The 72089-nt window shown below is 36.5% G+C and overlaps 2 protein-coding genes across 3 annotated transcripts; both read left to right on the forward strand.

Moving 5' to 3' along the window:
• The first annotated feature begins 21877 nt into the window (after nt 1–21877).
• Nucleotides 21878–34741, forward strand: LOC132053714 (uncharacterized). Its single transcript, XM_059445825.1, has 6 exons — nt 21878–22129; nt 22495–22771; nt 22888–23045; nt 33638–33705; nt 33773–33859; nt 34735–34741. Exons 1-6 carry the CDS (start codon nt 21878–21880, stop codon nt 34739–34741), a joined length of 849 nt encoding a protein of 282 aa, XP_059301808.1.
• A 7327-nt stretch (nt 34742–42068) lies between these two features.
• Nucleotides 42069–51724, forward strand: LOC132051507 (eukaryotic translation initiation factor 5B-like). 2 transcript variants are annotated; one of them, XM_059442617.1, is made up of 12 exons: nt 42069–42226; nt 42712–45319; nt 45423–45530; nt 45608–45711; nt 45831–45921; nt 46003–46113; nt 46251–46316; nt 47479–47538; nt 48655–49212; nt 50486–50605; nt 50830–50949; nt 51043–51724. In XM_059442617.1, the coding sequence occupies exons 2-12, from the start codon at nt 42785–42787 to the stop codon at nt 51106–51108; spliced, it is 3939 nt and encodes a 1312-aa protein (XP_059298600.1). In that variant the 5' UTR covers nt 42069–42226; nt 42712–42784; the 3' UTR covers nt 51109–51724. The 2 variants fall into 2 exon arrangements, with proteins under 2 accessions (XP_059298600.1, XP_059298601.1); XM_059442618.1 differs by having other exon boundaries at nt 42076–42226; nt 42785–45319.
• The last annotated feature ends 20365 nt before the right edge of the window (nt 51725–72089 follow it).

Consider the following 72089-nt stretch of genomic DNA (forward strand, 5'->3'; position numbering starts at 1 on the left):
TATAGTATGCCAAAAACGTGCATTCGAATATAGCTATTCAAATTCAAACTCCACCAAAAAGATTGAAGATTAATATTAATACATATTATAATTTTTAAAATATTTTCTTCCAAGTTACACATTAGACACTATAGGCCTAATTTTCTAGTATCTTACAAAATTATAAGGGAAAACAAAACTAAATACCTCTAAAATACAAAATAATTACCCACCCCATGCCCCTCCTAAACTAATTTGCTTCATACACAATCGGCCAAAACTATTTACCCAACGTACCACCTCACCAAAAACCCTTCCTCCATGATATCATGGCAGTATATTTATATATCATGATGGTATCATGGAGGACTAAGAGAAGGACTAAAGAAGTCCTTCATGATACCATCTCAATTTATGTATATAAGATGATGGTATCATAGAGATTTTTTTTTTCCGAGAAAAGTGTGTCTTTTTGAATAAATGAACATGATCATCCGTAATACCATCTCAGTATATTTATATACCATGATGGTATCATCGAGGACTAACAGAATGACTGAAGCAGTCTTCCATGATACCATCTGAGTATATTTATATACCATGTTGGTATCATAATTTTGGAGGCATCTGGGGTAAATAGATTTGATTTTTTTTTTTGTGGGGTGCGGAAGTAATTAGGGTATGGGCGGGTAATTATTTTATTTTGAGAGACCACGTGCGTTCTTTCCCCAAATTATAATTTAGATCATTTTATAAGATTTTCGGCCCAATACAAATGGCCCAATTTGGTTTCTTCAGAAACTTGAGCAAAATTTGGTTTCTGAGACCTTCCATAGACGAAACTAGAAAGAAAAGAGAGATTTTTAAATCGGAGCAGTGGCCCATTGCCAGAAACTAGCACCGATTGATGACTACCATGTCCCATCTCTCTTCCACTCTATCTTATTTTCTTTCTTTAAATATGTTTTTTTATGACGGGGTTGTTGTATATACACTGTATAATAGTATAATAGTTATATATTGTTGCTCCCAACGCAGACGCAAGTATACATGGTCGCCAAGTAATATAGTGACTTGTAAAAGTCGGATATCATACCCACAGAGACTTATGATCAACGATTCAATGAGAATTCGCTATTACTACTAATTATGCAAGTAAGAAAAAGAATATTTGTTTGTTTTATAAACTAATTCAAAAAAGTAAATAACTAATTATTTTATGTTAACAATTTGTCACGAACGTTTGTTTAAGACTTGAATTTATCACAGAGAGAAGAACATTCCAGGGTTACGGCACTTTCGTAATCATGTTGCGGATTCACTTTCATTGAATTTTGTTCTTTATCGAGTTACTGATGGACAGAGTTGATATTATGACAATGAATCTCTCGAGTTCTCTAGTCACCTGTTCGTATCACTTTCACACCTATATCTCTATGGTCATGAACATTCACAGATGCATTTAATTTCTTGTATATCAACCAAATAGGGCGAACTATGTATACCTCTATCCTAGAGCGCTCCCCGATGCCCAGGGTTAATATCCTACTCTACTTAATCTTCGTTTTATCTTAGTATTCCTCTCTCGAGTTCGATCTAAGAATCAAATATATATCTTACTGGTCGCGAAGCAGTAAAATAGTCGAGCACAAGATTAAGTAAATAACTCATATGATAAATATAATAAACATCAACTCAAGTTCATACGACAACAATCATACTTTGGCCACAACCCCAGAACAAGGGAATTTAGCTGCTCATTTTCGGATTACAACAATGGAATTTCATGTTTGAATGAAGAAAAAATGAAATAATGAAGGTAAAAGAGAGAACCCTATGATGATAAGGCTTACTCCTTGCTCTCTGAGAAATAATACGTCCTTCTCTCTCAAAAACGACCAAGGGCTCTATTTATAGTGTTGATAAATAACCCTCCAAGGCCCATCAAAAACGGGTCCAAAACTTGGCAAAAGTGCATTTTTTATTTGCCAAGCTCGCTGAGCGAATGTTAAGGCGAGGGGGGACCTCTCTTTGAGCAAAGCTCAGCGAGGTCCATGGTCCATTTCATACCTGGAAAAAATTTCACTTCGCTCATTTAGTCCTACCACCTCGCTAAGTGAGGTCCATGGCACAATTGTGCCTCACTTTGGCTTAAGCTCAGCGAGGTGGCCTTCTCCTTTTACACTTAGCCGAATTTTTCACTTCCACTTTTGATCCACCTACCTCACTGAGCAAGGGCCATAGCATGCATGTACCTCCCCTTGGCTTGAGCTCAGCGAGGTACATGCTCTAATTTACACTTAGCAAAAATCATCGCAAGTTTCCATTTTGACCAGCTATGCTCGCTGGGCGAGCATCAAAGCTTGATGAGGTCTTGCTTTGAGCGTAGCTCAGCAAGGTCGACTTGCCATTTCTTCCTTAGCAAATTTCGCATGCAATTCCATTTTCCTCCAAATCACTATGTTTTCCTCGTAAAGTACCTAATTGCAACAAACACACATGTATTAGTTCGTAATGCAAGATTAATCATTAGTTATGTGTATTTAGCATTAGTTCGTTCTCTAAACAAGGTAAAATATGGGTAAATTATAGCGGTTAGGCGTATAAATACACCTAGCATCACCACCCCACACATAAACCTTTGTTCGTCCTCGAACAATCATTTAACAAACCCAATTCACTTACGATTCCTAAACGTTATCAAATTAAACATGTCTGCATCAGAATAAGGTCACTACTACAGTTTAAACATTTACGAGCAATGATCTCAAGCACAATATCAATTTGCACAGATGCCAACAACTTCATCAAAACATCCTAACCTCCAAAACTGACTCGTTCATATGAATATAGGCAAAAACGGTCCTGCCGCAAAGGAATCAAATATGTCACCAATATCCTACCAATTATGTGCCTTCACTTCAAAGAGAGTTTCCCAAAAGAAATTTTTTTTCAATGAACACACAACAAGGGCAATGAATAGAAAGAATTACGCTCACTCTCAACAAAAAAAATATCACATGCGCATGTACCATAAGCTTGCCCTTAATGTCATACTCTATTAACAAAAGCAGATTAAGCATAGGATCAAGTTAGGACTTTAATGGTTGTAATGTCGGCTAAAGTACGGGTAGGAATTATTTGGGTAAATAGTGACTAACCTCCCTAAGCACTTGAAGACATATACTTTATCATCCTTATGCGCTTTCCATTGTTTCGGCAATTCTTCACCATTATTTTTCACTTCACCTTATGCACCCTTTCACATTAAGCACTCTCTTTATTTTCCGTGTAAGCTACTAGCAAGGAGTAAAAATTTATTTACTGTTCATATTTTTCAAGTAGAACACACAATATATATATTTTTTTTTTCTTTTCATTTTTCCACTCCCTACTAACAACATACGCCCCCATTATTAAACAAGTGCACCCTCTACCTTATTTTCCTTTTTCTAATTTCCACTTAATTTCCCTACATATATACTTTTCATTTACTTTCAAGCGCTAAATTTCTAAAGTGTGTTAGGAGTTTGGGATCAAATATTACAAGTTATACCACCAAAGGGAATGGCTAACGATGTGGCTATCAAAGAAAATAGGCTAAAGACTCAAAAGGGTTAATAGAGAATATCACATATAGGTAGGCAAAAAGATGGTAAAAAATTATGGCTAGTAAAGAAATGCCTATATCTTCTCCTAACTCAACACACTTCGTTTCACTTTGCAGACATACCGGGCAAGTTCTAGACATCAATATGAGACATGGAATATATACAAAAATCACTCACCACACATTGCACACCCATGGTTCAAGATGGATCCTCATTGACCCTCTACTTAGCATATAATGACACGAATTTAATGCATTTTAAGCCAATAATTTTATCCAAGGGTCAAGTAGAAGAGCTTAGGCGTTTCGACAAAAGTTTATTTTTAAGCAGAATTTCACTTTCAACAATTCGAGATTTGCTCATGTTGTCAATAATGTACCTAATACCGAGCACCTAGCACTCAATTGGTTTTTAAGGGGTTCTCATCTCACCTTCTACCTAAAAAAAAAATTACTGTTCAAGATAACCCTGGAAAAGAACCGAAAACAAAAAACCAAGGGGTGCGCTAACTACTAGCACGACACGAAATAATAATATTAACTACTAATTAAAGCTTATTACAGGCCATGAATATTTTTAAAGTAGCACAACCTATAACATCCTAGAGACAAATGAAAATCAAGTCAAGTGACAAAACAAAATCATAGTAAGATTATTATAGGCCCAAATAAAAGAGTTTACTTCCCACCCCACACTTAAAATCAAGCACTGTACCCAGTGCATAAAATATAGCCAGGATAGGGTGTAAGAAATAACTCTCACTGTCTACTCATCCTACTCAGCCTAGTAATTTGTATCTCTAGCATACTGATTATCATCACTGATCGTGGGAGCTGTATTTGGGTCACCATCATCACTATCGGTCTCTGACTCCTCCTCATCAGCTTCACCATCCTCATCACTAGCCGGCTCCTGTGGCTCTGGCTCTGGTGTGGGTATATCGTCATCCAATGGCTCCTCAAAAGCACGCCCAACCTTGCACAACAACAGTGCATGGTCATTGAGCGGGAATCGCTCATCAACATAAGTTAGTTGCTTAGGTTTGCAGCTCGTAAGCCAAGAGTTAGGCGAGGCGCTGGAAGGCATACATGTTGGCCAAAATGGAGTCATCTCTTGTGTGGCTTAGCGCTGCCGTCAAAGTCTACCCCTTCACATCTTACGGGTTTTTCACTCGAGTCACATCAACAGCTGGGCCCAGCACGAGCAGTCTACCATCAGCATCCTCCTCACTCACATCTTCCTTTCGAAGGATAAGAGTGTGCTGCCAAAGAAGAACCTACGGGTGTTATACCCCACTCTAGTGCCTTCATAGTCTTCTTCATGATTGCCTACATGTTAAAATATTGCCCTGTCATCAAAGCATAAACCATGCATACTCTCTCCCTGCTCACATTGGAGAAGTGACCAACCGGCAGAATCCGAGCACAAAAATACGGAGCCATACCCTTGCCTTCTGTGTCATATAGGCAGGGGGAACGACTTGTGAGTATTATTATATCTCCTATGCTACCACTTTGTATTGTATCTCCTATGTTACCATCAGTGAATGGAACCATAAAACCTCAGACACAAATCTCATCTGGATCGTGTTCATCCCAATTTGCGTAAGCCTCACGAACCAAATAAGTGTTACACTCCTCTAGATCACGAAAAACAAACTGCAAACCCAGAGCATAAATCTGGTCCCATATGTCAGAATGATGATTTTGCAAGATAGCATTATTGACTAGTGTCTCAAGATGGTATTTCTTTGGTTTGAACTTTTTGTACCATTCTAACCCAGAGTCCTTCATATGTTGGAGGTACTACTTTCTTTTCACTTTCTTCTTTGGTATTTGCATTAGTTTTTTCTGAGGCTCTTGGTTGCCAAAAGTTTGGCCTGTTCGGGCCCTCTGTCGAATTTGAGGGTCCTCAACTTTCTCCTTTCTTCTGCCTGTCACATTCTTTTGCGTTGGTCTCACCATCTTAGGACATGTTTACAACAAACTAACAATTAGTAACGTATAACAAAAATAGCTAGAAAGCTAAGCTAATTGGGTGTCGGAACGACCCCACACTTAGTTCGCTAGCGTGGGTATCGACTAGTCAAAGTAGGGGTACTCAGACTTCCCACTATTTCAATTTAAAAATGTGACTAGTGATACGCTCAAATTACACCTAACAAACGACGTAAAGCGGATGTTGTCAAATATAGTATCCAAACTAGGTTGTGGTCGAATCCCATATGGAATAGAGTGTGAAAAGGTTACTATAGTATTGTGGTACTTAACTTTCAGTCTAGTTTCGTATTCCAGTAAGTGTGTAAAAAGAGTTTATATTTCTACTAGCTATCTTGATTTGATTGTAATTAATTGGATTAAGAAATCAAGGTTTTGTCCCCTTTAGATGATGTAATGCTATAGATGTTAATATGATATATTTCTAATGGATTGTTGTAAAGTAGGCACTTAATCTCTAATTGACTTCTGAATATTTGCTAATAGTTGGAAAATATTTCTCTTTATGATTTTCCTAAATATAAAAGAGCTAACATTAGAACGTTTAATTTGTTCCAAGTAAGCTCTTGTTATCCCTAAGTGATTTTATTAAATGATAGCTAACGCCTCGAGTTCTTGTTACTAATTTCTACCAAACCCTAATTCACCTTCCCAAGCAAAATAAGGTTTATGGCTTTGATCAATGTTTGCAACCATCAACCAACTCGAACGAATAAGAACTAGTAATAACCAACAACCCATTATACGTATATTCAATAGCAAACACCCATTTATATAATACCCATCATTGGGTCCACAACCTTGGTAGGAAAATTAGCTACTCATAGTATTCAATGTAAAACAAAGCATTGAAAGAGTCATTAAGCTTACGATATGAATAAAGAAGATGAAAAGATAGAATCTTGTCCTCAAAAGCTTCAAAAGTATCAAGTATTCAATGCCCAAGAATAATACTACAAAAATCTGACAGAGAATGTCCTACAAAAATCTTACATCAGCTATTTATAATGGCCCAAGTCGTGAAAAACACGTTGACAAAACTGCCCCCCATCGCGTAATTATACGGACCATAAAATGATATACGGTCCATAAATCTTCACTTCTCATCATACAACTGCAACCTTATTGAATATCTACGCTTCCCTTTGTCGGACCGTAAACTGATTTACGGTCCGTAAATCCGCACCGTTGATTTTTGCTCAGGTTAAGATAGTTGTTGTGACTGATTTACCCTAGGCTTTTACAGGCCATAGAATGATCTACGGTCCGTAACCAGCTGCCGTGAATTTCCTTCTTTTACGAGACGTAACTGTAATGGTTTTACGCCATGCTTTACGGGTCGTAGAACGATCTACGGTCCATCTTTTGTGTCGTGAATCCCACTTTTCAGTTAACTTCTCTTTCTTTCACAATTTTGGGATCTTTTCACATAATTTTCCTGACTTTTTCCATTCTGACACTTAACACTTGCAACACAACAAAAACACATCAAAACAACACCAACTTGCTTGGAAAAAAGTAAAACTAGCCGTTCAAAAGGCATCAAATGTGTCGTAATTCCACAGCACATCAACTAGAAGCACCCATTTTTACACCCCATTTTCGAAGCTTTCATAGCTTGAAAATCCAACTAACCACCCACACTTAAAGTTTTGCATATTCGTGAGGCAAATCACACATTCTAGCATCCTATGACTAATGTTCCCCTAAGACGGTCGTCATCCATCCGACGTTGGGACCATTCTGCCCATGACTATACTTTGGGGCATTTTATTGAATACTTGGAGTCCATAGTTTGTGCAATAAGCTATTAGTGGGTTAAGGGTGTCCAAACAACCTAATTTTGGCATGGAATTGAAGCATCAAGAAACACCCAACTTGATAATTTCAACTACTATGGGGTTTCGGGGTAATGGGTGTAACAATCCAACTTTCACCATTATCAATACTCCAAGAATTTCAACTTCCACTATTAACATAAACTCAAAAGCTTCAACTTTCATTCTCTCTAACACTTCCATTATTTTAGAAGCAATTTCATCATTCAATGTAATGGGTGAGGGGGGGGGGGGGGGGGGGGGGAGGGATGGGAATGGGACTATTGCATACCATAAGAAGGAAGGGAGAAGAGAACAAGAAAACATACCGGATTAATGATGAACACAGTCTGGAACAGTGATGAACTGTGGTTGCTTTTTAGTTGAAGGGTTTGTGAGAGATGAGGGAGTGTTTTTATTTTTTTTTATTTTTTTGTGTGTTTTTGTGTTTGTGTGCATGAAAAGGATAAAGGAAGGGGAACAAGGGTTTTAATTCGTGAATGTGAGCCGGGCGGGTCAGGTTGACCCGCAAAATTTTAAAAAAAATTGAAAACCCAAGCAACCCTGCTAGCCGAGCGAACTTAAAATCGAGTTAGCACCTCGCTTTGAGCATAGCTCAGCGCGGTGCTTGGCCCAATTTTTACATAGAAAGAAATGCTCATTTTCATTTATACCCCTGCTCGTCGAGCGAGCATCAAATCGAGGGGGCACTTCACTTTGAGCATAGCTCAGCGAGGGTCTTTGCCATGTTTAAAACTTTTAAAAATAAATTCTAACCTGTTCGTTTTGACTATCCTAGCTCACTAGGCAAAGCTTAACGAGAGCAAGGGTCTCGCTTTAGCTCTCGCTCAGCGAGGCTAAGCTTCTCTTTTTACCTTTGTCTAACACTTTTTCTCCTTTTTCATTCTCCTTACTTGTCACACCGTTTTTAGCCTTTGTACCTGCAAAATATACTGTTAAAGGCTATGCGTCCACCAAATGCAATATGAAGAGACTGGTTGAGTACCAGTTCTCTTATGCAATACAGTAAGTTCAAAAGGCAAGATGTTACCTTGGAAAAGTCCTTGCTCAAGGGATTAAAAATCACGACCTATCCCATTAGGACTTCAACTCCACTACATTGAGCAATTTCAGGTTACAACTCTATCATAAGCTAGGAACTAACTCCCTTAATCACAATAACGCTTATGTAACCTAGAAACTAACTCCCATAGTCTCTCAACCCTTGCTATACTCCGATTGCAAGCAACTCCACTTAGCTAACTCTAGCTAAGGACACTAATACACTTAGACTAATCCTAGCCTAATGTACCACTCAATAGCTTGAGGAAACATACTTCCAACAAGCACCCTTTGAGACTTTTGATCTACCTACAAACAACTTCCTTTAAAGAGAAGAGTAGGTTTACAATTTTAAGCACAAACGAACAAAGACTCACAATAATATAAAGAACTTAAACTAAAACTTGTGTCTGGATCAGGTTCTTCAACTTGTAGGTGACTTTGTTCCTGAGAGATCTTAAGAACTTGTGTCGGCAGCTTTGCACTATTTAGATTAGGTTTTCAGGTCTGCTCAATATGTTGCCATCATGTTATATATATAGTGGGAGCATGTGGGATGAATAAAGACCACTTATTCACTTTGACCTAAAGCATGGGCCAACTCACAGCTGTACTTGTGTACATCAAGTGGCTCGTCTTTACAGTTGTTCTCTACAGACGGTGTAAGGTGCATAGAGAGCAGGTTATAGACCAGGTCTCTATCTGGTTCTGAAATAGTTTGACAATCATCAAGACAAAAGGCACTTTGGACTTATCAATTTTCCCTTTTTTGATGATGACAAACTCATAGACTATGTTCCTCCTGAGAACCAGCTTCCCACTTGTTCCCCCTGCGAAGCAGACTATCATTGTCAAGGCACCTGTAACATGTTAGCAACATAATACCATTTTCAACTGGAAGACAAAAATTGCCACAATATCATCACATATCAATCTTCCAATTCTTCCCCTTTGCTCAGCACATCTTCCCCACAGTTGTGAATTTACAGCATCACAATCATTTTTTTGACATGTCTTCCCCCTTAATCACCACCTGTTCAGTTCGGTTCACTTTTTCACTACACAATTAGATCTTCCCCCTTTTGGCATCATCAAAAAGATTAAAGCACAACCAAAAAGAAGTTCAGATATATTAACTCAGAGCCACAGAGGAAACATAATCATGAGTAAGATAGAGGAAAGCAAGCTAGAAATAATGCATAACAACACTGTAATATGCCAATAGATAGATCAGCACAAATGCATATAGTAATCAATTCAATACACGCAAATGATAGTTAAACTACAAATCTGCCAAAAGTCAGGGAATGGTGACAATAATTTTATACAACAGGAATGGGGTATATGAGGGAGTATCTAGTTAGTGTAGAGACTTGAAGGGGCTGAACAAGTAGGTCAATTTCTATGGGCTTGGCGATCCTTCATCATCTCATATCTGAGTGCATCTACTTGAGTTCTTACTGATCCCTCTCTGGCCGTAGTTTCTTAACTTCTTCCGCCTTCTCGGCCGGAACCTGGTTCTTTTCGGTCGTTCGGCCGGTTGGGCTTTTAGAACGGCATTTTCCTCCCCGATGCCGTTCGATCTCTCGCATTGGCCGCTTCGGGCTCAGAATTGAGAGGGTGGATGGTGCGGCCACGTCCCCGTGGCATAAACTCACACTCCTTCAAGGTAGCTAGAGAGAACAGATGGTCCTTAGTTCCTAAGGAGGCTCTACCAGTTGTTACATTAAAGTGCACGAGGACTTTCACTAAGAAAATTTCCATAGGGGAGACTAGGTCCTCCTTGCACGATTCGTGCTGCCTTACTTATTCTCTCGATCATGATGGCCGGCAAGTTGATTTGTTCAAAAGATGGCAAGGCTTCCATCTGAACCAGATCTTTCACCGTGACGGTGGTTCGTCCTTCCATCCTTGGCAAAAGCACTTTGCTGACAAACTCGAAAGCTAGTTGATGCTAAGGCTTAAGCTCACTCTTACAGAGACTAGCTTTTGTTGCTGACCAGAGCATTATCACTTATACAGAGCAGATTCTTATGGAATTCAACCACTTCTACTTCATATGCACATGGTGGTGGTTGAGTAAAGAGATGGCTCCACTCTTGGAACTTCACTATTTCCATCAAATCCTTCATTTTTGTCTCATCTCTCAACTTGACATCAAAAACTCTCCCATAAAGAACCTTTTGATTTTGTCAGTTCTCTTTACTACTTCTCCTCTTGGAGGAACCTGGTCTCTCACTTGCACTCATCTTTCTTTTCTTGAAAGATGATAGGTCAATGGGTTCCTCTTCTCCCATCTCTTCTTGATTTTCTTAGGCTTGAAAAGGATTGGTGATGTTTAGCAAGAACTTGGTAACAAGATAGAGAAGTGGAGCGATTTGGACTGAGTATTATACGAGAGAGATGTACAAATGAATTCTTATGCTTAGAAGGTTTAGGGAAGTGAAGAGAGAGAAGGATGCGAGGGATGTCCTTTAAAGAGGTACGAGGTGACGCTTTTGGAATAGGTGTAACAGAGGACAATGGATTGGTTTAAGTGAGTGGTGACGATTTAGCACAGACACTATTTTGAAATTTCTTGGAAGAGGAAAGGACATATAATTTATTTGGCAATTTCACAGTTCAAATACATTTATAAGTAATGAAAAGATTACTGACCTAAGATACGGAGACCAGGTCTCTGAACGGTAATTTGAATATATCAGCAATCACTGTGAACTGTGTGGAATTGCCTGCGCTTAAGTTCTCCTGATCCTTCCATGTATGTATACCTGTAATGGTACAAAAGCGAGTTAGATATAGCTAAAAAACACTTGCCAGCGATGTACCTAACTTCCTTTGTAGCTATTGAGAGATCCCTTCCTGCACTATTTGTCATAAAAAGAACTCATCTCCATACGACATACATCCTGCTATAAGGTATTTGAAAAGGAGACCTTTTGACCTCAGTCTTGCATCTTGGAGCTGACACGATTTATCAATTTATGTTGATTGCTCCTTCTCTCTCCAACCCCTTTAGGCTATGTCAGTAGTTGGATTTGCGAACCCAAACCAACTTGGGTCCTTTGTAGCTTTAGAAATGATAGATCAAGGTCCTTCTAGCCCACTCAGGCAGCATGCTAATTTTCTTCCTTCGAGATCCTTTCTTTTGAGGACCTGTTCCTTTTTCTCTCAATCCCTTCTTGGCAAAATTTATTTCTATTTGAACAGATTCAGTCCTTGATTCATGGGCTTCCTGGTAGTGATCAGCTTGTCCACCTTGTGTGCATGCCCAGTTTTCCATATTGAAAGCATTATTGTTGTGAAGATTGTAGGGTGCCTTCTCCTCCACAAAGCCAAGTCCTCTTTTGTTGTTTCCATTACTCTCATTTCTGGAAGTAAATTCATCAGTCAACCAGATCCATTTGAGAGTTTTGTCAAGATCGAAGTTATCCCTTTCTAAGTCCTTCTTGAGCTGCTCATTCTTTTTAGTTTCACTAGTGAGGTTCAACTTTACTTTCTTAAGCTCCAAGAAAGTCTTGCTTGTTTCTCCTCTTCTTTTGAAGGAGATTTTCTCATCTTTTCTCACTTGACTTTCTAACAAGATATTTTGTTGGTTTGTCTCATGAACTTGATTCTTCATATCTTTAGCTAACACACACAAGTCCTCCCGATCCAGTTCTATTTCATCAAGAGTAAGATTTAACTCGTGCGTCTCTACGACCAGGGTGTGGTATGCATCAATTAGCACGCCAGAAGTGATATGAGTTTCCTTTGTGAGTAAACTCTCAGGTTTTTCTTTATATCGTCAAAATTTACCTCTTTGTTCTCATCATCATCATCATCATCCGTTTCAGATAGCCGTGAATGCAGGGTCTGACTTATGCTCCGTTGCTCCATCATCAATTGCCATCATGGACAATTCCCCTTTGTCATTTTCATCCTTAGACTCACTTGAGGAGTCTCTCCAGGTTGCAAGTGCTTGATTCACAATCTCATCAGCGGCCTCTTTCCTTCTGAAACTCCTATCGGGGACCTGGTCCCTCTTTGCAATCCTGTCATAATTCTCCTGCTTGTTTTGGGGACAGTCTTTTATAAAATGACCAAGTTTCCCACATATATGACAGCAGTAGTCGTTTCCCTTGAATTTTCTACTGGAGCTTCCTGTTTTGGGAAATCCCATACTTCTCTTGATCATTTTGTGAAATCTCTGCGTGAGATAGGCCATTTCAGACACGTCATCACTTGAGTCTCCTCTTGCAGCTTTGAGAACTAGGCTCTTCTCCTTTTTCACCTCATTCTTTTCTGCCTTCTTCGTGATCATCTTCATTTCATGAGTCTTAAGGTTCCCGACCGAGCTCGTCCGGCGTCAATTTCTTTGAGATCCTTGGCCTCGAGATAGCATTTACCTTGCTATCCCATCAGTCAGGTAATACAACAAGCCACTTTCTTACCAGTTTGATGGTTGTGATGACTTCTCCGAGAAAGTGAAGCTCATTTATTATGGAGGTGAATCTGGTGTGCATCTCATGAATGGATTCACTCTCTTTCATTTTGAACATCTCATACTCAGTAGTAAGCATGTCGATCTAGGAGTTTTTTACCTAAGATGTTCCTTCATGGGCAGTTTAGAGAGCTTCCCAGATCTCTTTATATGATGAAGAAGCTGAGACTCGATTGTACTCATCCGGTTCTATTCCACACACGAGAATCTTCTTGGCTTTATAGTTTTTCTCCAGCCTTTTTCTGTCAGCTTCATTGTATTCCTTTCTCATTTTGACAGTGGCCTTTTTACCGTCTTCACTTATGTGAACCAGGATATAGGGATCGTCACAAATGACATCCCATAGCTCTGATTCTTCAGCCATGATGAAATCGTGCATCCTAGTTTTCCACCACCCGCATAAGTACTTTCCATTAAATACGGGAGTGTACGGTGAATGATTTGTCCTTCTTCCATATTTGGTGGGCCTGCCATTTCATAGATTCTTTCTTGGTGTTAACCTTTTAGAAAATACCTGCTCTGATACTAATTGTTAAATGTTATGCGTCCACCAAATGCAATATGAAGAGACCTGGTTGAGTACCCGTCCCTATGCAATGTAGTAAGTACAGAAAGTAAGATATTACCGTGAAAAACTCCCTTCTTAAAGGATTTAAAACCACGACCTACCCAGTAATATTTCAACTTCACTACAACGAGCAACTTCAGGTTACAACTGTAACGTAAGCTAGGAACTAACTCATATAATTCCTCACCCTTACAATAATGCTTATGTAACCTAGGAACTAACTCTCATAGTCCCTCAACCCTTGCTATACGCCGATTGCAAAAAACTCCACTTAGTTAACTCTAGCTTAAGGACACTAATACACTTAGACTAATCCTAGCCTAATGTACTACTCAATAGGTTGAGGAAACATACTTCCAACAAGCACCCTTTGAGACTTTTGATCTACCTACAAATAGCTTCCTTTAAAGAAAAGAGTAGGTTTAGAATTTTAAGCAAAAACGAACAAAGACTCACAACAATATAAAGAACTTAAACTAAAACTTGTGTCTGGATCAGGTTCTTCGACTTATAGGTGACTTTGTTCTTGAGAACTTGTGTCGGCAGCTTTGCACGATTTAGGTTAGGTTTTCAGGTCTGCTCAATATGTTGCCATCATGTTGTATATATAGTGGGAGCTTGTGGGGCGGATAGAGAGCACTCATTCACTTTGACCTAATGCATGGGCCAACGCACAGCTGTACTTGGGTGCAGCAAGTGGCTTGGCTTTACAGTTGTTCTCTACAGACGGTGCAAGGTACATAGAGAGCACGTTACAGACCAGGTCTCTATCTGGTTCTGAAATAGTTTGACAATCATCACAACAAAAGGCACTTTAGGCATATCATATACCTTCAATACTGCCTATTACCATGAATAACAACTAAAACTATGAAAGCAATAAAACGTTGGGGTGCCTCCCAACAAGCGCTGTAGTTTAGGTTGTGGCACGACATGTTTTTGTATTTTTATCCTTTTTTTTGTGTTTTCTTTTTATTTGTTACATTACAACCTCAGGTTGCTTCTCGAGAAGCGTCTTTGTTAATGTCGTTGCACGACACAAGTCCTTCATCTAGTCATTGGATAGACTCAAGGCTTATTTAAAACAAATAATAGACTAAGGGCTTATTTAAAACACACTTAATGAATTAACATGCCTGTTACTGCCACGACGGTAACGGGGCCGCAACGGCGGTGCCGCTACAGCGCCCAACAGACCGCCATGGCGGTCTGGGCCAATTCCCCTTGGCCGCCCCAGCGGTCAACCAGCCGCAACAGCGGCGCCGCTGGGACGGCACTGGTGCCGCCAATGCGGACACCAGGTACCAGAAATCCCCCAATTTTTCTAAGTCTCAACTGAAATCCCGAACCATCCCCGAGGCCATCTGCTCACAAACCACATACACAGACCCACACAAATACCCTGCGAACGCGTTCGTGGCCTCGAAATTCCCAGCGGAGGCCTCGTTGACTGAGTCAACCCCCGATACCTCATTTCCATTTTCTCAACCCAAGTCCCAAAATGCATCCGAGTGCATTGGGAACCGAACTAGATCCACACACAAGTTCTAAACTACCATCCGGATCTCTCGAAATTGATTGATTTTCAAAAAAGGTCCGTTTACCCAAAAGTCCACTTTGGGTCAACTATTTTTCACTTTAAGCCCAATTTCACCAAAAAGTTACCCGAACCCGATCTAGATACCTCGAGAAGCGAGTCAACGGTCCCCTCAGGTAAAAAATAAGCTAATCAATGCTCGTGCTGTCGACACAAGTTCTCAAGATCTCTCAAGAGCAAAGTTACTTTCAAGCTGAAGAACAGATCCTGATATGAGTTTAGTCTATGTTGTTTAGGTTGTTATAAGTCGTTCATGTGTTTGAAATTGTAAACCTACTCTTCCCAAAAAGAAAGTTGTTGTAGGTATATCAGATTATTAGTAGTTGTTAGAAGTTTACCTTTGAATCTATTACGTGGTACCCTTGGCTAGATTTAGCTTAGGTGTACTAGTTGGGTTTGGCTAGAGGTAGTTAATCTTAGTGGTCCTTGGCTAGAGTTAGTCAAGTGGAGGTGCTTGCAATTAGAGTATTGCAAGAGTGGAGGGACTACGAGGTTAGTTCCTACGTTACATAAGCATTATTATAAGGGTGAGGGATTAGCAGAGTTAGTTCCTAGCTTACGATAGAGTTCTAACCAGAAGTTGCTCATGCAGTGGAGTTGAAATCCTACTGAGGTAGGTCATGATTTTTAATCCCTTGATCAAGGAGTTTTTCACGTAGAAATCTTGTGTTGATTCTCGTACTGCATTGCATAAGGGAACTGGTACACGACCAAGTCCCTCATATACTATTTAGCGGACACACAGCTTGTATCAATAACTTTATAAGGCAGCAAAGGGAGAGAAGACGATGAGCAGTTCATTGAAGAAATAGAACAAATGTACAAACCATGTTCTACATCAAGGAGTCATCAGATACAGAAGAGGATTGATCACAGGTCATCAAGTGCAGTGAATGAATGACCTAGAAGTAAAGACATTGTATAAAGAAGAGCTTAAAGAGTGATCAGTGGTAGAGTTGATGAAGGGAGTTGACCAGTTACAGACAGAGCTATACAGATATATGAAATAGGTCTGATAGCGTGTTCCGGCCAATATCTCAGAAGAAGTTCAAAGGCTGATGCAGAATGAAAGAGATTGATAGAACAGGTATATAAACATGTTCCAGCTCATACAGATACAGATATTAGAGATGGAAGAACTAGGTGGATACTCTGGTTCGTGAACATGTTCCAAAAAAATCCTGCAGCAACAAAGATTTGTAGAAGAATTATGGTAAATACTTGGCGATCAAATATAAAATATTCCTTGCCATATTTATCGAGATTAGTAAGTCTTCTACAAGGAAATAAGTTGACTCAACAAGGCAAGAATCCAAGTACAAACACAAAACCTTATTGCGTGTTATAGTCCAACAAGAAAGGTTTGGTCACCAACCTGTGGAGCTTCAATTGTTATAAATACCCAGGTCTTACCAAGAAGAAGTTTGTGCAGCCACAAAGAGAGAATTCAGAATATTGAGCAAGGAGAAGATTTATCCAGAATATTCAAGAATCCAGGGTTACGTCCCCAGTGCACAAAGAAGGATCGATGGAGCTGTTTTACTGAATAATGTTTCCCAGTTCTAAAGTCTAGATTTGTGTATTTGGTTTGTTCTATCGAGTTGTATCTTTATCTGCTTATTAAGAAGTATAACAGTAGATACAAACATTGTAACTACTTGAAGATAGCTTGCTAGTCAGAGTTTGGGTAGCAAGGTTGAGGTAGGAATTAGGTTGCAGAGTTTGTAACTTAATTTGCAGTTCGCTCACAGTTGTAGTGGAGTTTGGGAAAATCCTGTAGGTCTGTAAGTCGTGGTGTTTTATCTCCCTTGTGAGCCAAATGGTTTCCATGTAAAAATATTGCATCCTTTACCTTTCTGGTTGTTTTTATTCCGCAAATGTGTTTATAGAACAGATTAGGTAACGTGTTCTATCCATGGGTGAGAAGTAGGTACACATTGGGACAGATACCTAAGTCATGTGCAAAGCTAACATGCTGGGACAAGGCCCCCTGCACACCTCACTGTCTAACATGATATGATACTGGAAAGTAAAGAGAACGCCCGAAGTAAGTGGAGCTCACCAACTAGCTGATACGATGATGTCCTAACGAGCAGATTCGTCATCCTTAAAAATCAGTACCTGCATCGTGAAATGCAAGCCTCGGGCAATAAAAAAGTAAGTACACTAAGATTGTACTTGTATGTAAAGCAACTGAAAGAAAGAACTGTAAGTGGGGTGTTCGGGGAATGAACAGCCTAAATCAATAACATGGATACATGAAGAAATCTGAAAATGAAACTGTAACTGTAAGCTGAAATTGTAACTGTAAATTGAATATGTATTGTAGTTGTAAACTGTAATTGAATACTGTAAAGTTGTAGCTGTAGCTAAAACCATGGCATGACCATGATCTGCATGATCAAGTTGTAATATGAGTAAAATATTTTTAAGTGTGTGTGTATGTATGTGTATGTGTATACATATATATAGCATTAGTAAAATCGACATGTAATCCACAGCGTGACTACAAGGCGTCTGGCCTCTGACCCGACCAGTTGAGCCATCTCATACCTTGTTGGGGTATGAGACATGAACATGGCATGAACGGATCCAATCAATAAAATTACATAAGGGTAACATGAAGGAATCGTCTTAACTGGGCGGAGCGATCCTTATCAAAATCAAATGTTAGCACGTGTAGTTTCAGGTTGTCTGAGCTTTCTTAATAATCTGCACTATTCCTAAAATATGAACATGAATAACAGGTGGCTTTTGAGCCTATGGTTTTCAAAACGTAATTTGTAATATAGTTCGTAACAGGTATACAGTCAAACCTCTCTATAACAACACCGTGGGGTCCGAATTTTTTTTACTGTTATAGAGAATGGCTATTATACACCTATAACAGCATTGACATTTAAATAATATTTCGCTATTATAGGCAAAAAAGATGTATAAAATCTAATTTTTATTTTAAATTATCAAATTTTAAGCTTAATCACATTTTGTGGAAATCTTTTGGTGATGATTATATATATATATATATATATATATATATATATATATATATATATATATATATATATATATATATATATATATATATATATAGTCAAAATCTATACGTCAAACCTTTCTATAATGGCAGCGTTTGTCCGAAAATTTCATGGTTGTTATAGTGAGGTGTTGTTATGTGTGTATACTGGAATTTGACATTTAGATCTCATTTAGCTGTTATAAATAAAAGTATGCAAATAATTATTTCTCTGTGCTTTTTATGTTACATATAAACAAAAACAATGTACTTGTTAATTTTAAAATCTCAATTGATTTTCATATCTCATTAATTAAAAATTGAAAAGAATAATAAATCCATAACTAGTTGTACCATACCGACAGAGAAATATTTCAAGTTTGACGTAAGAACTCTAGAGTTTTAGGTTGTTTCATAAATTTCAGTCTCTTTGTGATAATATAATGCTTGAATTACGAAGAACATTGTCCAAACTTTCAACAAAAGGGAATTCAATAGCTTTTTCTTGAAGGTTTCTAAGAGGTTAACAATTGACTCTTCTATCTCACACCAAGTAACGGTTGACTCTTAACGATAACTTTTTATTTTTATAAATAATATATTTTTTGCAAAATATTATTACACAATATGATTGTTATAGAAAGGTAATTTTACAAAGAGTGTACCTCTATAATCGATGTCGTTATTGTTATATGTAGAATGCTGCTATAGAGAAGTAAAATATAACATAAAAAATCGGTTCCAGATAAAATCAGGCGGTTATAGTGAAATGTTGTTATAACGAATGGCAATTATAGAGAGGTTTGACTATACTTATTATTGATAATCATAGATATTCTATTTTTATAAAGATGATAATTATAAAAAAAGAAAAAGAAAAGATAGTTGTTGTATGGGGGGTAATTTTACAAAGAGCGTACTGTTATAAAGTTGGTTGTTGTTGTTCGAGGTAAAATGTTGTTATAGAGAACTAAAATATAATATAAAAAATCGGTTCCGAAAAAATTTGGCTATTACAGAGAGGTCCTATTATATGCGGATGTTGTTATAGAGAGGTATGACTATGCATAATATAGTTTACTATAGTTTTCATGAGACATAGGATTCATGGAATATAGCAATAGTAGTTCATATACATTTTCGTGTTAGACGCTTGAAGACTTATGGAAATCAAGGTATGAGTATTCATGGATTATGTAATGAGTTCATGATGCTCAAAAGTATTTCGCGAGGGAGTGTCCTCGACCCAAACAGGGAGGAGCTCAGTAGCATTCTCGGTTTCAGACACCCAGGGCTCCAGCACCATCAGTTAGTAAAGGTGGATCTTTCGGTAGAGGTGGTTCGCAGCCTAGCAGATGGTCATCAGCCCGGCAAGGGCAGCAAGAGGTAGATCTCAATCTGGCCATGGTGGTCGAGGAGGTTCACAGTCTGATGGTGGACGAGTTCATTGCTATGCCTCTCCCGGTAGGCCAGAGGCGGAGGCTTCTGATGCCGTTATCACAGGTACTATTTCGGCCTGTCATCAGGCAGTTTTGGTATTATTTTATCCGAGCTCTACTTTCTTGTATGTTTCAACATATTTCTCTACGGGTTTGGATATGATTTGTGATTTATTTGATGTGCCTATTCATGTATCCACTTCTGTCGGAGATTCTGTGGTAGTAGATGGAGTCTATTGATCTTGTGTGGTTACATTCATAGGTTACGATACTTGGGTAGATTTGGTGATCTTCGGTATGGTAGATTTTGATATTATCTTCGGCATGGTAGATTTTAATTTAGTGATAGAGTCTATCGGTATCCTTACCGCATGATTCTAGATTGTCATGCCAAGACGGTCACGTTAGCCATGCCAAACATTTCAAGATTAGAGTGGAAGGGTACTCCTAGCCCTACTCCTAAGAAGATTATATCATTCTATCGGGTGAAGAAGTTGGTGGATAAAGGGTGTTTGGCTTACTTGGCACATATTCGAGATACGAGTGCGGATATTCCTTTCCTAGAGTCGGTACTGGTAGTTAGTGAGTTTTCAGAGGTTTGCCCCACAGATTTACCTGGGATTCCACCTGATCAGGATATTGATTATTGCACTGATTTGGACCCAGGCACTCGTCCTATTTCTATTCCAACCTATTGTATGGCTCCGACAGAGTTGAGAGAGTTAAAGGAACAATTGCAGATTTGTTGAGCAACGGGTTCATTAGACCTAGTGTTTCCCTTTGGGATTCTCCTGTGTTGTTCGTGAAGAAGAAAGATAGTACCATATGAATGTGTATCGACTATTGACAGTTAAACAAGGTTACTATCTAGAACAAGTATCTGATACCCTGCATAGATGACTTATTTGATCAGCTTCAGGGTGCGTCGGTCTTCTCTAAGATCGATTTGAGATCAGGCTACCATCAGTTGAAGATTAGAGCCGAGGATATTCTGAAGACAACCTTTAGGACCCCCTATGGTCACTATGAGTTCTTGGTGATATGTTTCGGGCTTACTAATGCCCCCGCAGCCTTCATGGATTTAATGAATAGGATCTTCAAGTCATACTTGGATTCATTTGTTATTGTCTTCATTGATGACATATTGGTGTACTCTCGTAGCAAGGAAGATCATGAGAAACATTCGAGGATAGTACTTGGTTGTTCAAGGAGAAGAAGTTGTATGCTAAATTTTCAAAGTGAGAGTTTTGGCTTATTCGGTGGCATTCTTAGGTCATATAGTGTCGAAGGATGGCATCATGGTGGATCCCAAGAAGATTAAGGCAGTTAGAGATTGGGCTAGGCCTACTTCGGTGACTGAGATTCGGAGTTTTGTAGGCTTAGAGAGTTATTATCGTCATTTCGTAAAAGGGTTTTCATCTATTGCTTCCCATTTGACTCGATTGACTAGGAAGAATGCAGCTTTTCAGTGGTTCGATGAGCGTAAGGAGAGCTTCCAAAAGCTCAAGGCTTTATTAACTTCAGCCTCGATTTTGGTATTACCTGTGGAAGGAAAGACTTTACCGTTTATTGTGATGCTTCTCGAATTGGGTTGGGTTATGTGTTAATGCAAGAAGGTAAGGTGATTGTGTATGCTTCAAGGCAGTTGAAGGCCCATGAGAAGAACTACCCCAATCATAACTTAGAGTTGGTGGCGATATTCTTTTCTTTGATGATTTGGAGACGTTACCTTAATAGAGTTCATTGTAAGGTGTTCATGAATCATCGTAGTCTTCAGTATGTGTTCAATCAGCTGGATCTAAATTTAAGGCAGCGTAGGTGGATGAAGTTGCTCAAGAATTATGATCTTACCATTCTTTATTATCCAGGTAAGGCTAATGTGGTGGCAATTGCGTTGAGCCGAAAGGCGGTGAGTATGGGTAGCTTGGTGCGTTTGATTGTTGAGGAGCGTCCCTTAGCTATAGAGGTTTAGTCTTTGGCTAATAGTATGGTGACACTTGATATTTCAGAACCGAGCAACATTCTAGCTTGTCTTGAGGCGAGGTCGTCTCCTTTGAAGAAAATCAAGGCACAACAGTTTGAGGATGTGAAACTGTACAAGATTTGAGATAAGGTGTTGAATGGGGAGGCCAAGGAGGCTATTCTTGATGATGAGGGTGTTCTCAGGATTAAGGGGCGCGTATGCATTCCTCATGTTGGTGGTTTGATTAAGTTGATCTTGGATGAGGCTCACAGTTCTAGATATTCCATCCATCCTGGTGCTACAAAGATTTACTATGACTTGAGGCAGCATTATTAGTGGAGTAGGATGAAGAGGGATAAAGTGGAGTTCGCTTCTCAGTATTTGCATTGTCAGCAGGTTAAGTATGAGCATCAAAGACTGGGTGGTATGACTCAGAGGATGCCCATTCCCAAGTTAAAGTGGGAGAGGATTGCTATGGACATCGTGGCAGGTCTACCGAAGACTTTGGGTAAGTTTGATGCCATTTGGGTTATCGTGGATAGATTGACCAAGTTTCGTGCACTTCATTTCAGTTCAGACTACCTACAATTCGAAGAAGTTGGCTAGGATCTACATTAGAGAGATTGTCCGATTACATGGGGTGCCCATTTCTATCATCTCAGACCCAGGCACTCAGTTCACTTCCCATTTCTGGAGGACCTTGCAGAAGGAATTGGGGACTCAGTTGGATCTTAGTACCATTTTTCTCCCACAGACGGATGGCCAGCCGGAGAGGACTATTTAAATATTAGAGGATAGGTACGGGCTTGCATGATTGATTTTGGTGGTCATTGGGACCAGTTCTTACCCTTGGTAGAGTTTGCTTACAATAATTATCACTCGAGCATTTACATAGTCCGTTTGAGGCTTTGTATGGTAGGAGATGTCATTCTCTGATTGGTTGGTTCGATGCTTTCGAGGAGAGGCCTTGGCGTATTGATTTGCGGAGAGAGTCTTTGGATAAAGTGAAGTTGATTCAAGAGAAGCTCCTTGCGGCTCAGAGTAGACAAAAGGAGTATGCGGACCGGAAGTTTCGTGATTTGGAGTTCATGATTGGTGATCATGTTCTATTAAAAGTTTCGCCCATGAAGAGTGTGATGAGATTTGGGAAGAAGGGCAAGCTAAGCTCGAGGTTCATTGGCCCTTTTGAGATTCTTCGGTGTATTAGTGAGGTAGATTTCGAGTTGGCATTACCACCAGGTTTAGTGGGTTTTCACCCAGTGCTTCATGTTTCCATATTGAATAAGTACCATTCAGACGGTTTTATATCATCCATTGGGAATTGGTACTGTTTGATTAGAATTTTTCCTTTGAAGAAGAGACGGTAGCCATCTTGGATAGGCAAGTTAGAAAGTTGAGGTCCAAAGAGATAGCTTTAGTAAAGGTGCAGTGGAAGCACCGTCCAGTTGAGGAGCCTACATGGGAGACCGAATCTGATTGCGAAATAGATGTCCCCAACTCTTTACCGATTCAGGTACCTTTACTTGGTTTTATGATGTAACGACCTATTTGGTCGTTTAAGGCATTTTACTCTCTTTCTCCAAAATACCCTTCCCGTAGTCTCTTGTACGTATGTGACTTGCGGGGATGGGTGGAGCGGTTCTCGAGGCTATTAGGCGAGTCTTGGTTGATTTTGAGGATTCTAGAGTTTTCTAAGTTGAATAAGTGAAAAAGAGTTGACTAGTTGACTTTTGGGTAATTTTGTGCGAAATTGAAATCGGATAGTTATGTTGGGTCCGGAAGGTGATTCTACACTTAGTCGAGCCTTTGGTTCGGATCCCGAGGAGTTCGTTTGGGTTTTGGGTCGTTGGTTGGAAAGGTTGGTTTTGGTTTGGGATTAGTTGACTTAAGTCAACACTGGGTCAAAGGGACCTCTTGGGAAATCCGAATGCGCGAGCGAGTTCGTAGCGTAATTTCTGATGAGTTAGCATGTTTGGTTTGTGTTCGGGAGGTCTCGTATGAGTTTTAAGTGTTGGGTTGGAATTGGTGAAAACTAGATTTTTCTGGTGCAATCGCACCTACATTGGTTTGGCAGCACCTGCGGGTCCGCTTCTGCGGAATTTGGCCTAAAGGCGCTAACTGAGAGGGGCCTAGCTGGTCCGCACCTGTGGTGGTTTCTCCGCAGGCGCGGGATCGCACCTGCATGTAGGGAGTCATAAGTTAGGACTTCATCTGAGGCCATTTCTCTGCAGGCGCGAGCCCGCACCTGTGAAGAAAGGTCCGTAGAAGCAGATTTAGCAGAGTTCAGAAATCTTTTTATTTCCCAAAACCGAATCTAGACCTCATAATTTCATATTTTAAGTGAGTTCTTGGAGGAGATTTCTAGTGTTTAGGCTTCAATTCGTCTTGGGGCAAGTTTCTAAGCTCTAATTTATATTTTCCTACTAGTCTAATCCCTTATTTAACCTTGTAATCATGTTGGGTTTGTTAAATCGGGGTTTTAGCCCTACGTTCTAAAAGAGGATTTTTCTTGAAATTAAGGATCAATTTGATGGAATTTTGATTGGGTCTTTTGGATTTAGAGTAGTAAGGCTTTAGGTGAACTAATTTTCCAATAAAATTCTTGTTTTGCCCTTGTGGGCCCGAGGTCACTTTTTAAGGTCGTTTTTTAGTTCAATTTGGAAGTATACCAATATGGGTATGCTTAGATTCATAATCTAACGTGGAGTATTATTTGATAGACTTTGATCGTTCAAAGGCTCATCGCAAGAGGAAGGAATTGGCTTGATTGTTCGTGACTCCCGCTCGGCCTACAAGGTAGGTTATGACTTACCTTTGTTAGACTCCGATTAGGGAATAGTAAGTAATGGTAGATATTGACGGAGAAAGCATGTTAGGCCTTGGGGAATGGTTGTGGTGATAAATTGTTACACCCCGTACTTTTGTACGTTAAGCATCATCGTGAGTTGGTTGTTATAGATTCGGAGAGCCGAATTATCTTCAAGGTTTTATAAGATTAGACGTGTTCATCTTGAGTATACGAAGGTTTATGTTCATGTTTGGCATGTGTTAGAAGGATTAGAGAATAAACGAATCGAAGAGAATATGTTTCGTTGAAGTTTCGTTTTGGAAGGTAAAATACGGACAAAAAAACACAGACCGTACTTTGGAATACGGTCCGCACTTCTCTTGGCAGAGAGGGCAATTTTTCAATTCGTATATACTACCCATAAATACGGACCGCATATATATACACACACACACATACATATATCTAATATATTTTGGCGTATAATATGTTGGTGGAAACTCTTTTTTTATATATATATATTTCGTGCACCCCTCATTTTATCTCATTTTCCTCATTTCCCCTGATCCCTAAAACTTCTAGAAAACCCTCTCTAACGTATCTAATCAATTCCTAAGTGAAATCAAGAAACAAAAGAGAAGATGAAGTGCCTAAAGGTTCTAAAGTAGGGCTGCATATCGGTCGGTTCGGTTCGGGTTTCAAAATTATCGGTTTAACTTATTGGTTATCGGTTTGTAAACATGTTAAACCGTTAAAGAACCGTTAAAATATCGATTAATGGGTTATCGGTTAATCGGTTATTGTATGTTATCGGTTCGGTTATCGGTTTAACCGTTAAGATTTCACACAACAAAAAAATGGCTTGACCACTTTGTACAAGCAAAATCATGCACGGGGAACCACTTCTTGTACCAAGATCCAAGAATAATCTTAAGTTGCATTTACTACTACAAGAAATTTAATGATTTGTTATGGCTCTATCATACTCAAAACAATGCTGCATCGTGTGGGCACTGGGCAGCAGCGACAAAGGCAAAACCTTTTGGTTGAAATTTTGTTTTCAAATGAGATTAACTCGAAAGAAGAAACAGAAGATCATGCTAATTGTGAATAAAAGAGCCAAAAGCAATTGAAGTTACCTAAATTTTGTGGAATCCCGCCAATCATCAATGATAACTAGTGTATCCTTTTTGCTAATGATAATCCTAAGATAAAATAATTATATTTAAAAAGATACAGCTACTTACCCCTCAAGATTGTGAGGTAAGTTATTGAAAATTCAATGAATTCGAATTTGGATAAAAGAAGAAATTCTTTTTTTTTTTTTATGGTATGTTGCGGAGGGATAGCATCCAAGCAAAGATCGAATTTCGTTTGTCGAAATCGTTTGCCTCCAAGATTAAAAGACCAAATATTGGCTTACATGTGTTTAAGATTCAGGGCGAGAGAGCCTAAACCGGTAGGAATTGATTGAACAACTTCCTAAGATACTCTGCAAGAGCATCGGACACCATTTGTTTTTGCCAACAGTGGAGAAAGTTTATCTTTTCAAGGGTGTCACAAGGGAAATTCTGTTACTTTTGGTAAGATATAACTTTGTTGAATATGGTATATATATGTGCAATTATTGAAGCGTGTTTTATGAAATGAAAATAAAGTAACCCTAGTTGTAGTGTAAGTGACTTTATATATATGAAAGGGTAGAAGTGTAATTAATTAAATTCTTATCGGGTTATCGGGTAACCCGTTAACAAAAATAGTCAACCCGCGACCCGACCCAATAAGCCAATAACCCAAAAACACCACCCGGTACCCGAACCGGTAATCCATTAACCCGAACCATTAGCCCAATAACCCAATAATTGGTTCGGGTTATTGGTTTAACCGTTAACATGCACAACCCTATTCTAAAGTGTTGTGGAAGCTTGTTTCTCCTCTTGGTAGTAGTTTTGGAGGATACTTCAAGGTGAAGTAATTTTGGAATTGAAGTGTTCTTGATTTCTTGAGGTAAGATTCCATCTTAATTCCATGTTTATGAGTTTATGTGATGGTTATACTAGGTTTGGAGGGAAAGAAGTTGGAAGGAAGGTTTATGATAATGATTATGCACACAGAGGCCGATATGATATGATAGGATGCCCACAGAGGCTTGACGGGCATTATATGCGCATATGTATATGTATGAACAGGCGTTATATACGCGTATATATAGTACTTATGCATGTCATTGGCCCTCAGAGGCAGTTCAGATGTACAGGTTGTATTCCTTTTATCCTATGCACTTTCATGTCTTCTTTATGTTACTTTCATGCCTTACATACTCAGTACTTTATTCGTATTGATGCCCCTTTCGTGCGGGGACACTGCGTTTCATGCTCGTAGGTTCAGATAGACAGGTTGACGATCCGCCTCAGTAGGTTACCGTCCAGCTGATATTGGAGCACTCCACTTGTCTTGGAGTTGTTGTCGTGTTTTGGTACGTTATATTTTTTGTTGTACATATGGGTATGGCGAGGCCCTGTCCCGGCCTAGTTATGTCATGTACTCTATTAGAGGCTTGTAGACAGTTGTGGTACAGTTAGACGTTGTATGGCCCCCTCGGCCTATATTTTGTTGTATAGTTGTCTATAGTGGCCTTGTCGGCTTGTATAGTTTTGCCCAGCATGGTTATATATGTATGTCCTTTGGGCTCGCTCCTTTTCAGTAAATTTCTTATGATCTAGCAGTGTCACGACTCAACTAGAGGGCCATGACGGGCACCCGGAGCTAACACGTCGAGCACCTCTAAACATACATCTTATAATCATTTCTGGGCGGACCATAAAGATAGTTCATGGATATCATAATCTGTAAAGACATATATCGCAATATAACAACACATCTCTATATAATCTTCGATAATTATGCCCATCATTACCCGCCGTCAAGGCTACTAAAATGTTACATAACGATATGAACCGGTAGGGTTATGAAACGTCTAACTGTACATCCATGTGTACGAGCCTCTACATAAGATACATGTTATATCCCGTATTTCGTACATCGGGACAATCCGAGTTAACCATGATAAGTTAAGGACAAGACTATTCCGGGAGGCGAAGTAGAGACTTTTAACTATGACTTTGTTTTAAGACATAAGTTGCTTATGATTTTAATGGCATGGAATATTAAGGAAAAATTTGGGGTTAAAAGTGAATATTGAAAAGTTAAAATCCATGAAATAAAAATGGCCAAGTGGCCGGCCACATGGGTGTGGGCCATGGGCCACATGGATGTTTTATATATGTGATTAGAAGATGACTAATTAAATCATCTTCATCATTCTCACACTTAGAAAATTCAAGAAACTTGGAGAGAAAAGAAAGAAGGCCATTCGGCCATGGTGATCAAAAAATTGAAGCCCAAAAATAGTGATAAAAAAAAATATTTTCTTCTAGTATTCCAACCAATTGGAAGGTCCTTATTAACGTGCTTAAAAATTGACAATCATGTTGTTGCTTCATAATTTAAACTCACGTTGACTGTATTATATTTCGTATTTTTGTGCGTCCGATTATTCGCAAGCTGAGGTGGGGCCCACACATTGAGATTTTTTTTGGGACATGCGACAATTTATATGAATCACATATGTGAAGTTAAACATAACTCAAGAAGGACCCTTGAGCCAAATCAAAGTGGAAGTCCTCCAAACAAATATTTTTAAGTAACGTTTTCGGGTGATCTGACTTCAAGGGGCAGAAACGGTATTATAAGTTTGGAATTTGGAAAAACACCAAAGATAGAAGTTGTAGATAATTGAATTATCTTTCCAACCATAGGTCGTGGGCCCACGTTTGACATCGGGATAAGGAGATATGGACATTTTAAGACGGAAAGGTCAGTGGGCTAGGCTCAAACCGGGCCCAATCGGGTTAGGCCCATGACCCATGCCTATTTAAGTGAAATTTCAGCCCTTTCCTCTCATTTTTCAGACCAAGAACACCAGAAAATTCTGGAAAGAGAGAGAGAGCCTTGGAGAGAAGAAAAACCAATTTTGACCGAATTCGAGCCCCGAATTAGAAGCCCGTGAAGAGAGAAAAGTGTTGTACGCCGCGTTGTCTTCAATTTGAGCTAAAAATCAACCAAGGAGAAGAGTGATAACGTGGGGGCTGCATGCTTAAGGTATGAATACGGTTCCTTTTCATTGTTAACGAGTTTATTTTGAATTTTAACGGATTAGCACAGAGGGAATAGCACGATAAATTCGTTTGTTGGTGTTGTGAATTATGGAAGGAGATTTGAAGAGAATTTTGGATGAAAATAAATGTATTTAACTTGTAAAATGTGAAGGTCATTGTTATTGATGTTGTTCATACGAATTCCGACTCCTTTACGGAAATAAAATTATTAAATAGTTATATCACAAATTTGGTTGGTTGAGAAATTTAGAAAATAGTGTGCGGGCTGTTTTATGGCATACGTCGGTATTAGAAATGATGTTAATACTATTGGTATTGTTGTTGATGTTGTTGGTTCTTGAATTGAGAATTCGGGCTAGGCATATAAACGGGGAAATCTTGCCCAAATTTTTGTAGAATTAAGTGCCGGCTGGGATTGAATTCCTAAGTGCCTGTAGGTAATGTTAGTATTTAATGATGTTGTTGTAGATTTTGGGAAGCCGAGACTTAGTTTGGATTACCTTAGGGAGCGGACAAGGTATGTAAAGCTTACTCCTTCCTTCTTTTGGCATGTCTTAGACGTAAGTAAGATATGACATGATATGTGCCTTGGGATTAACTCCATTCTTAAGTTCCGAGTATATTTACGATTCTTATTTGCTTCTTAATGTTGGCATTCTTAATGTAGTAGAATTATGGACCTTACGTCTTTTGTATGATTGGATTTCAAATGTTGTAAAAAAGTTTTGCTCCAAAAGGATTTTTATGTTGAAAAATGTCCGTAACTTTCTTAGACGGAACCGGATTGCTTTGATATGTCCGCAAATGATCCTATAACGTATAATGACTCTAACTTTCATGGGCGGGCCCGAATTGGTTGATGCATATCCGTGTTCCCCGAGATTTTCTTTTGTATAGTCCTAACGACTTTTTTTTTAAAGAACTTAACATGATTACCGTTTTAACTCTCGAGCGTCGACTACTTACGTATCCATTGAGTATGTGATGATGATTTATGTGCATATGGTTTCTCACTACTCTGCTCGTGCAAAGCTCAATATGTCTTTCACCGAGTCCGGGAGGGTACGTATTCGTGCACACTCCACTGCATTGTTCACCGAGTCCCTCACTAGAGGGCCGGGTACGGTATATATTTATATGATGATGTGATGACATGATGATGTGGGGACGGCGGCCAGGATGGCATATGATGATTCTATTCATCGAGTCCCTCACTAGAGGGCCGGGTACGGTATATATATATATATATATATATATATATATGATGATGATGACATGATGCTATGATGATTACTTTACCGAGTCCCTCACTAGAGGGCCGGGTACGATATATATATGTATATGTATATGATGATTTTACTTACCGCGTCCCTCACTAGAGGGCCAGGGCACGTTATATCTATACATATGTACAAGATGATTTTCTAATTATGTTTCTCAGTTTCATAATGAATTTGATATGATATTGACACGCATGATTTATGTTTCAAGGCAAACCTTATGATTTTCCTATACTTCTTATTTCAGTATGATTCTGTTTACTCTGTTTCATGCTTTACATGCTCAGTACATATTAAATGTGACCCCTTTCTTCGGGGGCTGCGTTTCGTACCACGTGTGTATGCGGATGAGTAGGAGATGTTCCGGTTTGGATTGGCGAGCCCCATTTCTTCCGGAGTCTTTGCCGAGTCGGAGTATCCGTGTTGTGGTATCTTGGGTTATGTTAGAGACTTTGCGACGAGTCGAGTGTATGATATGTCGGTTTTGTAAACGGCTATGTAAACCGATGTGTCATTATGCATTTTGTTGCGAGATTTCATATGTTTACCGATTTTACTCGATTTGAGAAAGATGAATAGTATGTTGTTCTTGAAAAACTTTCTTTATGCATTCCTTTCATGATATAAGGGCCCAGTAAGATTATGTGTATCACAAGAATCAGCGGGTTCGCTCGGCCCTAAGTAAGGGTCGGGAGCCCATCATGCCCTATCAGAAATTAGGGTGTGACAATACAAGTGGTCGTGGAGACCAATACCAATAAAATGCGGCTCAAGTAAGTGGAGCGCTCCCGAGATTCTTGTTGAAGCTCCTATGGATCGAACCATCTACTGTCTACTGCGGGCATGAGCGCGGCGTCCACAAGAAATGACGTCGGTACGGACGATTAATGCGAGTATGTAAGGCACGAATAATAATATAGTAAGAGATACCGAACATGAAAAATAACATAATGAGAAATATAGAGCATAACATGAGGTAAGGAAATAACCTGTACATATGATTGCCTCTTAAGGCAGATACCATGCATGCTTAACTTTAAAGAAAACATTTCTCATATACATATATGTAGCATAATCATTAGCCTGCGTCCGGGGTAAACATCTCACGCCACCCACTAGTAGTGCTGCCCGGCCATATAGGCACGGTGTTATTATCATTATCCATAAGCCGCCCACTACGCCCATCGTAGTGGTGCTGCCCGGCCATATAGGCACGGTGTTAATATCTTACATCAAGCATGCATGAGAGCCCAACTAAAAGCTATGACTCCATCGGAGTGACGTAAGATCGGTAACCTCCGATTTATTTTATGGAACAATCATCATCACTATATCTCACCTTAAAGGAACAATTATTATAAGGTGAGATCAACAACAATGAGTAAAATCGAGAAAATCATGAAATAAGCTCAATAATATTATAATAGCATTAAAATCATAAGCTTTGGAATTTCTAGAATTAAAATCATCATCATCATGTTCATCATAGAAAAAATATCATCTTTAGTATCATAAAAAGCTTTTAGGAATCATGAACTTCTAACTTTTGGAAGTAAGAAGGTTATGGAAATATATATGGAATCATAGCATAGGAATCATGCCTTTTGAAAGAAAGAGACTAGCCTTAACATACCTTTCGGTCGCCTTAGTCGTTCAACGTTTATTCTTCCAAGCTCGCAACTCTACACGTAAACCATCCATATTATCATTAGGCTCAATATCACACACTTGTCTCAAGCATTCAAATGAAATCTATTTAGAATCTGCCGAAATTCGGGCAAAGATCTCCCCTATATTCTTTACCTCCTCCAAATACCAAAACAGCTCCCAAACAATACCAACAACATCAACAATAATATCAATACCAATATATTCTATAAAACATCCCACTCGATGTTTCTCCAATTTTCAAACCAACGATAACAACATCCATAATACCATAATCAAAGAATTATATTCAATTTAATCTCAAATTAATCCAAAATTCTCTTTCAAACTCACCTCATGGCCATCAACTTCAATTCAACTCTTTATGACTTTTCTCCTATGATTCTTTCCTTTCTAAAAATTGCTAAACCTTTACATCATTTCAATCATGTAAATAATAGTAGGAAAAACATACCTTATAGTGGAAGAATTTCACTTTATTCACCCCTTTCCAAGACTAAGTTCATCACCACCTTGAAGAGAAACAAGAACAATCATCTTCCATGAATTTTCTTTGAGATTTTGATGTTGATATTCTCTCTTGATGATATGGAAAGGTTGTGGAAGATTATGGAGGGTTATGGAGTATTATCGAAGTTTATGGAAATTTATAGAGAGTTATGGAAGGTTATAGAACCCTCAAGAGTTCTCAAGAATTCTTTAGAAATATGAAGGATGAGAAGATGGTGAAAGTGATGAAAATTAATGGGTTAGAGGAGTATTTATAGGTGTGTGTTGGGTCGGATTACTGTAGCACCCGGTTACTGTAGCAGCATTTTTCTGCTCCGTCTGTCTAACTTGTAACATCTATAACTCCCTGCTCCGATGTCGCATTGATGAACTTTTTATTGCGTTGGAAACTAGACTCGAAGAACTTCATTTTAGGCTTTTGAAACTCCATAAAACTCCTTATATACCCAGAGATATACCCCTCCAAAGTTGACCCAGAATTCTACCAACTTTTTCCAAATTTTCGACAAACTTATTTTCTCCGCTTTGCTTGGTCCCGGAATCTTCCAAAACTCTCCATACATGATATTTCTCATTGATCATACTTGATAATAGTCGTTTCCTTTGGTTCCAAGGTTGTCCTTCCCGATTACGACTTACGAGATCGTAATTCATCCTTTACTTCATTGTTACGTACTTCCCATGACTTGTACTTTCCAAAACTTTATAGGACGTCTCCGATACTCCATTAATACGGTGAAGTACGTGGCATGCTCATGATCTGAAAGTGCGAGGTGTAACAAGCAGGTTTCTATTTGAAGACCCTAGTGGTTCGCCCTTATTTATGATTATGATATGAAAGCATGATTAGCGGTGCTCGGCAGGTAGGGCCCGGGTGCCCATGATGGCCCTCCGGTTTGGATCGTGACATAATCCACAGCTTGGAATGGATGTTGTTATGTGGTCTTGTCGCCATGTTTGCTAATAAGTTGTGATTGTTGATTTATTTACCCCTGTCACTTGATATCTCACTTATTACATGGAAAAGGGAAGGATAATATTATAGAACTGAGTTGTGTCTTGCATTCGTGACATGCATTTATTTATTCTATGATTTGCGATGTTGTTGCAATTGATTCCATGACTGTCAAGCTTTTCATTTTCATACATAACTGATATGATGGTAAGAAAGGGATTGATAACCTCCGAGGTCTTTGCCAGGGAGCGAGTTGACTGATAGCTTCTGAGGACTTTGCCGGAAAATGAGTTTTATTGATAGCTTCCGAGGTCTTTGACAAAAAGCGAGTTTTATTGATAGCCTCCGAGGTCTTTTCCGGAGAGCCAGATATGTTGATAACTTCCAAGTTCTTTGCCAGAGAGCGATATGGTACATGGAATTCGCGAGTCCCCCGTGGGTCATGACTTTGAGGCATAAACCTTAGCATATGTGTACGGGATTGGAGAAGTGGCCTAGGGGCATTGCATTGTATTGTATTACATTTGATTGTCTTACTTGGCATTTTATACACTCTGTCTGATCTTATACTTGAACATATTTCGTGACTGTACTTGATTGCTTATCTGCTCTGCTTGTTGATTTCTTCCGATTTATACGAATTATCTAATCGTTGTTGGCTTATGATGCCTGGGAGTACTAATTTTGTACTCATACTACTCTTGCTGCACTTTTTGTTGAGTGCAGAGTTTGAGCCAAGGTCCAGTTCGCGACCTTGAGAGTGATTTCGAGGCCTTCCTTCCGGAGATCTTAAGGTGAGCCACCTTCCGGATCTGCAACCCTGGATTCTCTCATTTGCTTATCTGTCTTTTCGATTCACAGACAGACTCTATTTATGCATTTTAGACCTGTATTCAGTATTTCAAATGTTTTAGTAGAATTAGAAGCTCTTGTACGAGTTCGGACCAGGTTTTGGAGTTGTTGCAGTTTTAGTACTTCTGCACTTAGTTATCTATATATATTATGTATCTGTTGTGACTCAGTGTGATTTCGACTTTACTTCTGCATGTCTTTATTTAAAGTGAATGTGTTAAGGGAAGGGTTCGCTCACCAAGGGATAGTGTGGGTGCCCTCATGACCCGTGATTTGGGTCGTGACAAGAATATAATTCGAGTTGGCCTCTGTAAAAGCAGAAATGAAAAAGAAGCATGCCCGTCTTATCTTTTTTATTTTGTTTCATGCATTTGGGCATGTGATAAATAATTACTAACACTTTTCATTTATATTTATCTTTATCTTTATTAATCCAAATGAGATCCAAGCAGAGTTTGAATTACATCGCTAGATGATTTAGTTCAGTTTTATATCATTACTGGTTGACTTTGCAAGTAAACCGATATAAGACTAAATTAACCGTTAGTAGTTAAAGCCAGATTAATTTAAGGCCCTTTGTCGTTAAACACAAATGAGTTTCAATGTATGAAAGTTTGAGATTATCGGTTGAATTCCTGATTATCTATGTTTGGGTTCTCATCCTTATTGCGATTAACTACAAATGATTTCTATATTCCAAATAAATAAGTTTTCCCCAGATTTTACTTTCAAAACAGAAGCAAAAATACTTTTTAAGCCCGTTTAGACATTTTGGATCCAAGTTTAATGATTTTACAGTATCAACGTTGTACAAAAGAATTTCAACACTTTACGAATTGTCGGACTAATTTATGTATGATTGAGATAGGGGCCCAACACACAAAAAGAAAATCAGATTTTCAAGTTGGCAATAGGAATCAAAGGCCAAGACTTGTTAAAATAACTTAAAGACTATCTCTTGTCTTTCATAGTTATTGAACAAGAGTCCATTCATTCATTAAGTTTTAGGAGTTTAATTAATTCATTTAATTCACAGTCTGAAATTTATATGAACACACACAAAAGAATTTTAAAGAACAAGAATCACTTGCAAATATAGCCAAATTGTTGAAGTTAATTCACTAGTTGAGTTAAATTAAATAATTAAGTGCTAAAGATAATGGTTTATTCGAAACCATTTCAAACTCAATTTTACAAACACCTAATAAATTCAAACTCCGCCGGTAACCTCATATTCGTACTTTCCTAAGGTACGTATCATCTTTCTTAGGAAATCACTTGAAGCCTTACCCGTTTTTTTGAAAAATATTTTTTAAAGGACAAGTTCTTTTTTTCTTTTTTTTTGAAGAAACGGGTTTCTAAAACAAATATTAGGTGGCGACTCTGTTCTTCAATCCATGTCATTGATATGTTTATAATAAATTTAAAAACGGGTCGTAACAACCCCAAAAATCTCTTGGAATGAAATTAAATCCTGAAATTTCATTTTTTGTCTTATGTAGAGCTCCCAATTATTACCAACTAGGGAATTTGTCCGCGCGAATTTATAAAATATAATTTTCTAACATATTAGAAAAAGTCTTAATTATTTTCCTCTAGTCTTTGAATCCAAATAAATTAGATTTGACGTTTTAACCAATTTTATTATTATGATATTAATTAGTTTGATATTTCTCTAACTTTTCTTTGATTTTTAATCTTCTCAAAATACCTGATTTTTAAATAAGTTGATAAATGTGAAAATTATATTTCTTATAAGGCATGTAAATAAAGAAAAGAATGTCAAGAAATGTTAACTTTTTTATGGGTATACGCTTAACAAACTTAAATATGAATTTATCTTTGAACATTTATAAGTATCTAACTTTTTATTTTTTATTAAAGAGTTAAATTTTTGGTGTTTCATAATTTTCACCTTCTTTAAATCAGGAAAGAGAACCAACAAACATAAAAAAAAATTAAATTTTATAAAATCCCTTTTACCACTTCTTCCAACAGTTAACATATAATTAATAGAGAGTCACAAACATCAAAATATTTTTCGAATTGAAAATTTTGTAGACAACAATTTTCACTTTTTTTATGTTCGCTGCATATTGCTCACTTTAGACATAACTTAAGAACTCCCTAAAATAAAATAGAAATATAAAATTCATCCTAAGTGGTGTAAATCACATTACATATAGCTTGTATTTTATTCAAAAGCACTAGAAAACATACCTTTTTACAAAATTCACAAAAGTATGTTGTAGCAACAAAAAGAAACCATAAATTTAATTGCTATTCTGGCTAACTTTCGTTTTCTTCATATATACTTCCGTAAACTGGCAAGAGGTTAGCTAAACATACTAATTAAATAAACACAAAAAATGAGATTTTTATAAATTTAATAAATAAGCAATTATAGGGGGAGGAGAGGAACCTTAGAATTAAAACATTCAAAATAACTAATGAAATCTCTTTTACCACTTCTCCCAAGAGTTAACAAATAACTAATTGAGAGTCACAAACATCAAGATATTTTTCGAATTGAAACAACAATTTTCACTTTTTTTGCTCGCTGCATATTGGTCGTTTTAGGCATAACTTAAGAACTCCCTGAAATAAAATAAAAATATAAAATTCATCCTGATTGGTGTAAATCACATTACATATAGCTTCTATTTTTTTTCAAAAGCACCATAAGCACATACCTTTCTACAAAACTCACAAAAGTATGTTGTAACAACAAAAAGAAACTATAAATTTAATTGCTATTATGGCCAACTTTCATTTTCTTCATCTACTTCTGCAAACTGGCAAAAGGTTAATTAACTAAACATACTAATTAAATCAACACAAAAAATGAGATTTTTATAAATTTAATAAATAAGCAATTATAGGGGAAGGTCAGGAACCTTAGAATTAAAACATTCAAAATAACTGATGAAATCTCTTTTACCACTTCTCCCAACAGTTAACAAATAACTAATTGGGAGTCACAAACAACAAGATATTTTTCGAATTGAAAATTTTGTTCTCAAAATTGTGCAGACAACAATTTTCACCTTTTTTTGTTCGCTGCAAATTGGTCGCTTTAGGCATAACTTAAGAACTCCCTGAAATAAAATATAAAATTCATCCTGAGTGGTGTAAATCACATTACATACAGCTTCTATGTTATTCAAAAGTGTCAGAAACACATACCTTTCTACAAAACTCGCAAAAGTACAGAGTAACAACAAAAAGAAATCATAAAAATAATTGCTATTCTGGCTAACTTTCGTTTTCTTCATCTACTTCTGCAATCTGGCAAGAGGTTACCTAAAACGCACTAACTAAATAAACACAAAGAATGAGATGTTAATAAGTTTAATATATAAGCAATTATAGGAGAGGAGAGAAACCTTAAAACACATAAATAAATATTAAGAAATATAAAAAACCAATAAACTACCCATAGGTTTTGGAGCGGCAGTTTCTTGCACTATGCTTACAACATAATGCCTCGGCATTTGATCAAGTGGCTGGTCATGGTAGCACAATTAAAGCACATGAAATGTGAATTGATGAATTTAAAAAAGCCAGCACGAGTAGCCTTGCACCTATAAGAAAATAGAAAATTACCATTATTTCTAATGGAAGAAACAAAAATATCTATACGTTAAATATTTAACAGAGAACAAAAAGGCATAAAATAAAATTCACTTACATATCAAAGCAAGCTGAAAGATGTGGTTGTATGCGTGTATATATATACAGGAGCCCAAGGTTTATTGATCAAAAATCCTTTTAAATTTCATAATACTGAATTGAAAAGAAGGCAGAGCTTTCCATTTTCCAAATTAATGGGCAAAAACTGTTTTTTCCTGTGTTATGAATTCATTATACGCGGGCTTTAATTTCGAGGGAAAATCAAACGGCTCTTTGAGCCTTAAAGATGTTGTGCTTATAATTTTCTTTATTGCTCAATTCAATTTATTTAATTAGTATAGATATTGTTGGTTGTTAAATAGGTAGATTGAATGATAGGAGTGAAACACAATAAGTGATAGTTAATATGGAGCAAATGCAAAAGTTAGTAACGTAAAATATTGATTGAAGAATTCTTTTAAGTGATTTTAACTCTTTTTTTTAATAGCACATAGGTGAAGAATAATAGAAGAAGTGCCAAAAAAAAGATAAAAAAGATAAAGGCCAGTGGAGGTCATAGATAGGTGTCACATTACCTTATCTATGCCTAGCTTTATATTATACGGAATAGGGCCTAAAATGCCCTTGAACTATGGGATTTAGTACAAAAATGTCCTCTATTTATCTTTTCGCTCTAAAATGCCCATGCCATCAACCTATTGGGCCTAAATAGCCCTTATTTTTAACGGCCCCTTGACTGTAGGGGCATTTTAAAGCGCAAAGTTAAACGGACGGCATTTTTGTACCAAATCCCATAGTTCGAGGACATTTTAGGCCCTTTAATGTTTTTTTAAAAAAAAAAAAACTCTCTCTCTCTCTACACTCACCAGCACACCCAACCGCTTGGACCCATTCTCTTCTGTCTTCCATTTAGTCTTCTTCACCCCTCCCTCCTCCAATATTTTCTCTAATTACTTATTTGTTTGCTGATTTTTTAAAAGTAAACCGTTTAATTATGCAAAATTATTTTGATTATAACCAAAATAATTAAATTAGTTTGAGTTTGAATCTGATCCTAAGTTTTTATTTTTTATTTTTTATCATTTACTTAATTATCTAAGCTTCTTGTTTTAACGAAGTAAAATATTAATTTTTTTTTGGTAAAAAAATATTATTTATTAATTATAAGTTGGATTATAAATTAATTAAATAATTATTTTCACTATTTATAAATTAATTAAATAATTATTTTCACTATTTAATCTTTAAAAATTCCAATAAATGCCTTTAAAATTATACCGTGTGAATTGTATATACCTGAAAATATAAAATGTATATATTTGCTAATTATTATGATTTTAAGGTATATACCGTGTGAATTGTATATACCTAACAATATACAATGTATATATTTTCTAATTATTATGATTTTAAGGTATATACCATGTGAATTGTATATACCTGACAATATACAATGTATATATTTTCTAATTATTATGATTTTAAAGGCTTTTATCTGAATTTTTAAAGATTAAATAGTGAAAACAATTATTTAATTAATTGTATAAGCTAACTTATAATTAATATTTTATCCGTTAAATCAAGAAGCTTAGATAATTAAGTAAATAATAAAAATTTAGGATCAGATTCAAACTCAAACTAATTTAGTTATTTTGGTCATAATCTTAATAATTTTACATACTTAAACGGTTTACTTTTAAACAATTAGCAAACAAATAAGTAATCGGAGGAAATATTGGAGGAGGGAGGGGTTGATGGGAGGGAGAAGACTAAAATGGAAGAGAGGAGAATGGGTCAAAGGGGGTTGGTGGGCTGGTGAGTAGGGCTGTTATCGGGCAGATAATTATGCTAAATGGTTTGGCTTATCGGTTATGGACTTTTAAATGTACTAATTCACTAGCCAACCGATAAGGTATCGGTTGATTCGGTATCGGGTTAATAATTATCGGACGGTTATCAGACGGTGTCTTGATTAAATTATATAACAACTAACACTTTACAATACCTTAGCAACAAAGTAAAGTCTGGACATTAGATACCATAGGCAACAATTAATTTAAGGAAAAACTAAACAAAGGGAAAATTACTGCAAGAACTTGTTTCAGATGCGATCTCAGCCGAAACATGGTGATCTCTTTATATTAATCACTCGTCAATCAGCAATTTTGGGGAAAAAATCATCATTTGCTGCATCGGTGCATAAACACTTTTAAGAAGATGAAAATGAAGAAAACCCAAAGCTTAAAAAAGGATGTGATATGCTACAAGATCAGATGGTAGTGCATGTATTTGAATTCATTATTGAACTCTACAGAATAGGTGGATCAAACTTTATAAGCATATAGCCCACAAACAAGGTTAACATCAAAAAAAAAAAGGTAAAACCAAACAAATATAAAAATTCAACATTATTGTTTAAGAAGAATCAGACATTATGTGAATAACCCAAGCGCAGCCACTCTCTCTTAATGGGGCTGGGGATTTAGCTTTAGGGTTTATAATAAATATTTGGCTTAAGTCATAGATAGACCCTCGAACTTGTCCAGAAATTCCACTTAGACCCTCCTACTGTGACCCCTACCACCTGAACCCTTCAACACCACTTTTACTGTGCCATTTGGACACATTTCACTACACGTGTTTTACACTCTCTAAAGGAGCGTGACATTTTGATTCTAAGGACAGGTGTCAATAAAGGGGGCAATTTTCACTCAACTTCATCTCCTTCACCCGTAGACACCTTCTCCCCCAAAAACAACACTTTCTTCATTTAATCCACCATCCGCACCTTAATAAATCTATCAAATCAATGTTCTCTAATTACCCAATAGAATACTTAAGGAATGTTAATGTCACTATCCGGTGGTGGCACCGCGGTTACTCCGACGATTAACGATGATGGTTCAAAGAGCTTTTTGGGTATATTTTTGGCAACCGATTTTTTTTAATTCTCTTTAATTTTTTAGCTTTCTTGATTTCGTGTGTATTCTGATAAATTTTGGAGTTTAATTGGTGAGTCTATGATTTTGAAGGCAGCTGGGTTGGTGGTTTATGAAAAATAGCAATTTCGGATTTCTTTCTCCTTTTCTGCTCTTTGTGCCACCACCACTACATTTGCTTCACTGCTAACACAATCTTCTTGTTGCCATGGCCAAAAAGGTAGGTAACCCCTGGTGTTTGTTGCCGGAAAAAATGGAAATGGCCGAAAAAAATGGAGATAGCCGTTTTTTTAGGACCCAGATGTTTTTTTTTAGAACGAAACAAACCATGGACCAGATAATTCTCATAGAAAGAAGCAATAATCAATATTTGAGGGAACATAAGTAATGATATACCATGATTTAATTGAGGTTTGGTCATGGAGGAAACTTCAAATGGTAGCATTGATAAATGTGGTGGAGCCATCGAAGATACAGTGAAAAAATGCAAAAATTGTATTTTGGGTAATTAAAGAGAGATTTGAATCATTAAGAAGAGAAGAATTGGCAAAAGAAACCGGAAAACGGCGATGCTACAGTGAAGAGCCGATAAATTATTTTAATTATACAAAAGCTTATTTAATTAATTGTTTGGAATTAAAAAGGCCACTTGTCTTTTATTTATTGGATTCTTTGCCACATCAGCGCGTGTGTACTACACGCATAGCACTTTGTTGATTCTTTAAGCGAGAGGAGTCTAAGTGACACAGTAAAAGTGGTATTGGAGGGTTCAAGTGGTAGGGGTTTCAGTAGGAGGGTCCAAATGGATTTTATGGACAAGTTTGAGGGTCTATCTATGACTTAAGCCTAAATATTTTAATACCTAGGGGTAAAAATGTAAGTTTGATAATTCTTAACGGGTTAACGGTTTATCCAATAAGAAAATTGAGTAATCTGTCTCTCGCATCGATAAACCGTTAACCATAAAATTTCAATCCGTTCACCGACCATTAATCCGATAACCCGATACCAGTAAGCCAATTTTGCGGTTGGGTTATCGGTAACAGTTTAGAATTTTGCGGTCGGGTTATCGGTAACGGTTCGGTTTTGAACAGCCCTACTGGTGAGTGTAAAAAGAGAGAGCGCTTTTTAAAAAAAATGGAAAAGGCCTAAAATGCCCTCGAACTATGGGATTTTGTACAAAAATGCCGTCCGTTTACCTTTGCACTCTAAAATGCCCCTGCAGTCAAGGGCCCGTTAAAAATAAGGGTAATTTAGGCCCAATAGGTTGACGGCAGGGCATTTTAGAACGAAAAGATAAACGGAGGACATTTTTGTACCAAATCCAATAGTTCAGGAGCATTTTGGGCCCTTTTCCGTATATTATATATATAGATTTGTTGCCAAATATTAGATAATAGGCAATAATTGCGTTGTTTTCTTATACTCCCTTCGTTTTAATTTACGTGACACTTTTCGCTTTTTGAGAGTTAATTTGACTAAACTTTAAAGCTAAATTGGATTAGATTAACGTAATAGTTTAAGATTAAAATTTATATATTTGAAAACTACATGAAAAGTACTGTAATTTGCAACTTTTCTCATATCAATTTGATGAAAAAATACATCTTAAAATATTAGTTAAAATTTACACAGTTTAAATCTCGAAAAACGAGAAGCGCATAAATTGGGATGGAGGAAGTAATTATTTTGGTGCAGAAGAAATGAATAAGTGAAATAATGTTTAGATTATTTTGATACATTTTGAAAGTTAGGAAAGAGGGTCAAATATTGTATTCTTTCTGCATATAAAAATTAGGGTATTCTTTCTTCTCACATATATCACACCTTTCTTTCTTCCATATTCTTTTGTTTATCATCGGCCGATTCCTCTCTCTCTTCAATCCTTCAGGTAATACCGACCCTCCTTTTCATGCCACTTCACGCACCTTCTTATAATCGCGTTTTTTTTAATATGAACTCTCTTTGTCTAGTTTTATAATTGGGTAATGATTTTTAGACGTGTTGATGAAGATGGAATTAAAGGTACATGTATTTTTAAACAGATTAGATCTAGGTCTGTTAATTGTTGCTAATGTATTGGAGTTTTGCTCAGTCTTTTGGTCAACTAACTAAATAATTATCAAATCTGTATACCTACTTCCATTATAAGTGGTAGTGAGAATTACATTTATTGGACCATTTGTCTATATAGTAGTGAAAATGAGGGTTTTATTACGTATTATTAGATTTTTGCTTGTTAGATTAGTTAGTGATTAAATATTAGTATTAGATGATATTATACTTTGATTTCTTTATAGGAGAGGACAAATCTCTTTTTTGTTTGTTTTATTAGCTTTCTTCTTAATTTGAGTCTCTCTTTTTATTTGGATGTAGGGTTTTGGAGCTTTGTTTCGATTTCTGTGTTTCTCTTGAACTAATACATACATACATTTGCCGAAACAACTAGATGGGGAGAAAGAAGGGAACAGAACACGAGGAAGAGAACCCCGAAGCTGCCAAGCAGGTCGGTGGTGGAGGGAAGTCGAAGAAGAAGAATAGGGTGATTGACGACGATGAGTACTCTGTTGGGACTGAATTGTCCGAAGAACCTACGGTTCAGGAAGAGACAGCACCGGCTTTTGGTAAGAAGAAAGGTAAGAAGGGCAATAAGTCGGGGGTTAAAGACGATGGTGACAATGACGATGAAATGGACGAGAAGCCGGTCAAGCAGGGTGGTGGTGGAGGGAAGTCGAGGAAGAAGAATGTGGTAGTTGATGATGATGAATATGCTATCGGGGCAGACGTATCAGAAGAGCCGGAAGAAAAAGTTGCACCGGCGATGGCAGGTGGTAAGAAAAAAGGTAAAAAGGGAAAGAAGAGTGCGACTAGTTATGGAGTACTTGGAGAGGATGACGATGTAGAAGACAGGTTGGATTTAACGAGGGATAGTGACCAAGAGGATGAAGGCATTGCCCAATTCTCTGGGAAGGCGAAGAAGTCTAGTGTGTTTTCTACAGCTTTTGACACAATTGGTGATGAAGATGAAGAACCAGTGGTTGCTGGTGAGGGGAAGAATTCATTTAGTGTGGCGCTTCTTGATGAAGAAGAGGAGGCGACAGAGACAGTTGAAGACGATGATGATGTGCCAGAACTTATTTTTGCAGGTAAAAAGAAGTCATCTAAGAAGAAGAAAAAAAGTGCTGTCAGCATGACTGAAGCCAATGTTAAGGAAGAAGCTGAACCTGAAGAAGCGGATGATAATAAAAGCAAAAAGCAGGAAAGAGATGTACCAGAAACTTCTAAGAATAAAACCAAGAAGAAAAAGGGTGGCCGTACAACAGTACAAGAAGATGAGGATGAGATTGACAAGATTCTAGCAGAGCTTGGTGAAGGAGCAGCTCCTGCTCCTGCTCCGGAGGTGCAGCCTGAGTCAAAAGATAGTAAATCTAAGAAGAAAAAGGCCGGTAGAACAGCTCAAGAGGAGGATGACATCGACAAAATTCTGGCAGAAATTGGTGAAGGGCAAGCTACATCTGCACCTGCTCCTGCTTCTCTTCTACAAGAGGAGAAAAGTCAACCAGGCGATGATGCTGCTGAGAAGGAGGAAGCAGTTGAAGAAGGAGCTGTTGAGTCTGCTGCTGCAAAGAAGAAGAAAAAGAAGAAGGAGAAGGAAAAAGAGAAAAAGGCAGCTGCAGCTGCAGCAGCTGCCTCTAGTGTGGAGGAAGAAACAAAAACTGATGCAAAAGGAAAATTGGGAGATAAGAAACAGTCGAAGCAGGTTAAGGAGATGCAAGAGAGACTCAAAAAGATGAAGGAAGCTGAAGAAAGGAAGAAGAGGGAAGAAGAGGAAAAGTTAAGGAAGGAAGAAGAGGAACGTCTTCGCCTGGAAGAACTGGAAAGACTTGCAGAAGAGAAGAAACGTTTGAAAAAGGAGAGAGAGAAGGAAAAGCTCTTGAAGAAGAAACAAGAGGGAAAACTGCTTACAGGAAAGCAAAAGGAAGAAGCTCGAAGATTAGAAGCAATGAGAAAGCAATTTCTTGCTAATGGTGGGACACAGGCACTCCCCATTGGGGAGAATAAGAAAGAGACAACCAAACGGCCAATTTATCAAAAAAAGAAGTCGAAGCCACAAGCTAATGGAAAATCCCAGGAAGAGTCTGTTGAAAGCTCAGAAGTTAAAGAACAGCAGCAGGAGCTGGTGTCTGAGGTTGACTCCGTGGAAACTGAGAAGGTTGAGGATGTGGATTCGACAATTACAGAGGAGAAGTCAGAAATAGCTGATGCAGAAGAAAATGAAGCTGAAGAAGAAGAAGATGATGAGGAATGGGATGCAAAAAGTTGGGATGATGCTGATCTGAAACTGCCTGGTAAGAGTGCTTTTGAAGACGAGGAGGTAGATTCAGAACCGCTGCCTATAACTAAGAAAGAGATTAAGGTTGCAAGTTCAACTGCAGCAACTCTCCCTGTTGCTGTCAAGTCGGTGATTCCTACTCAAAAAGCGGCTGCAACTGTACCAGGTGTACTGAAGAATGACCAAGGTAGGAAGGGTGACCCTGAGGATAGCGTTGCAGAACAAAACAAGCAGAAAGGCAGTCCTGAAGAACCCCAGAGTGAAGACAATCTCCGGTCTCCTATTTGCTGTATTATGGGGCATGTTGATACTGGTAAAACCAAGCTACTTGATTGCATACGAGGCACTAATGTTCAAGAAGGTGAAGCTGGAGGGATTACTCAGCAGATAGGTGCAACTTACTTTCCAGCTGAGAATATACGCGAGAGAACTAAGGAGCTCAAAGCTGATGCGAAGCTGAAGGTCCCTGGTTTGTTGGTCATCGACACTCCTGGACATGAATCTTTCACGAATCTGCGTTCTCGAGGTTCAGGTTTATGTGATATTGCAATTTTGGTTGTTGACATCATGCATGGACTAGAACCACAGACCATAGAATCACTTAATCTTCTGAAGATGCGGAATACAGAATTTATTGTTGCTCTGAATAAGGTGAAGATAATCTATATTGATGCACTTTTCGATGGTGTTATTTTGATTGTATTCTTTTATTTTCAGTTGCTTAATTTGTTTCATTGATATTATCGTAATATAGGTGGATAGGCTTTATGGATGGAAAGTTTGTAAGAATGCTCCCATTGTGAAGGCGATGAAGCAACAGTCCAAAGATGTTCAGTTTGAATTTAATAATAGGCTTACTCAGGTTCTTTTAAATTCCCGAGTTAACAATTCCTCAATTAGTGGATCTTATCTCAATAGAATTCTGTTCAATTGTTACAGGTTGTTACCCAGTTCAAGGAACAAGGTATAAATACAGAATTATACTATAAAAACAAAGAAATGGGGAAGGACACTTTCAGTATTATACCAACTAGTGCTATTAGGTTTGTATGTTTGTGTGTATATTCCCCTCTCTTTTTTCTTGGGGCGTCCATCTAGCACTTCGTGAGACTGTTGATTTTAGCTAAATATGTTGATTCTGTGGATCTTATTGATGTAACAGTGGCGAAGGTATTCCTGACATGCTGTTGTTACTTGTTCAATGGACACAAAAGACAATGGTTGAGAAACTTACTTACAGCAACGAAGTCCAGGTATGATATTCACATGATATCATTGCCAATTAAATAGAAATTCTCAATATGGGATGATTAACTGTTGTTACTCTTTGGCAGTGTACGGTTTTGGAGGTTAAGGTTGTTGAAGGTCATGGAACAACCATTGATGTGGTTTTGGTTAATGGTGTGCTTCATGAAGGAGATCAAATAGTCGTTTGTGGCATGCAGGCATGGAAGTCTCCCCTTTTTCTGTCCATTTTTTAGTCTTTAGGGAGCCAAAACTTCATTGCAATGTTCAGATCCTCCATCACAGTGATGGTCTAACATTATAATACTGCCCTTTTCCTACTTTCTTTTGTGTGTAGGGACCTATTGTTACCACAATCCGAGCATTACTGACGCCTCATCCCATGAAGGAACTCCGAGTAAAGGTATTGAACTACAAGTTTCTTTAGCCACTCCAATTTACCTGTTTTGCATCAAAACATCTCTAACCTACTTATCAAAAATAAAATCTCTTAGCTCAGTTCAACTCCATAAATTTTCCCAAACTTGCATGGGATTGAGTAGTAGCAGTTGTTGTTAGTTCAATTCCTTATATAATTATAAAAACAAAAAGGAAGCTATTTGTCCAGTATGTATCATAAAAAGTAAAAAGGAGAAAAAAAAAAAAAAGAGGAGGGTGCTTGATGAGTGTGGGGAATTAATAACTGTTGGGCTAAAAAGTCGAAGTATATACGTTGCAAGTATTCAGTCCTTTTGTTTCTAAGTTTATATTATTTTCATCATTGATCCTTAATTGTGAAAGGTTGTGCAAGATCATGAGGATGTTCAAATAACCTAAATTTTGGTCATGACTAGTAGCTCTGTTTGAACTCTTAACGTAGATCATATGCTGGTAATATCTAGCCTGGGCTTATAAAGGTAACACACTGTGCTAGAGTTGTTAGGTTTCTCAACGCCAAATGTGGCTTACAAAAACTTAAAGGTTTTTTTTTGTGTGGGGCCTCTAGCTCAAGAGTTTTGTGGCTGTATGGACAGTAGAGTTTTATGAAATCAGTTGTTCTTCTGTTCCTTCTTTTAAATTAGTGATAGGTATCACTACCTGCTTTGTTTGGACCTCTGTCTTCTGAGTTATGTAAATCATTTCAAGCTTGTAGATCCTTTCATGGAGATAGGGTTGTTGAGCTCCTACATTACTCCTAGATTGCTGATATACATAGACACACTTGCATTTTGGCTTTTTGCCACTGAGAATTTTCTCTGAACAAAAGAAACAGAAGATCAGAAATTCGCTGTGACACTTCCAGATTTGTGCTCAAATTCCAACTGCCCCTTTTTAGAATATGCTTTTCCCACAATCAAGGGACCCACATTAATTCTACTTTTCCGAACGTGGGACGCAAGTCTGCAGATTCAGTTATGTCCTTGTCTATGTTTGTGCTTTTGGACCTTGTGGTCCATGGAGCATGAAAACAATCTGAAGAATGAAGCGATTGTCGTGTTTATTTCTTTGGTTTTATCTGCTATGGCATTTATGTAATGAAGTACTGATGAAAGTGCCGTCTCTTGTTTGGGAAAAATCCTTTTCAGGGAACATATTTGCATCATAAGCAAATCAAGGCTGCCCAGGGTATAAAGATTACCGCTCAGGTAATTATCATCTACTTGTAAATCTGTGAGCTCATTTCTGGTCAGTCTTAGGATCAAGCTTAGAAAGTCTATTGAGTATGAAACTTAATACAGAGGCTCAGAAGTGGATTTTATTTCGACTGTATGTAGTTTTGAATCTCAGTTTAATTTGTAGTTAGAATCAGATGATGCTATGTTTGGGTGCCTAATTTCTTTTGAGAAAAAAAAATAATTAGCATTAGTTTTTCTAGGATCTATCAAGCTGAGTAAGGTTTGATCTACTGGATATAACTTTTGAGTCCTGATTACTGTTGGAAGTCAAATAACTTTTCATAAATATTTGGAGGAAGCTTTGTAATTGCACAAAAAATGTTAAGTGGAGGAGCAATCTCTTTGCATGTACACCTCTTTCCTTTTTCTATTATCTCTTGTCAGGATGGTTAAATTTGTGCAAGAGGATTAGAAGGTTATTCTAATTTGGGGACAGATAGTCTTTTCTTTTCTTTTTCTCTGTTCATGATGTCCCTGAATATATCAATTCTGCTCAGAATTTCTGATATTCCTAAGTTGGATATTACATGGTGCCTTTGGATTAAGTTCTCTTGGAAAAGCTGTACAATATCATCCTATTTTGACCTGGAATAGTTGGTAAGAAATCCAATGGCTGTTCTTGTTTCCGTCCCAATTTAAGTTTCTTAGTTTGACTTGGCACAAAATTTAAGGAACAAAAAGATACTTTTGTATCTTGTGGTCCTAAATTAAAGATGTGTGTAATGTACTAAAGTGTCCTTTGAATCTTGTGGTTTTAAACTTGCTAAACTTGCCAAGTAGGATCTTTGAATTGCCAACTTACTAAATGTAGAAAGAGGCACTCCTATTGGGACAGACCAAAAAGGTAAGTGAGACACTTAAATTGGGGCGGAGGGAGTAATTGTTACTTCAATGAAATTTGACTTGGAAGTCCAACTAGCGAACCATAACCTGAGAGTCCCTTGCATGAGTATTGATATTTTCTGTTACTGATGTGATGCTGTCACAATTTACTATTTTGGTATTGATTCAGTGGTGGTCTTCCATGAATAAGTAAGACTGAGAGATTTCTCCTTTTCCCCCTTGGCTCTTTTTATTCTTCTTCAGGGCTTTGAGCATGCAATTGCTGGTACTAGTCTATATGTTGTGGGGCCTGATGATAATTTGGAAGATATCAAAGAAGCAGCTATGGAAGATATGAAGTCAGTGATGAGCCGGATCGACAAAAGTGGAGAGGGAGTATATGTTCAAGCATCTACACTTGGATCATTGGAAGCTTTGCTGGAATTTTTGAAGACCCCAGATGTAAGCATACCTGTCAGTGGGATCGGCATAGGCCCTGTGCATAAAAAGGATGTCATGAAAGCTAGTGTTATGCTTGAGAAGAAGAAAGAGTATGCAACAATCTTGGCCTTCGACGTGAAAGTGACACAGGAAGCTCGGGAACTTGCAGATGAGGCTGGTGTCAAAATTTTTATGGCTGATATTATTTATCACCTGTTCGATCAGTTTAAAGCCTACATTGACACTATCAAGGAAGAACAAAAGAAGGAAGTTGCTGAAGAAGCAGTCTTCCCCTGTGTGCTCAAGATTGTACCAAATTGTGTCTTCAACAAGAAAGATCCAATTGTTCTGGGAGTTGATGTTCTTGAGGGCATTGCCAGGGTATTAACTTGTCTTGTCTATTGTTTCATGATTCTTTCATTTCAGTCACCAACTTGATTATAAAAAAGAAAAAGAAAAATAGAAGGTAATGGAATCTCTACATTACATTTGGGAAAAAGGAAAACCTGCTTGTTTGCACATCAACAGTACAAATAAAACTAGATGATCAACATTTAGTGGGTTCCGCTGTACTATCAGGTCGTCTCTAATTTCATACTTCCATACGGTTGGGGAAAGGGATCTTGCATACTCGCATTGATTTCTCGTTAAATATGCAACTTCTTGGTATATAACCTTGTTTGAGACATAGCTGTTCTGACATAAACAAACTTTGGACAATCCGTATGTCTGTAGACTGTTTATATTTGTTTGATGAAACTATGCTGTTGTGAAATTCCAAGAATTGGTGTTTTCTAGGCTACATCTTTTATTCATTTTAAAGTAATATATAGACTTTATTATCAAAACTACTAATATACTATTAAATTATTTGGAGTTTCTCTGTAATGTTTTTACTGAACTTTCTCCTTTTCACTGGACTGCTAGCACTTGTGAAATTTATGTTCGTATGTATCTGTTCTCTCTATAATTCTTTCTTAAAATTGAGAATCTTGATTATCTAATAAGGTTCCATCAGAGTTGTTGTCGGGTATGATTAGAACTTAGCTTTCTTCTGGTTATTATTATCACTGAGTTCTCTGCTTTCAAAAGGTTTTGAGCATTCTTCATTTACACCATGATTTTGCATCTCCAAAGTAAGGTTTTTATTTACGAGATTTGTAAGGTTTTTATTTACGAGATTTGGTCCTTAGGTAAACATTTTTAAGTTCACAGGCAGATTTCATTGTACGTGTCCTATTTCCATTTTTCGTCCATTATTAATTCTGTCATTCTTCCTCTAGAACTTTTGCCTGATGAGCATCTAACATAGAGTTCAAGTCTTGTTTGCTTGCTCGCATGTCTCTTTGGTTAGTTATAGTTTAGATATTCCTGCACAATTTAATTGTAGTGTGTAACATTGTGGTTCTCTCTCGTTTTACCTTCTCCACACATTTTATAATATATTGTTTATTGAAAACTTGCAATGACTTAAGTTGAAGGGTTTACCTTGATTACACACTGTTTATGCTGGCAATAGTAGCACTCTACTATTTGCTCTTTTACAGTTAATAAAAATTCTAGCACTCTTCAATTCTCCTTTCTATAATCATCCATGGACTGCAACCTTTTCATGTATATTCTGGTCCTCATTGTTCTGATTTAATTTGAACAGATCGGAACTCCAATATGTATTCCTCAAAAGGACTTCATTGATATAGGTCGTCTTGCGTCCATTGAGAACAACCATAAGCCTGTTGACTCTGCGAAGAAAGGCCAAAGGGTGGCCATTAAGGTATAAAGTGGTTGAGACTTCGTAAATTTTGTCACAGATTGGTTAGAATTTTGATCTATTTTCTTTCTTTATTACCTGTTTGTAGAATGTAGGATTGATGTGTAATAGTTTCTCTTGATTCCCAATATCATCATTGTAAACTAACGTTTTTCAGGAGTTCTAAGCAATTGATTTGGTCTTTGCTTATATACCCATGAGGTCTCACTCCTTGCACATGTTTACAGATAGTTGGATCTAACTCTGAGGAGCAACAGAAGATGTTTGGCAGGCATTTTGAAATGGAAGATGAGCTTGTCAGCAAAATTTCAAGGAGGTCCATTGACATACTCAAGGCCAATTTCCGGGTATGTAGAGTTTTGGGTGAAGCTCCCTTAACACGTACTCTTTTGTTTAAGCAAATGTCTAGTTTTGCTCACTGCTTCTTTAACCTTCTACAGAAAGACCTATCAGTTGAGGATTGGAGACTTGTCATGAAACTGAAGACCCTCTTTAAGATACAATGAGGCAGGTTCTTTGCAGCTTTCAAAGGAGTTGGTTCTTGGGATTCCGGTAAGCAGCAAGCAGTTCATCGAGCAATAAGTGGTGATTTTACCCGAAACGAGGAGTTTGGAGTCAAAATAGAGCACACGTCAGGGACAGATGAGCAGAAGTGAAGTATGCAAGTGGCGTTGGCTGTTGCAATTGATTTCCTTTTGTTGGTACTCCGAGCATTTTGTATATGGCGTTTTTGGTTCTGAATTGAAGGAGCGTAGAATTGTGAGAATTTTTGCAGCGTTGACCAATGACAGAGAGGAGTGTGTTGCACGGGGGCATGAAAGATGGCAACACGTTTTTTGTGATACAGAAATGTGATTTTGATATACAAAAACGCGAAAGATTATTGGTTGACTGTTGGCTAGTGCTTCTTCCAATATTAATAATTCCTTTCTATAGATATACTACTATTACTCAGGAGTAAGATCTCTTCTAATATAAGTTAGGCTTCTTTAGAGTGATGCAAAAAAGCCTTGTAATATACAAAAGAGGGCGGTGAATCTAGATACAAAACATATCTTTCATTCCTGAATTTTTCTTCTCGTAGATTGTTAAGGTTACTTAAGAGAGCATCACATTTGTCAAGGGATTTGGCTCCTCTCTATTTCTGTTCTCTTAATATTCCCCAAGTTCTTACTTAGATTGGTGACACATGCTATAGGTGAAAATTAATGGCTAAGATTTAATAGATTAATATAATGCCCTATCCATAGTTTAGATTATTAATATTCCATATATTTGCTTTCAAGATTCTAGTATTCCCACAATCTAAGCTACGTATTATCTTGTTCATAATTTTAAAAAAAATTCTCTTCCTACCTTTTACCTACACGTCATATCTGTCTTCAGATTATCTTTTTTGAATTAATATCCCATATGTGTATTTTGCACGTTACTTTCCCTATTATTATTATTATGAAGTTGAATGTCTGCAAATTAAATGGACAGTACTACGATTTTCAATTTCAATTTTAGATTAACTACACGTTTTATTATTTGGGGATTCATTCGGTATCACTTGGTTGTAACAATTTCGATTTTTTTAAAGACTCTATATGTGGTTTAAAACTAAATGAGAAATAAGCAAAACAAAGTTAGTCGATTTAAACACAAAATAATTGTCGATTAACGAAAAAGTACTCGCACTGGTTCCAAATATTACTCTCTCATCTCAATTTATATGATACACTTTCTTTTTTAATCCGTCTGAAAAAGAATGATACATTTCTTTTTACTCTTAATAAAATGATTTTCAACTACATAAATATCTATAGCTTGTTTTTTAGTCCATAAGTTTCAAAATGCATTCAAAATATTAACTCAAAGAGAAATTGAAAGATAAAATGCGAGTAATCAATTAAAAAACCTGAAATAATTATCAGTTAGGGCATTGCATTAATCAGTTAAATCTTAGCTATCAATTTTAACCTATGTCATGTGTCACCAATTCAAGTAAGAACTTCGAGAAAAAGGAGAAAATGAGAAATGGAGAGGAGCCGAATCCCTTTGTGAAGTACTCCATATGTCTCATATTAGTTTTCTAGTTTAGCTTTTCGAGAGCCAAGTTGACTAATTTTCGGAGCTAAATTAGATTAGACTAATTCATTATTCTAAAATTATAATTTAATATTCAAAAACTACACAAAAAATACTACAAGTTGGAATTCTTCTCATATTAATATGGTGAGAAATATCTCCAAATATTGGTGAAAATTTATATAGTTTGAATTTTATAAAAGGAAAGTGGACAAGTAATATGGGACGGAGGGAGTACTTGTTTTTGGGGACTAAACAAGTAGAATAATGATCAACCCCAACAAGAAGAAACTTAAGTTGTTACCACATCAATGATCAACCCCACCCCCTCGCAGTTGCTCAAAGAAGACATCAATGCAGTCGTCATCTTCCATCTCCAGATCATCTGCAGTCTTTGTGGGATCAACCCTCTTTCCATCATAACAGAGCCTACATATTTCATACATGAGATTTTGCCTGTCACAGTAACCAAACATCAACCTTTTTAGGGGAACATCTCTTCTGATTCTGAAAAACACGTCATTTTCCCTTTGGCTCACTACTCTTATAGTTATATACTCTTTTTTCACTTCTTGCTCTGCTGGTGTTTCCATATGGAGTATTTGATAATTCCCCTCACAAGTTACAACGAATAATAATACAATAAGGTAAATGACTAGTGAAGAATGAGGATATTTTATAAGCAACATGCACCTACGCTTATCCCTAGCTAGTTCTTGGGAACTAAATTATCGAAATTCCATCGGTTTCTTTTCTCTTTCTTTTCATATGTTTTGGGAATTGAAAAGTTGACATTAACAGTTCACACTGCACAATCAAAGCTTCTAAGCCTTATATATTCTTCGCGGAGTTCGAGGGCATTTGGATAAAACATACTCCCACAAGTTTTACTTGTCCATTATACTAAAAATAATTGTCTAATTTTACTTATCCACTTTAGAAAATCAAAAGATAATTTACCACTTTTTTATATTTTACCCTTAGTATTAATAAGTCAAATTTTCCAATTCCGTTTTCCAACACTTCCAAATTATACTTGTCAAACTTGGCTTTTTTCCAATAAGTATAATGCAACACTCAATATTTACTTGTAAGATGATAGTAAAGTTATCTTTGTAGTCTTCAACATTTAAGGTTCTTCTACAATCTATATCTATATCTATCTATATATAATATAAAGCTAGGTATAGGTAAGATGATGTGACACCTCTCTATGACCACCATTCCTATTTATGTTTTTTTCAATTTTTTCCCATTTTTCTTGCATTTATGTGTCATGTTAAAAAAAACTAAAAAGATACTCCTTTAATTAGCTTTGTTAATTATATCTTAATTATGTTAAATGTGCTACATTTAACTCTCCATAACATTTTTAAGAGAAAAACGTTTAGATTCATTATATTCTAATTAAAAAATCTGATATTATTATCCAATCTTTCCCATTTCTTATAATTTTCTCTCATTATTTTTGCAATTTTGTCCTCTTTATGAAGTCAAGACAGAATGTGTAAAGACCACTAATTCTAATTAAACGGAATAATCTCAATTTATTACTCAATTAAAGGGTAAGATAATTAATTGATGAATGAAAGATGAAAGGACTCTATATGATCAATCGTTTTCTTTGCACATAATTTGAGTTATAAAAGTAAATGTTATTTTTATTCTCTAATTAAATGTGAGAATTAATACATATAAGTGCATATCATCATATATAATAAGGTATATAGGCTACTCACAATTTCTTCCCATCAGTTGAAACGTTATGAATTTTTTGCCTCATTTTGGTTTCACTGTTTTTTTTTTTTTTTTTTTTTTTTTTTTTTTTTATGTGTTCATATTTCAGGGAGGAAAAGAAAGAAGGCAAAACCTTGTGCCTTTATACCAAGCGAATAGAACCAAACTTCCTACCAAAAAAGAAGGGTCTTTGACATATATATACATCTTAAGGAGAAATATTCCTGAACTTGTGTGATAGTTTTATATTTACAAAACATAACATTACAAATCCTATACAAAACATGCTTTATATTTAAAAAAAAAAAAAAAAAAAATTAAATTATTTTTTTTTTTAAAAATCATTTTTTAAAAAAATATTTTTTTATTTTTTTAAAAAATATTTTTTAAAATTTATTTTATTTTTAAAAAAATTAATATTTTTTTTTTTGCTCAAAAACTTATGTATGAAAGTTGTATGAAATGTGTATATCTCGCTCAAGACTTAAAAGTTTGCTCAAAATTTAGTGTATGAAAAATGTATGAAATGTGTATATCTCGTTCAAGGCTTAAAAAATCCGCTCAAAATTGTGTGTATGAAAACAATATGAAATTTGTATCTTGCTCATGTCTTAAAATTTCGCTCACATTTTCATGTATAAAGTTCATGTTAGATTTACGTAAACACATTAATACAAGTACAACAACATTGTATATAACTTTGATACAACATTCAAGACTTAAAATAATCGCTCAAATTTTTGTGTATGAAATGTGTATATCTTGCTCAAGGCTTAAAAAGTTCGCTCAAATTTTATGTATGAAGAACGTATGAAATGTGTGTATCTTGATCAAGGCTTAAACATTATGCTTAAAATTTTATGCATGAGAATGGTATGAAATGTGTATATCTTCCTCAAGACTTAGAATTTCATTCACATTGTTTGTATATAAATTTCATATTAGGTTTACGGAAAATTAATACAACTACAACAACATTGTAACAATTTTCATACAATATTCAAGGCTTAAAGTTTTTGTCAAAATTTTGTATATGAAAATTATATTAAAAATTTTGCTCACACATACACACACACATACAACTTTCACACACAGAAATATGAGGTAATTTTTTAAGCCATTGAGCAAAAAAAAAAAAAAAAAAAAATTAATATTTAAAAAAATATATATAAAAATTATTTTTTTTAAAATAAAAATATTTTTTTATAAAAAAGATATATATATTTTCTGGAAAAAAAAAATAAAAAAACGAAAAATATATGAAAATCCGTCATGTTTTGTAATATATCGTTATGTTTTGTAAATAAGGAAAACTATCGTTACGTTTTGTAAATATTTCTCCTTAACATGTATATATACGTAGTTTTCCCAGAATGGAACCAAACTATATGAACTTTTGGTAAATTTTTTGTCTTTATATTTCATTTGCTCTTTCTTTTACCTTTTTTGTTTCCTTCTTTCCTTATTTTAATTTCTCAAGGTTATATTAATTGAGATGATATTAATGAAGTAAAAATTGGATTAGCAAAATGGATAAAATGGTTAATGTTAACACGCATGTTTTTTCATCTATTAGCTTCCTGGTCATTTTTTTTTTAATTCGTTTCATATATTAAGTTTGTGTATTTTTTGATGGATAGCTCGGGAAATGTTATTGAACATCATCTGAAATGTTGGTCTATTCATCAAGAATCCTCTTAATTTCTCTCTTAGATTTTCTTTCCCAATTTCATTTCAACCTTTCGAAAGTGTAATTTCTTTTTGGCTCATCCTAAATTCTCTCACTTCAATTATTCTTATTCATCTATTTTAATTGATAGTGATTATTCAAAGAAAATGAAGATTTTATTTTACACCATTGATTAACAAAGTAAGAAAGCAAAAGAATATGTTTGAATTGATCAAGTAGGAAAAGAGGTAAAGTATTCTTTTCCGTCTCATGGGCTTAGCATCCTCAATTGTTTAATAGATATCGATTTTTTTATAATAAAAAATATGACATATTCAGCTCTCTCTTGAAACAAAGAAAGTTGAATACTTATATACATAAATTAGATGTACAATGAAATCATATTTTAAATTTTTGTTCCACATATATGCATATTAAGAGAGACCAACTTGTTAAAATTATTTACGAGTCAAAAATTTAAAAAAAAATAGTTATACCTATATGGATTAACTAAAAAGACAAGTGTATTTAAAATGAAAACTCTTAGGTGATGAAAAATTAGATAAAAATGTAAAATGAAGTGTTAATAATAAAACACATTAAAACTTAAAAGTGTGATTTGTATATTAAAATTTAATTTAAAATACTGTTAATATTAGATATTAAAAAGACTATTTCGTATATAAACTTAGGTCTTTCAAGACCGCACGAAGCGCGGATAAATTCCCTAGTATATGTAGATACTAGTGGATTTGGCACGAATGTAACTGAAATTAGCGAATTTATGAACTTAATTTTTCTTTTTTTGTAAATTTACTCGAGATGGAGAAATAAACTTTCATATATGTGTACATACAAAAATTAATTTTATAAATCGTATAGTCACAGATATAAATATTTTCTCCGACTAGCTCCAACTCTCTCATTTCACTAATCCTCCACTAACAAACATATTTTATTTTTTGCAGCCAGTATGAAAATGGCGTACAAAAAATTGATTGCTAAATGGACTTTCAGTGCAATTTCCAACTATTCGGTTTTGATTCAAATTGTTAATTAACTGACATTAAGTTTAAGTTAAGTACTCCCTTCGGATTAAAAAAAGTATCCACTTAGCCTTTTTTTCTTAGGTAAAAAAAAGTGTTCACTTATCAAATCAAGAAACAATTAATCTTATCTTTCCAGATTTACCCCTATTAAGTGCTATGTGATCAAATCCCAATACCTATTTAATTAGGGGCAGTTTAGTCAAATTAACTATTTTTTGTCTTGAAGTTAGTATTTTCTTAAGAGGTGTGCAAATGGCTAAGTGAACACTCTTTTTGATCCCGGAGGGAGTAATTTGCAATAATTTTTATCTCAAAAGGTCGAAGTATACAGTCACAAAAGAAAGGCGACTATTTTTCTTCCTAGCATAATCGAATTTACCAATTTTTTTTTCTTATTTTACCCTTAGTGTTAATAAGTCAAAATTTTCAATTCCTTTTTCCAAGACTTTGGAATTATACTAGTCAAACTTGACTTATTATGATAATTTTGGTTCCAAAATTAACTTTTTATGGGGAAATCGTGAATTGTTGAAACCCATTAATTAATTAGTTGGCTCCACATTTTTTTTGGAAGCTTTAATTGATTTTAATTATTAGGTAATTAGCAATAATTAGGGGTACTATGATAAACTTTTCATTCTATTTTTGGCTCATTAATAGGCGTGCCAAGTCAATATGTGACAAGTAAAACTGTACGGAGGAGGTAATTACTACTCCCTCGTCTCAAATTATCTATTGTGGTTAGTAAAATAAGTTGTATTAAATTATTTGTCATTTTAGAAGTTCAAGACACAATTAGTTATTTGTTCCTTATTTTACCCTTAGTAGAATTTTTTTTATTAATGGAGATGACACATAAAGGTAAAGTTAGTGAAATACCCCTAATTAATATTTCTTTAAGGAATTTGAGGCGGAGGCCGGAGGGAGTACTATAATGGATGTTAATCGGTCTGGCACGTTGAATAATGTAGACATTAAATGAAATTAACGAAGTAGGAGACTTAAGTCACAAGTATGATTTAATAAGAAGTTCAATTTGCAGTAAAAACCTAATTAATTACAGTGCATTTATTATGTTTCCTAAACATTCTCTGTCTCCCAAAAAAATATAAGTTCAATTTTGCAATAAAAAAAAACCTAATTAATTACACTGCATTTATTATGTTTCCTAGACATTCTATGTCTCCCAATAAACCCTTTCCTAAAATTAGTTGGAAAGAAATTATCTATATATATTTGATCTCTAGTTGTAATCCAGCATAGGGTTTTATTTCTTTGTTCTTTGCCTTTTGATTTGCATTCTTCTTCTTCTCTTCTTTATTATCTCTCTATGCTAATATATCAAAGGAAGAAATACACATTTATTTCTTTGTTCTTTGCCTTTAATAATACAGACACCCAGCTTCTTCAAGTAAACATCGGACACCGATAACAACATATAGCACTACGTACTTGAAAAAGTAGTACAAAGTAAAAAATACACACACACACACACGCTCGTTGTGACAAAAGTTCGACTACAATGCCTGTAGAAGAAAAGAAGATAAATCTTGGTGATGATAGTAAAAAAAGGGTGTTTGGCAGTCTTTATGACGAACTAATTAATGAGAGTACTATATACGAATTGAAGAGGACGGTGAAATCAGGATCAAAGTCAAAGCAGGCACTAAAACAAAATAATGTATTGCAAAATAAAAAACCAAAACTGAGTGCTGAAGATCATGCAAAGAAGTTACAGAAACAAAGAGAAGCAGAAAGGATTGCATTAGAAAAGATGGTAAAGACGGTTGAATTTGATGATAATTTGCAGGTATTGAAAGATTTTGAGAGACTTATTGGCGCTCGACAATAATTGGAAAGAAAGATTGGCTTATTATATAGGACTACAAACTACATTATGCATGTGTCCCTTAGATCCAATATGTCATGTAATAATATTTCGAAAAAATTATTGACATATATTGTTGATTTATTCATTAATGACAGTTATTTTCTTTATTATTATTATAAATCATAAGTATCAACTTTCCTATTTGATAATGTTCTTGATTAAGTTTGTAAGACTTGTCATCTTAGTATAGTGTTGGGTTTGGTGGCGGTATGAATGAGAAAACTTTTTATTCGTGGCCTTTTCTGGAAAGACACATGTTTTTTTCCGTAAAGGCACCATCATTTTTTTTCTTCCGAAAAGGTTCTAGGAGAGTGTTTGGATGACTTATTTTAAGTATTTATTGGCTTTTAAACTTTTTTGTACTTTTTGTAGGTTTTGAGAAGGATAAAAGTGTTAAAAAAAATATAAAAATAAGCTACCCAACTTATGATTTTAGCTTTTAGCTTATAAAGTTATTTTTGAAAAGTCAAACCAAACTCTCTCTAGGCTGGGTTGCACATTTCATCACAACACCTATTCATTGGCTATATATATTGAGGCCTTGCCCCAGAATTTTACACTGCGAACCGAATTTTTTTCTTCTTTTTTTCTCCGCATTTTTTCTTTTCTTTTTTTAAAATGAAAATAGTGTTGCGTGATTTGTACCAGTCTTTGTGTTCAAAAGTTGTCGGAATTTGAGGTACCACTATCCTGGCAAAGATATTTCATCCTACCCTTGAAGGTAATATCCTACAGCCTGGGTACAGTGAGGAGATTAAATTATATAACACGCAGTGAATTTTGTGGGATCGAAATTACAGTTTGGTTTAAACATTACCGTTTTGTTTTCTGTTTAGGCATTATAGACTCGACTTTAATTATTCTAACTAAGAATACAGTGAACAAGAAGTAGAGATCATGATAATCTTTAATAATTATTTATCTTTATTGACTGGTTAATACCTCGTCAGCTTAATGGGTGTGAGATAATGATTGATCAAGACAAAATACACGTTCAAGTAATTAATGAGTACTTTTAGCTCTATATGGTTATGAATAATTACCCTCTCAATAGATGCAGCCTCACATGTTCACTATCTCTGTAACGACAAAATTTCGTTCCTAAAAAATAATAATTATGACGAGAAACACAATGACAAGTAATACTATTTAATTTCATTAACTTGTGCGGTAGTTACAATTTTTATAAAATCTTAAATAAAAAGATGCAATCCTCTAATTCTTCTCCTTATGATCGTCAGTTCAAGGGCTTTGCTTGTTCTTGAATTAATGGATTAATTTTGTTGGAATTTCACCATGAATGCATAGCGAAGCTTTGATCACAAACATGGAGGTATGGAAGCTTGCGGCTCACCACTTGGATGCAAAGACTTCTCGGGATGCGGAAGACTTGCGGATCACTGGAGAGGAGAACATATTTCTGCACGCCTTTTGGCCTTATGAAGACCGCTATTTATAGTTGTAGGGGAGGGAGTTTGTGATGAATACATACTCTTTGTCCTTCAATTTGATTGGTCTACCAACGTCATCAAACCTATTACAAAATCTATGTCATAAGTATGTATGTAATTGGTTGAACCGCGTCATTTGAACACTTGACGATATTTTATTGGTTCTTATATTGACTTGGCATGAAACAACACTAATGCACGTGACATGATTTTGTTGGTCCTTGACTTGACTTGACTTGGCGTGCCACGTCATTTGACACGTGGCACGGACCTTGGGCTAATGGAGCAGCCCATTATTTGAAAACCAACTCAATGGACTAGCCCAATGAAATTGAACTTACTTTAAATCCTATTTTGCTTAAATAATTTAATCTTGATTTGGGTTCGATATTTCTTGGATTTAGGAATTTATCTGAATTAATATGGATGTTAATTCCACAAAATCCGTATGTCTACAACCTCAAACTAGGAGCATCCATCATTCCGCAAATTAGTACTCTCTTAGTATATTAGCGCACGACCTATTTTTCTAGTATGAAACTAAACAAGGAAAATAAAAGAAGAATACGCTTTCATTTGCTTTGTGCAGCTTTAGTACTCGCTTATGTGTGAGTGAGAGATATTGCGATATTATAACTGGATCGATTCACCTATAAGACATGATAATTAGCCCGTGAACTAATTCTCCACCTAAACCCTATTCTATTTGGGCAATTTGCACGGTTGCCCTTATTAGGGGTGGTCTTTAATTTTTGCCCCTCAAATTGCTGGTCTTACTTTTTGTCCTTCGCTTAAAAAGGTGGCCGAAAATACCCCGAAGTTCTGAGTTCGAACCACCGCTCAGTAAAAAAAAAAAAAATGTTGGGCTTCAAGAAATTTCTATCGAAATATCTCTAGTAGAAGAGGAGAAGCCCCGATCCGAACAAAAACTAGGTCTGTTCCGGGAGAATTTGCTTCCTCTCGACCCCCGAGGCCATTTAAAATATGATGCGGGAGGGGGGGGGTGTGTGTGTGGGTTCTTGATTATTCAGGCGGCCTAAAATATTTATAGTGCGGTACCCATGTACAAATTTCGCCACTTTTTTTTGTTTTTGTTTTGGTAAATAAAGATAGTAATATATTAATAGAACTTAATATGCATCAATACAAGGAAGTGGCAGAGCAAATGTTTTGCTATAGTAATAAATTTTGCCACTTAAAACTTCCATTATAGCAATTATGTACCTTGTAAATTCACATTCTGAATATCTTACTGGTATACAAAATATAAATTGTATATTCCCTATTTGTACAAAGTATATAATTATGTAACTACATATTGTATAGTATGAAGATATACAACTTGTTGAATCAAATTGTTATATATCATTAGTGGTCGTTTGGTTCAGAGACAAATTAGGCAGAAATTAGTTATGTAGGACCGTAATTTAGGAAAGTTATGAAAATAATAATTCTTGTTTAATGTTTAGTTATGCATTAAAATTATAAATGTAATATAAAATTAAAATATGTGGTTTACTTATTCAACTAATTAATAAAACTGCTTAAACTCGAATTTAAATGTTTTTTTATGAGGGTTTGCATTATTCAGATTAGGGGTGTACATGGATCGGGTTGGTTCGGGTTTTTCAAATACTAAATCAATTGTGTCGGATTTTTAAATCTATAAACCAAACCAAGCGAATATAAGTCGGGTTCTTCAACCACAGATTTCCGCGGGATTTTCGGGTTTTTTTTACGGAAAGATCTTCATACAAAATATTTACGTAACTTTTATTTCAAATATTTCTTTTGTCCTAATAAGATACAATTATCTAATTAAAGTGTTTCTTACGAAAATAACACAAATGTGAGATGAGTGATGACATTATAATTAAATATTCAACAAAAAAGATAATAAAATCGTATAAATTTTCTCTAAAAAAATAACGCTTTATGAAAACCACGCAATATCCGACCCGCCTATGTTGGGCATCTCACTCAACCACCACCACCGATGGCTCCGACCATCTCCTCTGGGAAACTGCTGGGAGTAATTCACGACAATCCCATCCCCCACAGCAAACAACACCAATCCACGATCATTACACCAGAAATTAACCAAAGCAAAGAGACATACGCCCAAGAAATGCACATCGCAAAAAACACAGAAATAATTCACAAAACCATCAAACTCGACTATAGACCATATGTAATTAACAATGGATTATCAGTGGTTTCTGTCACGACCCCACTAGAGGCCGTGACGGGTACCCGATACTACTATACCGGGCACCTCTTGTCTCGCATTCTATTCTTACTACTGAGTGGGCCATATGGATGATACAGTCATATTCTACTCAGCACAATCATCAATAGCATACTCATAAACAAATGTAAATAAGCTTTACCAACATATTATACAACAACAAGGGCGAAAAAGATTGTGAAACATTTGACTGTACACGTCTGTCTACGAGCCTCTAGATAAGATACATATATTCACAAGGAGGGGCCGGGTTCTACCGTGCCCAAATATGTACACAAAAGTAGTACCGATAAACTGAAGCTCGAAACAAACAGGCGGGAGCGCTCTCAATGTGCCGCCGGTGGAGCTCCTGGGATCGAACGCATCTACTGTTTGCGGGCATAAATGCGGCGTCCGCAAGAAGGGACGTCAGTACGAGTAATGTACCGAGTATGTAAGGCATGAACAATAACATAGTAAGGGATACAAAGCATGAATAATAACAGAATGGGAATATAGAGCATATCGTAAGATAAAAGGGTGACTAGTACATATGAGTGCCTCTTAGGGCGGATGCCATGCATGCTTAGCTTTCTTTGAAAAACATTTCTTGTTCATGTATACATAAAATAGAACATATCATGTTGCCGGCGTCGGCTCCGATCCATTTAACCACGTATGTCCCGCGTCCGGGATGATATCATGTCATATTATACCGGCGATCGGGTGCCGTACGTACATAGCGCCTCGCCCTTTTTCCCATATCCCCATATATATATATATATATATATATATATCATATACATATATCATATAAACATGCGGGGAGAGCCCAAGGAAAGTTATGTCTCTATCGGAGTGACGTAAGGTCGGTAACCTACGATTATATTATGGAATAATCATGGTCGCTTTGTCTCGCCTTGAAGGAACAATTATTATAAGGTGGGACTATCAATGAAGAATAACATCAAGAGAAAACATAGAATATGATCATAAATCTCATAAGGTATCAATTCATATACTTTAGAATCTTTAAAAATAGTCATCATCCATGAATAAAATTGAGAAATCAAGAAATAGCTCAACATTCTCATATCGTCATTGAAATCGTAAACTTGAAACCTTTAAACACGGAATCATCATCATCATAGGAAAATATTCCCATCTTTGACATCATCATTATGATTGTGAAAACAGGTTCATCGTTGTTATCATAAGAGCTCACGGAGCCATAAATCTCTGATTTAGAAAATACGAACATTTTGGAAAACATTTATGAATTATTAGGAAAGGAATTATGCCTTGGAGTCATAAACATCTAACTTTTGAAAACAAGGAAGATATGGAAACATTTATGACGTCATAACATCGGAATCATGCCTTTGAAAGAAAGGGACGAGCCTTAGCATACCTGCTCGACCTCCTATTGGCTATGTTTATCCGCCCGAGCTCGTAAATCTACATTCAAGAAAATTTACACTAACGTTAGACTCTTTATCGCACACTTGTTCCAAGTTTTGAAATCAAACTATTTTATATTAGAAAATCGGGCGCGTCTCCCCCGTTTATATGCCTGGCCCGAATTCTCAATTTAACAACCAACCAACAACAACAACAACAATACCAACATCGATAACATCATTTCCAACACCAAAGTATTCCATAAAACGGCCAGTGGCTGCTTTTTCAACTTCCATAACTAACCAACTTACTATACAATTATTTAACCATTCTATCTTGAATAAACCCAGATTAACGTAATTAGAAGGAGATTCATACCTTATTCTCGTTGAAATAGCAATATCTCCAATACCACTTTGAATCCGCAATGCTAGAATCACACGCAACAATACTAATCACGATCACGCGCTATCCGAACCTAAACTAATACTTCGTCGCTTAAAAATCACTCGATTTTATGATAGGCTTGCCTCCTCATACTGTTTTACAGGCTTTTACGAAAAAATCTGAGCAGAATCTGAAAAAGGGGCTTTTTACCCTTTATACGAGGTCAAATTCGGCCGGTCACTTTGTAGTGGTATGTAGTCGATTCTTGTAGTGATCTTTAGTACGCGTTTACGTTTTATCAGCTGAACTTGTAACGTCCATAATTCTCTACTCCGATGTCCTATCGACAAGCGGTTTATTGTGTTGGAAACTAGACTCGACGAACTTCATTTTAGGCTTTTGAAACACCTAAAAACTCCTAATATACTAGGAGATATACCCCTCCAAATTTGATTAAAAATCTGCCCAAAATTCTGCCAACTTTTTTTTTTTTTTTTTCCAAATTTTTCGACAAATTTATTTTCTTCGATTTGCTTGGTCCCGGAACCTTTAGGCATTTGCTTGACTCTTGTTAAGAGTATTCATTAACCTTATAAGGGTTCCATGACCTCTCCGAGCTTACTTTAGTTTACTTACGATGCAAATGACGCGATTTTTTTTTTGAGGCGTAACAGTTTCATTTACCGCGGAGGAAGAGGAACTACTCGCACACAATTGCCGGCTGACCTTGGTCGGTAAATTCTCAAGGAATAAACCCCAAATTGATACGATCTGCAAAGAAATTAAAAGATGATTCCCAATGAAAGGGGAAGTAAAGATAGGGTTATTTGATTCAAGACACGTCTTTCTTGATTTCACCGATGAAGAAGATTTCAAGAATCTATACTACAGAAGATACATTCCATTCAGCATGGATGTGGTGATGTGACCACAAAGATGTACAAAAGATTTCACCCCATCGGAAGAAACAATCCTAGCACCAGTATGGGTAATCTTTCCAGGCGTTAAATGACATTATTTTCACTGGGAAGCAATCTTCAGACTTATAGCACCATCCATTAGCACCGGATAAGGCCACTGATTAAAAAACTAGGCCAAGCGTGGCCAAGGTAAGAGTAGAAATTGACCTGGCAGAGCCTAGGTTAACTGAAATCAAGATCATGCCAATCAATCAAGAGACAGGGAAAACTGAAGAAATTATTTAACCAGTTGAATACAATGGGGTACCAGATTACTGTATCAAATATATGATGCAAGGCCATGGTATATGGAACTGTAGAAGAAACCAAGCTGATAATGGAAAATCAAACTCAGTACCACAATAGATGAATATCACTTAAGATGTTCGACAAAATGTCAAGAAGATGAGGGAGCCGACTCAAAGAAACAACAATGGAACTAGGACCCCAAATCACCAAACAGAAGTTAACAACAAAAAACAAGGGACAAATGACGGAAGTACTACGGATTCTGATAAGATGGACATTATAGAGGACAAGGAAGAAGAAGGAAGAATCATTGATTTGGACAACACATCAAATTATCAAGAGATGGTCACATAAAATATGATAAACAACATTCCAGGACAAACAATATTCACCAATGAGGATATTGAAGAACTGAGAAAGCAAAGTCAGGAAATGGAAAAGGAAAAGGGGGATCCTGGCAAACTAAATCCAGGCTATACAAGCATACTCCACCAGGTCATACTAGGATGGGACCCCCATACCAAAAGAAGAAGCAGAAAAAGCAAAAAAAACAGAAGAGGGTCCAGTTCAATTTGAACAATGAACAAGAATCCTGGTTACAAACTCAGGAGGAAATAGCTCAGATGAAAGAAAGTAGCATAACAATCACATCCCCAACAATACAAGGAAGAAAAGCCAAAGAAAAGCACATAGAGAGTATTAATAGATATGATGTTCTTACTAATGTTTCTCCTATAGATGCAGGTGAAGAAGTTACAAAAGAGGCCACAGAAAGGGACTCCCTCTCAGAGGACAACACCAATGACCTCGTGGAAGACAAAATAGCTATTGATAACCAGGACTACAACAATGAGAAAAATACAAACTTGGTTCACAGTGACAGTGAGATTGCCCGTGATAAAGGGAAATCTAGCTGTGGGAAGGAAGCTCAACTTTGACAATGAGTCCTTCAAAGAGCTTGCAGACTCTAACAATCTATCCCCCAGAGGAACTAGTATCCTCCAAAGGGATAAAACTGGCACCTCAAAGGGGTCCAGAAACACCACTCCAAAACTAAGTAATGTTTAGATTCCTATGTTGGAATGCAAGGAGGATAAAAACCTTGGGTGCTTGTGAGAGGTTGAAAAACCTCAAATCACAGTATCAGTTCCCCTTTATATGCATTCAAGAACCAAAAAGGAAATCTAAACATATTACTAAGTATATGATGAAATTAGGTTTTCAACATTCTCATATGATGAAATTAGGTTTTCAACATTCTCATAACAATATCAATAATAAAATTTGGCTATTTTGGGACTTTTCTATTACAGTGCAAGTGATTGACAATTCTCATCAACATATTACCTGTCATGTTTCCTGTAATAATAGCTGCACTAACTTCTACTTGAACTCTGTATATGCTGAATGAACCATCCCTCTTAGAAAACCTCTATGGGAAGAACTTTTAAGTTTGTCCAACAAAGTGAAGGGGCCATGGGGGGTGATAGGGGATTTTAATGTGATCACCTGCAAGAGGAAAAACATGGTGGTGCACCTTATAACATGCATAAAAGTTTTGACTTCCTAGAATGTCTAACGGACCGTGGACTCATTGATGCAGGCTATATAGATGCTCAATATACATGGTGCAACAACTGGGACACCCTATGTCACGACCCAAACCCATGGACCATGACTAGTGCCCGAACTGGACACTCGTATACGAACCTGTTAGATATAGTCAAACTGAAACTAAGGGCGGAATGGAAACTTGTAAAAGCAACTAAAGATTCATAACGTCACGTATCATAAACCTGTCTCTGAGGAGTCTGACTAACTAAAGCATAACACAATATGCAAGCCGACAAAGTCGCCACTACATACGGGAATATCCAAAACAAACCATATTGACGCAGTGACCATGACCCGTATACAACCCACGCGTGTCTACGGACCTCTAAGAGTTATCAAAGTGAAATATGACGGGACGGAGCCTCCCGCCGTACCCTGGATAAGCATAAGTCTACATCAAAAGATCTATACCAAAATAGTTGAGCTCCCAGTAACAATGGAGCTCTCTAAAACAGTGACAAGTCCTAAGTTGGAGGATCACCAAACCGAAGTATCGTACCTCGGGGGTGAAACGCGGCCCACGAAGAAAGAGGGTCGGTACGAGATATGTACGAGTATATAAAGCATGAAATACAATAAAGAAGATCATGGCTAAATAAAGATTACGGGAGACAAGTATGACAATCGAATGCCATGACATTACTTGTGCCTTATGAAATGAAAATCATGCGTAACTATATCATATACCATACCGGCCCATTATGGACTCGGTGAATAAAGTCGTATACATGTATACCATACCCGGCCCATCATGGGACTCGGTGCCATCATCACATCATCATATATATATATATATATATATATAGTACCCGACCTTCTAGTGAGGGACTCGGTGAACAATGTAGTGTGCACGAAACATACCGGCCGGGACTTGGTGAAAGATATATTAACGACATGCACGAAAGCGAGTAGTGAGTAACCATATGCAAACTAAATCATCATCTGAGACTCAATAGAATAAGTAGAATGAACTAACATTTGAGTATCAAAGATGACAGTCATGTCAAGTACCCCTCGAATGTCACTACGGATTATATCAAATAGAACTTCAGGAACCATAGACACGTATCAAGACAATATGAAATAGCTTATGGAAATCAAGAACATTAGCCATCCTAATATCTCTAAGAATAGGAGCTTCTTTGGAGTTTATACATTCATCGTCCGTTGTCTCACATAGATCATGCCAAAAAGAAAGAAGGGATAGCTTTACATACCTTGATTTACGACCCTCGAAACAATTATGACCGATCAGCCCCTTTTTAAGACTTAATCTACAAGATAATGATAGTAACACAAGCATCAGCCAACTTGTAATCAAGCACAACCAACAAGACAGCATATGGACAATACAACGAGCCACGAGCTCGTTATATGACAACTATTCGGCGTTTCACCTTGCCCTTCCTCCTCCAAACTTCATAACAACAATAATACAACTAGGCTATGTGTACACACATCACTCGACATCATATTCGAAATTTAATTACGATAAGAGTAGCCCGCTATAGCCTATACGGTCCCGGGCGACATTTCCCACGAGAACTCAACAATCCCCGAGATCCCAATTCGGCAGAAAATATCGACCATATACCAACAATAACAATACCAACAATTTCATATCAAGCTAGAAGCGGATCCGCCTAGATCATTCTCAAAACGGCCCACGATTACAATATCAACTACTTTCCATAAACAAGGAAATTATCTCAACAACACAACAACAACCACAACGGCAATAACGAGAACAACACGATAACAATAATAGTTACGACACACCAATAATCAATTCTAACATCCCTTGCGATGTTTATTCATTCTATCAATCTTTTAATCAATTATACGATACTGTAGCAGCCTTATAATTGTAATCAAATCCAAATCAACATTAACAACGAAGAACTCTTACCTTAACTCAGCAAAAGAAGCTTTATTTTATGTTACTTCAGCTTGAGGTAACATCCACATGACCACAACACGACGGAACTTACTGCTACTAGCACCACGGGATTCCCGATGTTAGATTTACGTTATCTACCTTTCTCCTTGTTGAAGGAAATATAATTAATCAAAGAAATGGAGGGGAAAACGTTGCTGCCTCTAACTTGAACGTGTAAAACACTTAGAAAACAAATTACAATTTTTCCCTTCACAGTACTTGAATTGGCCGTGAGCTTGGTGGCTGCCTTCTTGAATGTTTAGAATACTTTTGGGAATCAAAATCTTCTCCCTTTTGATTTCATGTAAATTTGTTGTGAGCTTGGCGACCATAGTTTGTTGCTAATTTTCTTTCAAGAAGTGTGATGATGAAGATGAATTATGAAGATGATTATGTTGTGCTATGCTTTGTCATCAGCTAGCATATATATGCTACCAGCCCTTAAGACATGTGTCCAGCCACAATGACATGTGTCCCACTATGGCATGGACCAATCAGATTCGGCCATGTTGTAGTGGGGCCCACTTAGTGCACTATTAACTTAATTAATCATTAATCCCCACTTAATAATCTAATCATGGTTAATTAATCCCTAATCTTCACTAATGTTTCCATACTAATAGTAATTAGCTAGCAAACCGTGCATTATTAAAATCGGGATTAAAAGTCCTTGTCTCATATCTCAAAAAAATAATCTTGTCCTTGAACTTATGTCGATTAGCTTACGAATAATCCAACGTACAAAAATACGGGATATAACACCCTAAAACCATTTGGAAGAGACTGGATAGATTACTATACAATGAAGCATGGATGGATAATTTCAATGGCACAAATTTATCTCATCTGTTAAGGACAAGCTCAAACCATGCACCCCTGCGAGTTACTATAGATAAAGAAATGATAAACCTTGTGAGATACTTCAAATTCCTCAACATATGGTGCGAACACAAAGACTTCAAGGATATTGTAAAAAAAGCATGGCTGATCCCTACTCAAGGTTTAGATATGTGGCAACTGCATATCAAAATGAAATCAGTAGCAAAGAAGCTTAGCTCCTGGTCCAGAGAAGCATATGGATACATCATTAGAAATGTAAAAGAAGCTGAAAATAAGTAAAGGATTTGGAAAAGAAACATACAAAAGCTACTAGTGATGAGACCAGAAGCAACCTCAACAAAGCAAGGGCTGAATACATCAGGTTAATAAAGAACCAAGATGAGATATATAGACAAAGGGCCAAAGCAAGATAGTTACAAGATGGTGATAAGAATACTTCTTATTTCTACAAGGTAATAAAAGATAGAAGGAGCAAATTGAATATTAATAGTATAATGGACAATGAAGGGCATAAAATGGAAGGCCACCAGAATATAGCAACAGCTGCAATAAAACACTATGAAGAGCTATTAAGTTATCAGGAGATCAAATGAAGCTTCAGAATACTGGACAAACTTCCCCAGCTGGTAACAGAGGATACGAACTCCATCTTGATTGCCAAACCTAAAAACTAGGAGGTAACAGATTCTATTAAAAATATTAATTTTGACAGTTCTCCAGGCCCTGATGGGTTTGGAGGAAAATTCTTTCAAGTATGCATAGACTTTATACTCCCAGATATTCATAATGCTATAAATGAATTCTTTGATGGTGCACCAATACCTAGGTATGTCTCTCATACTTGTTTCGTTATGCTTCCTAAATGCCTTCAACCCCGGTCTTTCTTTGATATTAGACCTATTAGTTGTGTAATATTCCGAGTAAAATAATTGCCAAAATCCTTTCAAACAGAATTGGTAGGATCTTGCCTAATATAATATCCCCTAACCAAAGTGGATTTATACATGGGAGATCCATAACTGATAATATCCTGCTAGCCCAAGAATGGTTCAAGATATATCTAAACCCAACAATTATGATAACATAGTCCTCAAGTTGGACATGACTAAAGCATATGATAGGGTATCTTGGCCCTATCTATGCAAGGTTATGAGAAAGCTAGGATTCAATGAAATTTGGATTGACTTAATATATAGGCATATTTCTAACAATTGGTATTCTATTGTGCCAAATGGTCCTAGAAATGGTTTCTTTAAATCCAATAGAGGCTTAAGACAGGGGGATCCCCTTTCCCCTGCTCTGTTTGTAATATGTACTGAATTATTATCTATGCTTCTTAATAATCTTGTTGTTGATGAGAATTATTCAGGTTTCTATAGACCTAAGAAAGGTCCAAACATTACTCACTTGGCATTTGAAGATGATGTCATAATCTTCACGTCAGGTAAGCCTGCTGATATAAGAAGTATTGAAAGTACTAATTGCTTATGAAAATATTTCAGGTCAGCTGATTAATAAACAAAAAAGTTGTGTGGAATTTGCTCCAAAGGCCAACCTAGAAGTAATCCATAGAGTAACCCACCTTACTGAAATGAACAGGAAAGAATGGCTTATAACCTTGGTTGCCCTCTCTTTTTAAGCAGAATGAAAATCATCTATTTTTTAGAAATGGTGCATTCTATAACCAAGAGAATCCATTCGTGGCATGCTAAATTCTTATCATTGGGGGGCAGAATAGTATTGATCAAACATGTGTTACTGGCAATGCCATTTCACTTACTAGCAACAATGAAACCTCCCAAAGGTACTTTTGAACAACTAGAAGGTGCTATAACAAGATTTTTATGGAGTGGTAATGAATCTATGAGGAAATACCATTGGAGCAAATGGGAATCTATGTGCTTACCATGAGAAGAGGGTGGTGTGGGATTTAGATGTCTAAGGGATGTCAATAATGCTTTCATAGCAAAGCAGTAGTGGAACCAAAGAACCAAAGATTCA

Source organism: Lycium ferocissimum, chromosome 4 (assembly GCF_029784015.1).
Source record: "Lycium ferocissimum isolate CSIRO_LF1 chromosome 4, AGI_CSIRO_Lferr_CH_V1, whole genome shotgun sequence".
NCBI classification, from domain to species: Eukaryota; Viridiplantae; Streptophyta; class Magnoliopsida; order Solanales; family Solanaceae; genus Lycium; species Lycium ferocissimum.

Excerpts from the sequence above, each read along its gene's own strand:
- LOC132051507 (XM_059442617.1), top strand. The coding sequence starts at position 42,785 with ATGGGGAGAAAGAAGGGAACAGAACACGAGGAAGAGAACCCCGAAGCT. Across the intron at positions 46,317-47,478 it reads TGAAGGAACTCCGAGTAAAG|GGAACATATTTGCATCATAA; the intron begins GTATTGAACTAC and ends AATCCTTTTCAG. Across the intron at positions 47,539-48,654 it reads GTATAAAGATTACCGCTCAG|GGCTTTGAGCATGCAATTGC; the intron begins GTAATTATCATC and ends ATTCTTCTTCAG.
- LOC132053714 (XM_059445825.1), top strand. The coding sequence starts at position 21,878 with ATGAAGAGGGATAAAGTGGAGTTCGCTTCTCAGTATTTGCATTGTCAG. Across the intron at positions 22,130-22,494 it reads ACTACCTACAATTCGAAGAA|AGGCCTTGGCGTATTGATTT; the intron begins GTTGGCTAGGAT and ends GCTTTCGAGGAG. Across the intron at positions 33,706-33,772 it reads TTCCTTCCGGAGATCTTAAG|ACAGACTCTATTTATGCATT; the intron begins GTGAGCCACCTT and ends TTCGATTCACAG.